Below are 72,089 nucleotides of genomic sequence, written 5' to 3'. Positions count from 1 at the left end.
CCAGTAACCTGAATCCCAGGGGTGACAGGTGAAGACCATCTCTGGCAAACCATCATGGTTTGTCGAGCGTGTCGTCCCAGACAGACAGATACTGGATCCCCTTTGAATGACATCAGAAGCTTAGCCAAGTGTTGAAGTTAATCATTTTGTCCTTATACTGTGGTATCATTCTGAATGAAGGCAGGATGCTACTCAAGGCTAGGGTCATACCTGCCTGGGCCACATGATCTGAGAGCTCTTCCATGTCTCTTTTCATGTAGTCCAGGGAGGTACGTCTCAAGTCATTCACTCTAACATGGACAATGACAGAGTCATATTTGTACTTGTTATGGAGTGACTTGAGTGCATGCGTTATGTCGCAGATCCTGGCACCTGACAGGCAGCTGACTGTAATTTTCTCCTTGTTCAGCCTGGTGAGTGGGACATCACTATTTTATACCATAATAAAAACTTTAAATCAATTACTCACACTTTTAATTTTTGAAATTCATATTTATTTAGTTATCAATACAAAAGAAATTAACTCAACAATTTGATTTCTGTATTTTCTTTTATATTTACCCTCTATGCCCCACCCTTTTTTCCACAGCCATCTTCTTATTTCAGTAAATACATCATTGTCTTATTTTTTCTTGTTTTTTCCACATAACCCATATTGTTATAAATGATACTTTATCACATTTATCAATATCACATTTCTTTATTTTATCACACTGCACATATGATAGCATATAATATTTATATTCATACATTTAAATCCTTCTCCTTTTATTAATTTTTAAACTTTTCAAAAACATATTCTTTTTACAGTCTAAAAACAATTTTGTTGTCTGTCCTTCATTATAATCAACAAATTTTCTTTCCTCCATTAACTCATATTTCATATTCACTTTTACTGGTAACATATTTAATAAAATTATCCACAAAATGTCCTCTGATTAATAAAAACATTTTTGTTCTGACTTTTATTGCCTTTTTATATTCGTTTAACTCCTTCCATAAGTACAACAATTTTCCCCAAAATTATAGTATACTATTCTTTTTTTCCATCAACATCATTTATGTTTAACTTCAATAATTTCAGTCTTTCCACACATTCTACTCCTTCCATTCTGTCCTTTATTTCTTATATTTTCCCTTTTTTCCCATACATTTGTATAGTTTTCATTTAACATCTTAACTATCATTATTCTTTCTTTTACCTTTCTGATTATCCAAAATAAATATAGAGATGCTAAATGTATTATTATTTTTTTAACCATACCACCTTCTTTTTTAATTATAAATTATTACTTCTCCCACTGGGTTTTGCCTTGATCCCCAAATGAAACTTTAAAAAACCTGTACTAACTTTTTTCCCATTTGAGTGGGAAATATATCATATGCTACTTTTCCTAATATGTAAGTAGTCAACATACATGTTTTTTTCTGCAATGATAAATAAAAAACTTTTCCACCAAACCACCATTTTTTTATTTGTTCCAGCATCTCTTTTCATTGAAAAATTCCACTTTTAAACTCCCAAAATTCATTTCCTTTTTTGTGAAATATATCCCTTGTATTCTTTCTTTTATTCGTTTTATTTCACCAGTCTCCTTACTCTTCATTTTATTTAATCACAAAACCAAAAATTTAAACAGCTTTTCAGTCCTTATTGAAAACTCACTTATCCATTTCATGTTTTTTATTAGAACTAAGTCATAGGTTCATAGGTGTGTACTAGGCTAATGGCCCTGGAGCCTTTACAAGCCTAGCCCATAGAAGTGTCCTGCCATGCACACGTCATGCATATTGGAACTATAATTTTTCATTCCATCTCCCATCTTGTGTCCCTCATTTCATAGTTACATGTCTGTACTATTGCATTCATTACTAATACAAATAAGGATATAGTCATTGTGAATACCTGTTTTACTCCTCTGTTAATACTTATTTGTTCTGTCTATCCATGTATCATAACCTGTACCCCTGAATTTTCATAACATTTCCTTATTATATTAAAATGTTTCTCCTATATCATATGACTCTCAAATCTGCCACATTACTTTATTACTCACTTTATCAAAGGTTTTATGTACATTACTTACTGTCAGCCTTACTTTTTTATTTTCTTTCAATAATATCCCTACTACTACTTTCACTATTATTAACATTTATTTTACATCTCTTCCTTTTATAAAACAGATCCCTTCCCTTTCTACCTCATCCATTACTTTCTCCTACCTTTGTTCTAATATAGTCATACATATGTTATAGTTAGTATTCCCTAGCTTTATTGGCCTCTAATTTTTTATATCTTTTCTTTCACCCCTTTTCCAAATATATTTTATGACTAAACTACATATGTCTTCTTCCATTACACCTTCCCTCATCCATTCATTTAATATTTCACTATAATACTCATAGCTTATACTGTCTAATCCTGGCACTGATTCATCCTTACCTTTTTTATCACCTTCACTTTTTCTTCTGTTTTTTTAATATGATTTCCTAAATAAAGTCTTTACTTTTTCAGATATTTTTTCACTTTCCATTTTTCTTATTGTTCACCATCTGCTCTTTTTCATACATTTTCCCTAAACATTTCTCTACCACCTCCATAATATCTTCTTGTTTGCATGTTATGTTTTCTTTATAATCTGATTAGCACCCATCCTTCCTTCTTTTGTTTTAACTTCTTTTCCTAAATAAGTGGGAACCTCCTTTTTCTTCCCCTTCAAAACATTTTTGCCAAAATAACATTATTTTACTTTTTCCTCTATTCTTTGCATAAATCTCTCTTTCTGTTTCACTTATTTTGTCACTTCCTTTTTCAAAATCTTTCCCATAATTCTATACTATTTCTTCATCTTTTTTTATATTTCATCTTATTTCTTATTTATTCTTCTCTCCATTTCTAAATATATTTTTAGACTTCTGCTTATACACTACCCACCAATGTGTTCAATGTTTATAAAATGATATTACTGCTATATGATCTTTGCATAATATTTCTTTCTCTTTTAAATAAATGCTACCTTAATAAATTTGCAGTTAATGTCTTTATCCATTTTATATCCTTTATGAATTCACTGTATTACCCTACTCTGGCCCGTATTGGTCTAAGATCTGAAAACTCTGCAATCTTTACTTCATCTGTGATTTCTTTCACTCATGTCTTTACAGTAAACTGTATAATCAATTTCAGGCTTAAAATTCCCTTTTTATATGTCCATTCTGTATTGTTTCCTATTTTTAAATGTCCACATTTTATTAATTCTTTTAACATCTTAATATGTTGTACCATTTTCCTTTTTCCATCTCCAGGTTACAGTTAGTGTATCCTACCATAACTATTAACATACTTTTGATCACACTACTATACATGTAAATCAATATTAATTGCATATATTTTTGTTTCGTTCTCCTATTATTTTTATATCTAAAATTCTTATTTCATCATTTTTATAATAAGTCATATTTCTGGACATGTCATTTTCTGTTGACCAAAAATGTGCCCCCCCACACAAATACACACACACACACACACACACACACACACACACACACAGATACACACACACACACACACACACACACACACACACACACATACACAAAATGCCTATATTATTTTCCCTTTTTCCTCTTTGTTACAGCTGGTATATGGTAAACAAAAAACATCCATTATTATTTTTTATAACATTCCATCACCACTAAACCTCTTATATAATGTTTAATGCATTTCACATTTAATGGTAACAATTCCTATATCATCCCTTTCCTTTTTGGAAGAGTTTTGGTTCCAAATCTTGTTTTTCTTTACATTCTCCTAAATTTCCCAATAATCAGCTTTTCATTATCTTGTTTTTGTCCTTCTTCTTCTCCTTCTGTATCAATTTCTCCATTTTCTTGCTCTTCAATTTCTAAAATTTCAAATCTGTTTCTTTCTATAGTCATACTTTTAACTATTTATTTTCTAACTACCTCTTGCATCACTTACCTTTCTTCCGTAACCCTTTCCTCCATACCACCTTCTCTTTCAGCATCTTCTGTAGTACTCAAACAGGAACTGTGTGAGTGCATTACAGAAAAAAAACAATATCCAAATGTATAAATTGTACTGTTATGTAGACCAGAAATTCTTCAAATAATACTACAGCTAACGCAACTTGTTGGGAGCTGTTTCTGTGCCATATGTCAATTAAAAAGTTTTCATATGGAGCTTTGACTGTTGTATTATTTAAAAAATTCATGGTCTATATAACAGTGCACTTTGTACATTGGTCTTCTGTAGTGATATTTTCGAATGTTTGTCTTGCTTCTGAGCTTTCGTCTTCATCTCTGCCTTTCCTTTCTAATATGGGACGGTCAAACCAGAAGTGCCCAAATTCTGGACATTTTCTACAAATCAGCTTATAGTTTTTTGCTATACCTTCATTTGTTACAGTCTTATACTAAATGATTTTCATTCTCAAATAAATAACATGCTTTACATAGGCTCCCGTACCAAACAAATCCCCTCTTATCATTCACTATTACTGGTTTTGAAATAGGTTGAGTTTTCCCATCCTTAATATCCATTGTTGCCCATACTTCTCAACTGAAGCCTATGTGCTTCCTTCTTCTTACATTTATTTAACTTTTAAGTATTTTGCTACATTGTGAAAGAGAACATATTGTTAACTCGCAATCCATAAAGTTCTAAATTGTACATTTCTTTTTCTTTTTTTTTTTAGATGTAGTCCCAAGCTCTGAAATAGTCTTTCCACAGTGCTACTGTATTTCATTTTTCAGTCTCAGTCAAACAATTTTCCAGAAAACTGAAACTTTTGAATGTCACTTCACAGAAATGTTCAGCTCCCAAATGAATTAATGCTTTTATGTCTTTAATGTCAAACCATAGTGGCAAAATAATACTGTCCATATTATCATAGCTGTTCACTCTGTCATTGTATCTACTTTTATTCTTGCCACTGAACACCTTCTCTGTGGTTGAGAAACTGCAAATCCTTGTCCTCTCTCAATTCATTCTTCCATTTTTTCTTGTCCTGCTGCCTCTGTATACATTCTTTCTTTTAATAAAAACCGTGCTGCAGAGGTAAACTCTTAAACCTGGCTACTCCACCAGCTGATAGTATCTCTAATGTTGTTACTCTACCATCTGCCATTTCTGTTTCCACCCTCTCTGTTTATTCTTCCTGTACTACACTCTCCACAAAGTCACTAGATTGTGCTTCCTCTCCATGCAGCATTTTTTCTCCTATCCTCTGATTTTCATCTCTGTATTAGTTGTTTCAGCTCCTTCTTCTTTCTTCGGTAAGTTTTCTCGTGTGCCTCTCTCAGCTTTTGCTGCACTCTGCTACATCCTAAAATTCTCAGAACTGCAATGGCAGCCCTTCAGCACCATCTAGCAACTTCAAAGGGTTCTTCACTTCTTTTCCTTTAAAAGAGTAGGGGAAGTTCCCCAGCACCCTGTCCAGATTTCCATTAGTCTCTTGAAAAGAGGCTAGTAGCATAGTAGGACTAACCCAGCCAACAAAGAATCAACAAATAAAATAAAATAAAATGCCGCAACCATATTATTTAGGGTTTATCTCCAACTATTGTTTAGTGAACGATAACAATCAGGGCATCAGACACTGAGTTACTTTTTTTTTAAACTTGAATTCAAAGAAAGCCTTTCTCAATATAATTTAAGTGAATTGATTCTGAATTTAGTTTCTTATGTATGCATTTCTTGGCAATGTTTATAATATTTTCCCTACAGCAATTTCTTAGGTTGACATGACTTTCAGAATAGGGTAGATGACTGTTGGAATCAATAACAGTAGTCATTGAATAGTAACATGGCTGCTGGGATAAAGTTTTGGTCTAAACATGGAAGATGATGAATCATAGTTACTAGTATGTGTTTGTGTGTTACTAAGAAATAAACAGACACTTCAACTAGTTGTGAGATAAAAAAGGATTAGAACACAAGTGACCCACATGGTACAGCTATGTGGATGTTTATAAAACAACAATGTACACCTACTGATGTTTATTTTTATGACATTAATTCCCAACATATTCAGTCTAGGGAATGGGTTAACAGCTTCCAGATTTGAGTATGCATTTTTTTCTCATTTTGGGAAACTTGTGATGATTTTTTTTTTGTCTTTAGCATTTGTTGATGGTGGTATACATGGAATGAATAAAAAACACGCAATGCATTGTGTACATGAAAAATATCAGCATATCCAGTATGGAAGGGGAAATTTATTATTTAGTAGAATTGCTTGTTACAGATGAATTTGTGTACAATAGTGTTATAGGACATTACCTCCTGAGGTCTGACTGAATGTGTTACTTGAGTTAATTGTTCTGGTTAAAAGTTGTTTTCATGATGTGGGAATCACAAAGCTTTTAGCTCATATGAAAAAGCTTCTGGTTTAGCCATTGGTTACAAAAAAAAAGACTGATTGGGGTTAATGCCCTTTTTCTTTCTTTTTTTTTTTTTGTAATAATGTTTTGCTGTCCAGTTTACCGTGATGGGGCTTTATTTGCAGCTGAGAATAGTAACATTTATTTCCAACACTGACAGCAAATGCCACTTGGCTCTCTGTGTTTTGTAGATGTAGAGCACTGTTAGTTTAGAGAGTAGGATTATGGAATTGTTGCAAGCTTAACACCTATTGCTCTTCAAGAAGCTTTGTAGCTATTGCCCTGTACTGCAAAGTATTTGTACGCATGTCTCTTTTAAAAGTTTGCAGGATGTATCATTGTTTCAAGATGAGGAAGAGTTATTGTAAAAGCAAAGAATGTATTATGTTAAAAATCTGTTGAGGTTTTTGCTATTATTTATGAAGATTTTAAGGATGGCTGTATGTATGTATTTTAGTCTACTGTTTAGTTCATACAAAAGAGGGAATCTGAAAGAGGAGCCATTCATTGGTGGAATAGGAAACAAGGCACAATTTTTTACCACAGCAGGAGATTGTATGATGCCAATAAGAGAGACTGCTTTTTCAGTCTGCATGAGTAAAACTGTTTGCCAAACACTTTGTTTCTTTTAATGACCATTCTTTGTTCTCTCTTTCTCTCTCTCTCTCTCTCTCTCTCTCTCTCTCTCTCTTCTCTAGCTGTTTCAGATGCTGTGTCAAGAGACTGCAGAGAATGGATCAATGTACTTTGTGTTCTGTGACTGGAAAGACAAGTGAGATATAAAGTATGAAAATGGCTTCCTTGTGTGGACCTGTAATTCCCTATAGTATTATGTGGGCTGGGCTGTAGTGAAGGCTTTTCTTACTATTTTGGCAACCTGTTGGTCAAAGAAAACCCTATGTTTATAAATGTACTGAAGTCCTTTACTACTGTGCCTACCTTTAGTGTTACTTCCTTAATGGTGTTGGTGGTTGAAAACATTTGCTTCTCAAAACTGGTACTGCTACATTTATTTATGTCATGTGTAAATATAGTAACCAAAAGCTTTTATGTTGAACTTGCATGGAAGAATAAAGATGTTGTAAAGTATAAGTAGTAGTATGGAGGCCTTTAATAGTTCACTGAGCATGTATGTTACTCTATTTGATAATCAATTTTTAATCCAGTGGGAAGCATGAATATTAACCACAAGCTTATTAAGTTTGTTGAGAATTCCTGTGAGTGGAATAGCATTAGATGCCTTGGCAAGATCTAAGTAGACTGTATGAATGGAAAGAAATCCTTATCCAGAGATACTGCGATCACCTCAAACAAGGAAAGTAAGTTCTAGAGGCATGACCTACCTTTTACATATCCATAATGATTTATTTCAAGAAAAAGTAGATTACCTATGTGCTTATGAAATAACTCCATAAAGATATTTTTTACAACCCTGAAGAACAGTTAGTCTGATGGGAGTATTTTCTTTGAATCAGTTGTAGAGACACCCTTATGGAAAGGAAACACTTGACCTGATGCCTTATCTCAGACATGAAGCCAATACAGAGCCAGGATATAAGGAGGGCAGCTAAGTTATATATGTATTTATTATTTTAATTTTATTTTGTTGTTAACTGTTTAAATAGACTAGGTACATATGCCTTTTCAGGGCAGATCAAAAATACTGTCTGATTAAGTAATTTCCTCAGTTGTACAGAAAGTAAATGCGGTATGAGGAATCAAACAAAAAATAGTGAAAGAAACTCATTAGCAGCTCATGGCCTTCATTGTCTGTGCTAAAATGGCAGCTCAGATTACTGTTTTGAGTAACAATAATGAAAGAATCAGAAATGTTATCTACCTTGGCTTCTGGAACTGATGCTTCTAATTTTACTCATAACTGCTTCAATGCACTCTTAAATTAGTTTTGGGACAGGAAGTTACTATATAGGTAGAAAAAGGAATGATTTGTAATTCTCATATTATTGAAATTTGTACTAAATTTGTTTGCAATGATTGCAATTGGTAATGCTCTGTAGTTCAGATTACATTTTATCATGGAAATGTTTATACACCCCCAATTACCAGAAGTAAAATGTACAAGACTGAAGCCTGTTGCTTCATGAAGATAGTTGTCTCCCTGGGTCACTCTCAGTGGTGGCTAGTGACTTCAAATGAAAGGGAGGCTGCACGAGACAGCTAAATGGGTGGGGCCAAAGGGAAGAGGTGTGTCCAACTAGAAAGGGGTGAAGGTATGCTCAAAACCACAAAAAAATGGGAATTTAATTAAATATGCTGCCCTGGGTGCCAAACCATCATTATGAAAGTCCAATCAAGACAAAATGAAGTGGAGAAGAAAAAAAAAAAAAAACATTTCAAAGCATTGGCTACATAACAGCTTACTTAATATCTAGATGGAAACAAAAAGGTTGTGAGGCATGAAAAAATAAATTACTTTTTAAATACATTACTGGAATGCCAGTCAAAATCAAGTATAAAAAAACAAGCAGCACTCAACTTAAACCACTTCTCCTTGCAATGCATTCTAATTAAAATGTATATTCAGCTTTATAAAAGTACCGAGCAACATGCTGAAAGTAGCAATCTCTGTAATACCCCCCACTTGTAAAAATGTTTCTTATACAAAAAAGACCTGCTGCCTGACAACAACTATTTACTTGTTTCATGAGGAAAACATGATCAAAGTAACAAATGAACAGCAAACAAGAAACAAGCTCAAGATAAATTGCTTAAAGGATTACTACACAGGTTATGGACCACACATGATAGATTGGCATTCTGTTTAGTTTATGGGGAAAACCTGCAAAGAGGACTGCAAGTCTCCAACAACTGTAATGAGCTTCAATACTGTAATCCTGTCCTTTATTACAAATACTGTCATATGCATTTCAATACCTAAGGCTTATACGTTATCTAGTTATGTAAATATTCTCTGCCTGGCAACAACAAAAAGGCTTTCAATGTTAATAGTTCTTTAACAGTATGCTTATTAAAGCTTACTTGCATCTTACAATTTCAGACAAGCTTACCTGATGGTTATTAAAGCGTTGCTACTTAAATACAGAGCAACAGGCACTACAATATCATGCATTTTCTGAATAATAAGAAGCATAAATCAACAGTATAAAAATATGACAGAAATCCAGAACATTCTGCAAAATCAAGGACAGATGAAAAGCCACTGTAGTACATGTGTCTACCTTGGATGGGGGGATACTCTGCACACTTACACTGCATAACTGTTCCTTGCCTTGCTTGGACACATCCAGAGTCACTACATGGTGGAGTGGAGTACAATAAGTATGTCACAATTTGAAATGTCTCAAGTTGACGGTGATGGCCCTGACACATTTGTCATACCTCTCAACCTCAGAAGAAATCTGGAAAAAGCCATAAATAGAAGTGGGACAGAGGCCCAAAAATAAGGGCAATTTTTAAATATTGCTCTTATAAACTTAGAAAGATAATAGAATAGTAGGTCTTGCATTAGTATGAATTTTCTGAAGGGTATGAAATCTGAAACTCAAATGTCTGTCATTATTTTCCAACTTTAATCTTTAATGATTTGCCATTAATTTGCCAGAAAACCACAATTTTATGAAAAACAGACCAAAAATGTGATGCAAAAATATAAAATAGCCACACAATACAGCTGGGAACCTATCAAAGAAGAGATACATTTTTTAATATTAATACTGTTAAGCTGAGCAGCTGATAAAATAAGAGAATCTACATGCATTTCTGAAATAAAAGTAATCTGTAACTAATCATTGCAATTATTTATTAATTGTAAACCCTCCACGTTTCTTCCAAAATTGCCATTTTGCGGAGGGATTATTAGGGGGAGAGTAACATTTTGAGCCAAAATCAGGAACAGTTGAGAGGTCTGGTTATACCTAATTTTATAAAGCAATTTATTTGCATGTACCTCTCAACCTCTTAATGCAGGAAATCTGGACAAATCAAATATTTTGGGGGAGCAAACAGTACTAAAAATTGCTCTTGTATAAACTTAGTTGAGAGAATAGCAGGTCTTGCTTTAGCATGCATTTTTCTGAAGGGCATGAAGTCTGAAACTCAATGTCTGTCATTATTCAGTGACCTCATTCCTAAATGATTTGCCAGAAAACCACGAATGTTATGAGGAACAAACCAAAAATAAGAAGTAAAAATGTATTCATTCTGCAAAAATCTGGACAGTTGAGAGGTATAGTTCAGCCAGGAGAATTGTGTAGCACAAATCCTACACGACAGACTCAGCTCCCTAGGAGTGGTCAATAAGTAACCCCCCCCCCCAAAAGAAAAAAAAAGAAGATCTAAGAGAATTGATTGCTTCAATCTGGCTTCATCATTTTCAGTAGCATTCAGACTCAATCTGTGAAAATATTCAGTAACAAAAAAAGTTTGTGCTTGTAGACAGTTGATTTAACTGGTTCCTAATCGAACACATCCAACCAAGAACTGGGAAGGGGCGTACCTGAGCTGATCAGATAATCAATAAACACCTCCCTGATTGTATTAAATTATATTCCTTGCATAATATAGTACAGTTGTTAGAGGGCATTTTAAATGTATTGTTTTGAACATTTTTCCAGTAAACAATGAAATAAAATGCATGAACTAATAATGACAAAACTTCCCAATTCAGAACATTTCCATCATAAAAGTCTACTCAAACTTCTACAATCCACCAGCATCAGTAAATATGCACAATCACTGCAGAAGTAAAAGTCATCTAAATAATTCCACATTAAAGAGATATGTAACTAATGAAGAGGTTGCTGCTAGCAAACAACTTTATACTTCATTGTTTCATCTACAAATAAAGTGCCTGTTGCCCTTGAGGAATAATCTACCAATGTTACATTAAAAAAATGATATGCTAGTAATATTGTAATAGGGAATGGATGGCAAACTTATAACAGGTTCATAGTTACTAGGTATCTTTGCCAAAGAGGGCATTCTCAGGACTGCAGCATCCACCCCCCTTTAAAAGTACAACACAGTACAGTATCAGCAATGCATCTACATACTGTGGGAGTAGAACCCACAGCCTTCTTCATCAAAAGCAAGTATTCAACCTGTTATGCTATTAACAATGCAAGCAGACTCAGCATAAGAAGCACTAAACTTCTCTTCTCCTGAAGCTCTCAGCTCCTTGTAAAATTCACTAAACACTCAACTGTATCTCCCAACTTTGCAACACAAGAAATCTGGAAAAAGCCAAAATTATTGGGGGGGACAAAAGCCCAAAGACCAGGGACACATGTTAAACATTGCTTGCATAATCTTGGAAAGTTGCTAGAATAAAATGTTGTGTTACCACCATACATTTCACTACCAAGTCTTGAATCCAGGACCCTATGTACTACAGTCAGTGCAACATACCACTATGCCAAATCAGCTGTTTCTTGAAAGACAAGAAGACTGAAACTTAAATGGCTATCATTTAGTGAATTCAGTTCTCACTATAGCTCTCAACCTCTTAGCACAAAGCACCTGGACAAAGTCAACTCAGTTCTCACCAAAGCTCTCAACCTCTTAGCACAAAAAAACTTGGACAAAACCAATAATGGGGGAATACAGCCCCCCAAAAATAGGGAACATTTTCAAATATTGATCTTACAAACTTAGACAATTGCTAGAATAAAAAGGTTTTGTGTTACCATGTATTTTCTGAAGAATATGAAGTCTGAAATTCAAATGCCTGTCATTATTTAGTGACTTCAATCCTTCACTGATTACAAAAATCCAGAAAACCACAGATTTTATGAGGAACAGAACAGAACAAAAATATGAGGCAAAAATCTGGACAGTTTTCACAAGTGGTGGTGGGTAGGGAATTCAGGCTCTTGCTACCTGTACCCAAGGTACAGGGTTTGAGCCTGAGTAAGCTTGAGTAACTCTAGCCATCAAGTATATTTAAGTGGGACATTTCACACACACACACACACACACACACACACACACACACACACACACACACCTTCATTGAAATACAAATTTTCCTACCTCTGCATTCCCTTGCAGCAGCTTTGTTCTTGGAGACATGAACCTTCCCTTACAAGAAATACAAATTCCCTTCCCTTGCAGCCAGAAGCAAATCAGTAGCTATCCACATACATGATGCTTTATATCCCCCCTTACGTGACCACAGTCCGATCCCCTTCCAGTCTATGTGGTTACAAACCACATAGACTTCTGGGGCCTCAGTGTACAGATGCCTTCTCTTTGTAATCCGGACTGGTTAAACAGTAGTCTGGATTTACAGGAACTCGCCAAACTTCAGCTTGGCAAGCTAAGAACTTGGTTATATTCAACTGGACGTATAAGAGAATTTAAGTACCTTTTTATGCACTTTTTCTTTTAAAAAATACAGTATTTAAATTGATTTAAACTGTGTATGAAGGAGTGTTGAAGGAATTTTTAACTGGTTATTCTGCTCTTCAGTAAGTAGAACTAAAAGCTAGTGTTGGCAGAATTATGTTTATTTGCTAGTAATTACAGGTGTGGGGGTAGCCACATTCAGTGATTTCCTGTCCTTGCATATTTAAACTGGTGCATGTGAAATAATTCCTGCTTTAAAACTTCAGCTTGGCAAGCTAAGAACTTGGTTATATTCAACTGATAAGAGAATTTAAGTACCTTTTATGCACTTTTTCTTTTAAAAATACAGTATTTAAATTGATTTAAACTGTGTATGAAGGAGTGTTGAAGGAATTTTAACTGGTTATTCTGCTCTTCAGTAACTTGAACTAAAAGCTAGTGTTGGCTGAATTTTGTTATTTGCTAGTAATTACAGGTGTGGGGTAGCCACATTCAGTGATTTCCTGTCCTTGCATATTTAAACTGGTGCATGTGAAATAATTCCTGCTTTAAAACTTCAGCTTGGCAAGCTAAGAACTTGGTTATATTCAACTGGACGTATAAGAGAATTTAAGTACCTTTTATGCACTTTTTTTTAAAAAATACAGTATTTAAATTGATTTAAACTGTGTATGAAGGAGTGTTGAAGGAATTTTTAACTGGTTATTCTGCTCTTCAGTAACTTGAACTAAAAGCTAGTGTTGGCTGAATTTTGTTATTTGCTAGTAATTACAGGTGTGGGGTAGCCACATTCAGTGATTTCCTGTCCTTGCATATTTAAACTGGTGCATGTGAAATAATTCCTGCTTTAAAACTTCAGCTTGGCAAGCTAAGAACTTGGTTATATTCAACTGGACGTATAAGAGAATTTAAGTACCTTTTATGCACTTTTTCTTTTAAAAATACAGTATTTAAATTGATTTAAACTGTGTATGAAGGAGTGTTGAAGGAATTTTTAACTGGTTATTCTGCTCTTCAGTAACTTGAACTAAAAGCTAGTGTTGGCTGAATTTTGTTATTTGCTAGTAATTACAGGTGTGGGGTAGCCACATTCAGTGATTTCCTGTCCTTGCATATTTAAACTGGTGCATGTGAAATAATTCCTGCTTTAAAACTTCAGCTTGGCAAGCTAAGAACTTGGTTATATTCAACTGGACGTATAAGAGAATTTAAGTACCTTTTTATGCACTTTTCTTTTAAAAAATACAGTATTTAAATTGATTTAAACTGTGTATGAAGGAGTGTTGAAGGAATTTTTAACTGGTTATTCTGCTCTTCAGTAACTTGAACTAAAAGCTAGTGTTGGCTGAATTTTGTTATTTGCTAGTAATTACAGGTGTGGGGGTAGCCACATTCAGTGATTTCCTGTCCTTGCATATTTAAACTGGTGCATGTGAAATAATTCCTGCTTTAAAACTTCAGCTTGGCAAGCTAAGAACTTGGTTATATTCAACTGGACGTATAAGAGAATTTAAGTACCTTTTATGCACTTTTCTTTTAAAAATACAGTATTTAAATTGATTTAAACTGTGTATGAAGGAGTGTTGAAGGAATTTTTAACTGGTTATTCTGCTCTTCAGTAACTTGAACTAAAAGCTAGTGTTGGCTGAATTTTGTTATTTGCTAGTAATTACAGGTGTGGGGTAGCCACATTCAGTGATTTCCTGTCCTTGCATATTTAAACTGGTGCATGTGAAATAATTCCTGCTTTAAAACTTCAGCTTGGCAAGCTAAGAACTTGGTTATATTCAACTGGACGTATAAGAGAATTTAAGTACCTTTTTATGCACTTTTTCTTTTAAAAAATACAGTATTTAAATTGATTTAAACTGTGTATGAAGGAGTGTTGAAGGAATTTTTAACTGGTTATTCTGCTCTTCAGTAACTTGAACTAAAAGCTAGTGTTGGCTGAATTTTGTTATTTGCTAGTAATTACAGGTGTGGGGTAGCCACATTCAGTGATTTCCTGTCCTTGCATATTTAAACTGGTGCATGTGAAATAATTCCTGCTTTAAAACTTCAGCTTGGCAAGCTAAGAACTTGGTTATATTCAACTGGACGTATAAGAGAATTTAAGTACCTTTTATGCACTTTTCTTTTAAAAATACAGTATTTAAATTGATTTAAACTGTGTATGAAGGAGTGTTGAACTGGTTATTCTGCTCTTCAGTAACTTGAACTAAAAGCTAGTGTTGGCTGAATTTTGTTATTTGCTAGTAATTACAGGTGTGGGGTAGCCACATTCAGTGATTTCCTGTCCTTGCATATTTAAACTGGTGCATGTGAAATAATTCCTGCTTTAAAACTTCAGCTTGGCAAGCTAAGAACTTGGTTATATTCAACTGGACGTATAAGAGAATTTAAGTACCTTTTTATGCACTTTTCTTTTAAAAATACAGTATTTAAATTGATTTAAACTGTGTATGAAGGAGTGTTGAAGGAATTTTTAACTGGTTATTCTGCTCTTCAGTAACTTGAACTAAAAGCTAGTGTTGGCTGAATTTTGTTATTTGCTAGTAATTACAGGTGTGGGGGTAGCCACATTCAGTGATTTCCTGTCCTTGCATATTTAAACTGGTGCATGTGAAATAATTCCTGCTTTAAAACTTCAGCTTGGCAAGCTAAGAACTTGGTTATATTCAACTGGACGTATAAAAGAGAATTTAAGTACCTTTTTATGCACTTTTCTTTTAAAAAATACAGTATTTAAATTGATTTAAACTGTGTATGAAGGAGTGTTGAAGGAATTTTTAACTGGTTATTCTGCTCTTCAGTAACTTGAACTAAAAGCTAGTGTTGGCTGAATTTTGTTATTTGCTAGTAATTACAGGTGTGGGGGTAGCCACATTCAGTGATTTCCTGTCCTTGCATATTTAAACTGGTGCATGTGAAATAATTCCTGCTTTAAAACTTCAGCTTGGCAAGCTAAGAACTTGGTTATATTCAACTGGACGTATAAGAGAATTTAAGTACCGTTTTATGCACTTTTTTCTTTTAAAAAATACAGTATTTAAATTGATTTAAACTGTGTATGAAGGAGTGTTGAAGGAATTTTTAACTGGTTATTCTGCTCTTCAGTAACTTGAACTAAAAGCTAGTGTTGGCTGAATTTTGTTATTTGCTAGTAATTACAGGTGTGGGGGTAGCCACATTCAGTGATTTCCTGTCCTTGCATATTTAAACTGGTGCATGTGAAATAATTCCTGCTTTAAAACTTCAGCTTGGCAAGCTAAGAACTTGGTTATATTCAACTGGACGTATAAGAGAATTTAAGTACCTTTTTATGCACTTTTTTCTTTTAAAAATACAGTATTTAAATTGATTTAAACTGTGTATGAAGGAGTGTTGAAGGAATTTTTAACTGGTTATTCTGCTCTTCAGTAACTTGAACTAAAAGCTAGTGTTGGCTGAATTTTGTTATTTGCTAGTAATTACAGGTGTGGGGTAGCCACATTCAGTGATTTCCTGTCCTTGCATATTTAAACTGGTGCATGTGAAATAATTCCTGCTTTAAAACTTCAGCTTGGCAAGCTAAGAACTTGGTTATATTCAACTGGACGTATAAGAGAATTTAAGTACCTTTTTATGCACTTTTTCTTTTAAAAATACAGTATTTAAATTGATTTAAACTGTGTATGAAGGAGTGTTGAAGGAATTTTTAACTGGTTATTCTGCTCTTCAGTAACTTGAACTAAAAGCTAGTGTTGGCTGAATTTTGTTATTTGCTAGTAATTACAGGTGTGGGGTAGCCACATTCAGTGATTTCCTGTCCTTGCATATTTAAACTGGTGCATGTGAAATAATTCCTGCTTTAAAACTTCAGCTTGGCAAGCTAAGAACTTGGTTATATTCAACTGGACGTATAAGAGAATTTAAGTACCTTTTTATGCACTTTTTCTTTTAAAAATACAGTATTTAAATTGATTTAAACTGTGTATGAAGGAGTGTTGAAGGAATTTTTAACTGGTTATTCTGCTCTTCAGTAACTTGAACTAAAAGCTAGTGTTGGCTGAATTTTGTTATTTGCTAGTAATTACAGGTGTGGGGTAGCCACATTCAGTGATTTCCTGTCCTTGCATATTTAAACTGGTGCATGTGAAATAATTCCTGCTTTAAAACTTCAGCTTGGCAAGCTAAGAACTTGGTTATATTCAACTGGACGTATAAGAGAATTTAAGTACCTTTTATGCACTTTTCTTTTAAAAAATACAGTATTTAAATTGATTTAAACTGTGTATGAAGGAGTGTTGAAGGAATTTTTAACTGGTTATTCTGCTCTTCAGTTATTCCCACCCACCCGCACTGTTTTTGTTTTGGTGTTAATCTTAGTGGCATTGAAACTGCCCCCCTCAGCCTGCCTCTGGGCCCATCTCATTTGCTCACTCAACTGAGTGCAGTGAGATCATATTCTGATTTCAGGCACTCCTACTGTGTACAAAGAGAGCATCTGGGAAATAGAAAAAAAAAAATTAAGCTTATTTCCTGCCTTTCTTGTTAAGTGGTACAGACTATTTGTAGGTTTCTGAGCCCCCAAGCCCTTCTGTGTTTGAGGGAAGCCTTCTAGCTTGTTTTTTTTTCTTGTAACTAGCCAGTTTTCTAGTTTCAGCACTCAAATCTGTTTCTTTGATCTCAGCACTTGTTCAGAAAAAAAAAAAATTCATCTGCTTTTACTGTACTTGTGTTTTTACCTACTTTTTACTTTTGCATCATCTTAAAATACTCAATTGTATTTATTACTGCTTGGTGTAACTCATTCTAAGCCTTTTGGTTTAAACACTTGGGCTTCGGACCAGTTAGTTGTTTTGCACTGGGAGGTTTGTGGTCTGCACTGTTGTGGCAGAACAGGTAGCTTACATCCTTCTAGGTTGAGAACTGCTGATTGAGGGCTCAGTGTCTGTTATTCTAAAAGTGTATTAATTCTGGTTTAAGCACTTGGGCTTTCAAGCCAGTTATTTTACATTAAGAGGGTTCGTGGTCTGCACTCTTGTGGGAGGAGAGGCTGGACTCTGCCCTTCTGAGCTGGGAATTTCTGGTTAAAGGCTTATAGTGCATGCATATCTGAACTGTTTCTTACTGAAGTTGGTGCCTTGTTTGCTGTGGCATAGACTGGATTCGGGCCTGCTGGATCTAGCTTTGTTTGTGTAACTTGAGCACTAATCCAGACATTCTCTAAAGTATTCAATGGTATTTATTACTGCTTGGTTGTAACTTGATTAAAGTGTAGCTATCATTCAAGTCTTTTGGATTAAGCACTTGGGCTTCAGACCAGTTGTTTTACATTAGGAAGGTTTGTGGCAAGCACTGTGGTGGCAGGACAGGTAGCTTTCATCCTTCTAAGTTGGGAACTGCTGATTGAGAGCCCAGTGTCCAAGTGTATTAGTTCTGGTTTAGGCACTTGGGCTTCAGGCCAGTTATTTTACATTAAGAAGGTTCGTGGACTGCACTCTTGTGGGAGAAGAGGCTGGACTCTGCCCTTCTGAGCTGGGAATTTTCTGGTTAAAGGTTTATAGTGCCTGAATATTTGAACTGTATCTTACTGAAATTGGTTCACCTTGTTTGCTCTAGCATAGACTAGATCCAGGCCTACTGAATCTAGCTTTGTTTATATACTTGTTGTTTGTTTGCTTGTTATTTCACTGGAAGCTAATTCACCTAATACGCAACTTCTCAGCGCTTCTGTGGATCACTAGTGATATCTGCATTGCTTACTGTACTTATTTCCTTGTTTCACTTGAAAGAAAGTTACTGTTTGTCGTTTTGCATTTAGTTACTTGTATCACATTGCACTCAAGTTACCTGGCACTTGCTCACTAAAGCAATTATATAAGTCAGCACTAAAAATTAAAAGCACTACACCCTCACTCCCCACTGGCCCTTGTTTTCAATTAAGGATTTCCCAATATTATTCTAGCATGTCCAAAGGTCAGTTGTCAATCTCCTCTCCGGTCCAGCTGGTGAATCTGGGAATCTTGAGGCAATGTTATAACTGCCTCATGTACACAGACAACCCTCTCCTCCTCCCACATAACACAAATACTTGCGAGAGATGCAGCTATTTAGCCAAACTGGAGGCTGAGCTCTCTCAACTCAGGACTGGCAAGACCAGACAGGAGGAGAAGGCAACTACACACACCACAAAACCAGCCTCACATAATGCTACCACTCCACTGAATCAAACACATAAACACACAAAGACATACTGAGGCTCTGAGTAAAATTTACCTAAACAGCAGAGGCCTCCAAAGCAGACACCCAAACAACTGCTACCTCAAGACACCCCACAAGCAACACATAAACCACAAAAGCAGTGTGCAAAGCAGTCACAGCCCTTAAGGCCAAATACAACACCAAACATACTTGTCATAGGTGACTCCATAGTCAGACACACTGACGTCCCACTCACCAGGCTGAACAAGGAGAGGGTCACAGTAAGCTGCCTATCGGGCTAGAATCCGCCACATAACACAAGCACTGGGTCACCCACAGCAAGTACAAATATGACACAGTCATTGTCCATGCTGGTGTGCGACCTGGAGACGATACCTCCCTGGACTGCATGAAAAGAGACATAGAGGAGCTCTCTGATTATGTAGCCCAGGCAGGTATGACCCTAACCCTGAGCAGTATCCTTCCTTCACCAAGAATGATGCCACAATATAGAGACAAGATGATCAGCTTTAACAATTGGCTTAATGTCTGGTGTCATTCAAAGGGGATCCAGTGTCTGTCTGCCTGGGATGACATGCTTGACAAGCCACGCTTTTTCGCAAGGGACGGCTTGCACCTGTCACCCCTGGGATTCCGGATATTGGCTAAGGCTCTTGCCACCCCCATAGTGCCTCTTTTAGGCAAGGCTCAAATTCTAAACCTACCACCCTAGAAAACAAAAATGGGAAGAAATTGAGGGTAATGCTGCTCAATGCCAGAAGTCTAAATCTCAAAATGCACGCACTCGAGGCCCTTCTCAGTATGGAGAACATCGATGTCTGTGCTGTAACTGAAACCTGGTTCAAGGCTCCTGAGAGCACCCCGGCACTATTAGGTTTTACCTCATATCATGGGCGCCGGCCCCAAAACCCGGACCACTCCACAAAAGGAGGGGTGTATCCATATTCATAAAGGATACTCACACCTCCAGGTTGGTGGCAACGCATGAAGCTTGGAAACCATCCAGGTGCAACTAACAATAGGCAAAACTGCTCTACAAATTGTAGCATGCTACAGGCCACCCTCTCAAACTCAGGAACCCCACACAGCCTTCCTGAAGACACTGGAGGGTATAAATGTATCTCCAAACACCATCATATTGGGTGACTTCAACTACCGAATATAGACTGGGAACATTACTCAAGCCCTAACTTTCTAGCCCAACGGTTCCTGGAGTTCATAAATTCAAATGCCATGGAACAGCTAGTCACTGTTCCCACGAGAGGAGAAAATATACTAGATCTCATTGTCACAAACATGGGGACAAAATGCTCCACACCGAAGTATATCCCTCATTGGTGAGATCTGATCATAAACTAATCTCACTGGAAATCCACATCCCGCCCCCACCCCAAACAAAAGACCATAGTGAAGAACTTCTAAAGCAAACTTCACACTACTCAACTCTGGTCTGGTATCCTTCAAGCCCCCTGAGTCAGAGGAAACCACAACCCAAGCGGAAGCCCTTACAAATGCCTTCTATGAACACCTCCAGGACTGCATGGATCAGGCAATCCCAAATAAAACCAAGACTCTTTCCACAAAGGGCAAACGTCCAGTCTGGTGGACCCCAGCCATTAACAAACTTTACAATAAGACGAGAAAGCTATTACATGATAGAACAAAATCCATAAAAGGGAAGTCACCCGTGATCATTATTAGTAAAAAAATACGAGCACTCATAAAATCAACTAAGGCCAATTTTGAGAGAAAAATTGCCATGGATTCAAAGGACAATCATAAGGCCTTTTTCAGCTATGTTAGGAACCTGGGTGGAAACTCACAGATATGCTCAGAATTAGTCCAAAATGATACAAAAATCACTGAACCCACAGACATTGCCAACATACTGGCAGACAGGTTCAGTGCAAACTTCACCCTCTCCCTAAAAGGAGAGATAACTATCCCAGCCGAGTGTAGCCTCCCGGACATCTCAAATGCGCAGGTGAAAGCTCTCTCTAAAGCTAAAACACAGCATCAATGGGACCGGATGGTGTCCCCGGCTGTGTGCTACACGAGCTAAATGAGGAATTAAACCCGCACATAAGGCAGCTGTTTAATCTCAGCCTTACCACAGGATACGTGCCCAAGGAGTGGCGACGGCAACTGTGGTCCCACTCCACAAAGGTGGCGCCTCACGGACCCTGGTAATTACCGCCCCATAAGCTTAACAAGTCTAGTCTGCAAAGCTATGGAGAGGATCATAATGGAGCTCATAAACAAAGATATAGGGACTTGCAGACATTGGACCCGACCCAGTTTGGCTTTGTCAAGGGAAGATCATGCCTTTTGAACTTGGTCGACTTCTTGAAATAGTCACCAAGGCCATTGATGAGGAAAAGGCAGTCCATACAGCCTACCTTGACCTTGCAAAGGCTTTCGACACAATACCACTTGTAGAAAAACTTACCAGCTTAAATGTAAACCCATATGTCACAAGATGGGTTGCAAACTGGCTTAAGGACAGAACCCACAGGGTTAGAGTTGCTGGCTGTGTCAGACTCCAAGCCGGTCACAAGTGGTGTCCCACAGGGCTCGGTCCTTGGCCCCTATTGTTTGGCATCTACTTCAGAAGTACAGGCCAACATGGGAGGACTTTGTTGACAAAGTTTGCAGATGACTGCAAACTGGCGCCATAGTGGAAAGTGCATCGGACACTGATATCCTTCAGAAGGGACTCACGGAAACAGATAGCTGATGCCAGAGCCATGGCCTGAAGTTAAACGCCAAAAAATGTATAGTCATACCCTTCGGGAAAAACAAGGTAACCCCAAGCTACCATATAGGTGGTAATCCACTAAGCACAGAAGAGGTTATCAGGGACCTGGGGACCCAGGTTGACAGTGGCCTTTCTTTTGACACTCACATTGCTAAAGTGGTTAGAAAGACCTTCTACATTGCCCACCTGATTATGAAGGATTCACATCCAGATCTAGTGAGGTCATTGTTCCCCTGTACTCTTCACTTATCAGACCAATGATCGAGTACAATGCCCCATTCGGGATGTATCTCACCCGACATCTGCAGCAATTGGAGAGACCCCAAAAGTTCCTCACCAAAAGGATAAAGGGACTCCAAAATCTGTCATATGCTGCCAGATTGAAGAAACTCCAGCTCTATTCAGTCGCATACCGTCTGCTCAGAGGTGACATGTGCCTGACATACAAGGCCATGTCCAACCCGAATTAATGGACATGCTCCACCTCAAAAATCCAAATCCACCAAAACCACTAGAGCAAGCGACTTAAACCTTAGCACGGATATAAATAGGATGTGCTGGAGGGATAGATTTATCACTCAGAGACTCCCTATGCTGTGGAATAAAATCCCGGTCCATGTGAGGCAGAGCACCTCGCTGACTCTGTTCAAGAGAAATCTAGACCTGTGGATGGGAGATCGAGGTTTACCCCGAATCATCTCTGGGTCACTGCTGGACAGAGGCACAACAAACTAATGGGCACAGTATTTTTCATAAGGGGTGGCGTAAGCCACAATAATTTGGGCTAGGCTTATAAATGCCTTAGGGCAGATAGCCTAGTATAAACCTATGAACCTATGAACCTATGAACACATGTGCAGTTCATTCTGGGACTCACAAGCTAATTATTTTATTTTAAAAGTTCTATTTTCAATTTTATAGCTGGGGGTAGCTGCAGTCCAGCAGTCCAATAGCACAAGCTGCCCCTGGTCACTCTAGGTACTGACTATAAATAAAGTCTTATTTCTTAAAGTATATTAAGATATATGAAGTGAGGAATGTGCTAGCAGTAGATGAATGTGTCATCTAATGTCTAGTAATAAAAAATATGAAAAGTATCTTGAAACTATTAGTTTTGAGAAAGAGATGAGTTCGGATACACATTAAAAGAAGAAACCCAAGTGAAAAAGGTATAATGCCAACAAGAAGAATACTTCACTTAGTGAAGAAATAGAGATGATGTTGGGAGATATTCAATATGATTTATAGAGTTTGGAAGACGTTTGGTTGAATGATCATGAAGGGAGAATAACTGAAAGCGAGTCTCAGACTGAATTTCTTTAAACTCATTACAGCCGAATGACACCTCCAGGTGCATCTGCAGTTGATGCCTACTGACGCCTCTAGACATCAAATATTGCTTGTTCATATTTGCATCAGTAATTCTAAAACCATGGTATGTACAAAGTTTTAAAAGATTTCATCATCAAGCGTACATGATGGCAAGCTCAACTACATTAATATTTGACCTCTGTCTAGTGCAAGTAAAGAGACATTAACTGTTTTATGATGATTTATATACATATCATTTTCACATTTTTCCAAATATCTCAAAAAACAAGTAACACAGACATAAGTCCTTAGCCTCATATGGAAACTCTCAGCCATATGAATAAAATGCTGCTGACAGTATGTGTGTAGCTTGTTTGGTTACTGAGATATTGTAAGTTGTTTACAAAATATTACAAATGTAATAGTTACCGTGTTTACTGTGGCTTATACAGTTTGGCTTAAGACCTAGAACCTAAAGAATACTACCACTATAAAAATAGTTTGTGCTGAAAGGTTTGCTATTTATACTTATTCCAAAACCCCTATGGTTCCAGTGATGTGAGCATTTGTTTGAAATGTGAGGACGTAATTTGATTCTGTCTAAAGGCTAAGGCTCTGCCCATTGGAAGTTGCAGTGCAAACTTTATGAGCTCAATTGCACTGAATGAGTTAAAACAAAATTACTGGGTCACAGATAAAGTTGATGATTTAAAAAATAGACTGAGACAAAATAACATTATAATTTATGGTATACCTGAAAAGTATGATGGAGAAAATGTAATAAACTTCTTAACAACCTGGCCACATAAAATAGTAAATCTACCTGAAACTTTATCTTTTGCAATTGAATGGGCACATAGATCTCTGAGAGCACCTTAGAAGAAGGAAAACTCATCACCACATTCAACTGTAGTTAAGTTTTAAGTCTAGGTTAGAAAATGATCAAATATTAAAAACAGCAAGGCCCAGCCTACCTATTAAAATAGGTAACTATGTAGTCAGATTTGACAATGATTATTCCAGTAAAGTAATGAGTAAAATAAAATCCTGCTTAAAGAATGATATTAACATCACTTTGGCTTTCCCTACAAAGATCAAATTATTTTTTCTGAAATAACAAAAATATTTGACACTCTGGAGGAGGCATCCACTTTTTTACCAACAACAAAATCCTTAATACTACTGAAGAAATTGACTAGAATAATATATCCTTAACAGACAAAGTGAGATAAATGCCTGAAAAACTGCTTATAAAATTAAAAACTTAAAAACAAGTGATGTTTACTCTCTGATTGTAGGACTTTTATTTTCTAAAACAATAGATTTACCCTATAAGTAAAAGGTTTGTTTTGGACTTTAAGCTTCAAAACATATGTAACTATGTATTTATATTTAAGCTAAACATTTTCATGATAAGGTTTATAAATGGTTAGATTTACTGCTTTACTATATTTACAGTGAAATACCTAAAATATTTCATTTATCTAAATTTATAAATGTACTTCTAAATGTTAAACAAATTCCTCCGTTAAGAAAATGTCATTAAATTATAAGCAACTGAATTGGTAACTTTAAGAATATATACATTAAGAAATGTATTTTCCTTTGCTTAACTTTGCTTAGTATGTGTATTACTGGGTTAACTGAATGTTAGATCTAAGTAATGCTGCCAATTATGTTTTCTTTGTTCTTGTGTAACACATTCCTTTCAAAAGTCATTTATGAAGTGATTAACACTTAAAAAAGCTTGAGAACAAAAGCATGCTCCAGTTATGTGAAAATGTATGATTCTTGCTTGTCTTACTTCTTGTCTGCTCCTTGAGCTGTTTTGAAGAAAATCTAAGTCAGAGTTAATCACTGATATTTGTGAAAAGATGGAGGAACTTTCTTTTTCTTTCTTTTTTCAAGTATATATGTAAGAGATCTTTTAAAAAATAATTTAGATGTGAAGAATTGGTAAAGCAAAAGCCATAGTGACATTTATATTGACCTCTTGCTGACATATAATTTGCTTAAATTTGGCTGCATGTTAACAGCTTATACTGTAGTGTTATTAACTCTAATTGTACATATTAATGGAAAGAAGTACAGTTAGATGTTTGTTTCTGATAAGAACAGTTTAAAAGAATTAAGAAAAATGAGAAACACAGAGGAAATCACCAGCTACTGTGTGTTGTGATTTGTCATTTTCACATGCTGTAATCAAATTCTAATGTCTGGATATGATCCTTAGATCAGAACAGCAGTTCACAATGGCTAAAAACATACATTCAAATTAAACACGTAGTAATTATTTTATATATAGTCAAGATTGATTGCAATACTAGAATTAATAAGAAGAGTAAACATATTATGAAAAATATGTAAATGAATAAGGAATGAAATATCCACTATGTAAGATTAATAAAAGAACAGTATATGTAAGTTAAGAAATATATATGTACTGTAATCTCTAATAGAGAGCTGATGATTAGATAGCTCTTTGATGGGAGATTTTAGAAATACACTTTACATAGAATAATGTGGAATATTAGTGGTCAAATAATACAGAGAAATATATTTAAATAAACTGTTTATAAGAGAGATAAGAATTACATACATGTGCACATGGCAGAAATGTGAATCTATAAGATCTCATATAATTTACATAGATGATTATATAAAATATTTGAAAATATCTAGAAAGCTGAAAGATGAAGCTTGGTCATGCGAACTTTGAAGCTATTTGCATATTGTATGCTAATAAATTCAGTAAGACTACCTGAAGGAACTCATTTCATATGTCAGAGCTGAATTTTGAGTGTTATATTGCTGAATCAGTGCATCCATTTTGATAGAAAGTAAAGTAGATTTTTCAATATGTTTGAACCCAGGAAGAGAGAATTGCATTTGAATGAAGCACATTGTAACTTCTGAGTATAGTATAGACTACAATTTTTTGTTTGTTTCTTTTTTTTTTTTGCTTTTTTACTGCATAGAAATGGCAGGACATTGTTTTTGATCTTAGTAATGTGCATATTTTTTACCAATTAGTTTACTAAGCTAAAGGTTTTTAAATATTTTGACTTTTATTATACTAAGAGTGTTACACAATATTAAGATATAGACACTTGTATTTTTAAAATTAATTCAGAGTTTTTGTTAGATCTTTAAAATTTGTATATATCTTTTAGCATGATAAATATGTATGTGCACTGATTTTCCTTTTGTATAATAGTTTAGTATGATAAGATTACATGTCATCTGCAAGTTCACAGGTATCTTTATCTCTTCAGGTCCCACTCTGTTCTACTTATTTATTTAGAGAATTTGTTATAATAATGTAGCGTGAGTGAATAACTTGGGAATATTTAATGGATAATTTATACTACTATTACATAAATAGGTATATTGTAAACTATTTGCTTGAATATTTCATATTTGTGATTAATGGAAGAGAATCATTAAATGTATGTATTAATGGTAGAATAGTTTTAAATGGCAAACTATATAACTACATTAATATTCTCTTATTATTTTAACTTATATATAATATTATATTAAATATTTGTAAATCATGGTAGCTTTCGGCTAGCTTTTTGAAGAATTTTTAGGTATTGATAAGTAGAGAGTAATATAGTAGTTTGCCTAGTCGATGGGCAAACTAGGAACTTTGGTATCTGTGGTAGGTTGTGTTTTAGTCATAATATATTAACTTACAGCTGTAGACTTGTTTTTGTTATTTATGAGTTTTTATTAGTTTAGTTTGTAGAAAGGAAGAATTCAAAAATATGAGGACTGTTAAGATAGTGTTGGAGGAATGCATTAAGGTTTTATATACAATTGAACTAATATTAGGGATAAATGTGTCATTATCAAGAAATATCTTTAAATATACACTCTGTGTGGCTTTACTCTATTATCTATTAGTGTAAATGGATTAAATAATGACAATAAAAGGAAATCATTATCTAAAATTAAATAGAAAAGACATTATATTCTTGCAAGAGACTTACTTGATACATAAAGATATACAATATTTAAATAACTTAGGTTACAAAATGCTATTATCTGCTTCTTTTAATAAAAAGAGTAGAGGAACTGTTATTCGTTGAGGAGCATTTACTGTAATGCCTAAGGTCATGGAGTCTATTAATGATCCCAAAGGAATGTATATATTTGTAATAAATAAATATAATGGCAAACTCAATTCATTATCTAACTTTACTGGATCCCTGAAATAGGGGCAAGAGTGGCTAAAGGTCACTTAAACTTACTGCAAAGTCATTGGAAGGGTAGTTAAATTTTTGGAAGGGTAGTTCAATTTTAGCAGGGGATTTTAACTGTATTTCTAGAATAGAAGTTAAAAGTGAACAGAAGAAAGCTAAAATTCTGGCATCAGCTGAAGCACTGAACAGATGGATTAGTAATCATAATTTAGTTAATTTGATAGTAAAAGTAGAAGACTAGTCATTGTTCTTCTCTGGTTATTTCTATGTGCATGGTTTGCAAACTAGAATTGATAGGATTTATGCCTCTACAGATTTACTTAATAAAAGTGAACTATTTTAAAATGATTCCTTGTTTTTTCATTTAACCATAATGCACTAAGTATTAATATATTAAAGGATATAATGACATTTCAGATTATTTATAGAATCTCAATATATATGATGACATTAAAAGCATGTACGAGTTACCTTAAGGAAAAAGTCAAGATTTTTTTATCTTTGAAAAAAGTCATATTAAGGGACTCCTTAAAAAATTCATATTAAAGATGGAATGGGAAGATAGGCCTAGTAATAAAATGAAAGAGTGGGATAAAGAGTTGTTAGAGATACAAGAAATTAGATAATACCAAAGTCATTAAAAATTAATGACAAAATACCAAACAGTTTAAATCCATAAAGTGGCGATAGCTTTAGAAAAAATAAAACTGCACAGTTATGCAGTGACTTCAAAAAACCTAGATACATAAGCTACTAGAAGTAAGATTTTAAGGAAAAAGGCACAAATCAATATCTGAAATCTTCACACTGATAAGCTTACTTCGGGTATAGAGGAACTGCTTAATATTGTTGAAGAAATCCATGAGGATCATAATAAAGACAAAAATAATAACATTGATGGTTACAAAATGGACAAGTATTTAAAGAAAAATGTTACTAATAAACTTAATGACCAACAAATATCTCTGTTGAATAAGCCTATTACCCTAATAGATGCTAAAAAACTTTAAAAAGGGAAAATGTAAAGCTCCAGGGTTAGATGGTTTAATTATGGAATTATATAGTCTGCTTCCACTAAATATTTTAGAATTACTGAGTGATGTTTCAAGATAATTCAGAGTGACAAAATAATTCCTCCTTCATTGAAATTTTCTCTAATCTCACATATATTTAAACAAGGAAATTATAATACGTTAGCTTCCTCATATAGAACTAATTCATTATTAAATGTAGATTATAAAATACTCACTTCCATCTTCACTACAAGATTAAGAGATATAGTAGATCAATTAGTTAATAAAGTCCTAACAGGATTTATAGTCAATAGATTAATGTATGACAAAGGGTAGTAACTATCTTAGTTTTATCAAAAGGAATGAAAGAATGGCCCTAATTTGCTTAGATATTGGGAGACTTTTGGGATTCTGTAAATTGGAACTATTGTTTAAAACTTTAGAAGCATTTGCATTTCCTGAATAATTTACTGGAATATTAAAAAAAATGTATAGAGACTCCAAAGCATATGTTAAAATTGGATCTTTCATTTCTCAAGGATTCACTTTAAACAAAGGGGGCCTTTTTTCCCCTCTGCTGTTTGCATTAGTTATTGAACCCTTAGCTAACAGTATAAAAAGCAATGAAAACATGGATTCTCAATTAACAAGGATTGTCAATCTAAAATACAGCTTTTTGCAGATGATATTTTACTATCATAGATTTAAATTATTCAGTTGAAGAAATATACAAGGAAACTGAAATGTTTCAAGAAGTATCACTGCTGAAATTTAATAATAAAGCTGAGACTTTACTGTTAAATCAGTTACTAGATAGTAAGTTTAAATATAAATATAAATTTAATTGGGAAGGAAAATAACTACAATATTTAGGAATATTTAAGTAAGATTATTAATTAATAATATTTACTAGCCCATCCTCAAGCAGATGGGATTGCAATATAGTGTTAAAAATTGAAACAAAAAATATACATATCCCAAGCATGAAAAATGTGGAGGGGAATAGGGGTATCATAAAATACTGGGAACAGCCCAAAGCATGTTTTTTTGCATGGAAAGGAATGACATTTGATAAGTAACTGTGATAAAAGAAAATGTTATATTTATGGGGAAATGAGACATGATGCAAAATAATGTGAATTGAAATGTTATGAACATAACAAAATTGGATATTTATGGATGGATTGTAAAATGAAAATAAGAGTAAGGAAAAAGAAGAAAAAAGAGAAGACATTTTAGAAGTAGTAAACTTGTTGAAAAATGTGTTAAAAATAATAAAGTGGATATATAAAAAGCCTCTAAAATAAGTGATGAATAAGACAAACTGAGAGGTAGTAAATGAAAAAAAAAAACAATTATATTAGAACAAAGGGGTAAAAGATAGAAAAAGAAAATTTAAAGGTAAAATTACAAAATAAAAAATAAATGGATGGAAAAGAATATATATAGCAAGTGGTTGAAGGTTTGTATAATGGTTAAGGTGTTAGACTCACAGACACATACAATGCTTGATTCTCACCTTTTGGAAGGGAAATTGGCTAGCCTTAGAATGGTTTATTAAGACAGCTAGCCTAGGAATTAACAATGAACCTATGAAATAATGGATCTGAAGAAAAGGGAAAAATGAAAAAATTACAGCACTTTCTGTAATTGTGAAAAGTATAAAAAATATTGTAATAAGAATATGGATTTTGGAGTGGTGTAATACATATGATGAAGATATAATCATATTAAAAGACATGAGGCTTTAACAAATGAAGAAAGATTTCAAAATGAGAGAATATGGGAAGGAAAAAGCTGGAATTTGGGAAATGAGAGATGCTCTGAAATAGCCATATTCTATAGAAATACAGCAAATATATTAAATGCAACCTTAGCAAACATGGAAAGCTTAACCATTGTAGTTTTCAAATGGAAAGAACAAGTATATAGATTTATAACATTATATGTTTATACTAATTGTAACAAAAGGGCAAATTTATTTAATCAGATTTTAGAGTGGGTAGTGATAAATATGAATATTACAATAACAATAAACTTTAATATTGTGATTTAAGAGGCAAGTGTAAGAAGAAAGGTAATGATATAAGAAAATTGTTATGAGTTATAAAAGTGTGGCAAGTTACAATTTGGGACAAAAATGTGTGTGTGTGCGTGTGTGTGGGGTGTGTGTGTGTAATGCCCCAGTTGCTATATACTGGTGGCTAGAGAGAACACATGTGGTGGGTAGAGAACATCTTAGGCTTGATTCCTGTACCTTGGGTGCAGGTGGCAAGGGGCTGAATTCCCTACCCAGCACCATTTGTAAAAAAAATTGCAGATTTTTGCCTCATATTTTTTCTATTCTGTTCCTCATAAAATCTGTGGTTTCTGTATTTTTGTTTCCTTACACAGTCAATGGTGCAGTGGTAGCATTGTTGCCTGACAGCTACAGGTTTTCTGGTTTGATTTTTGGCTAGGGTGTCTTCTGTGTGGAGTCTGCATATCCTCCCATCTTACAAAGACATGTGCCTGGAGTGTTTCTCCCTGGGCCTCTGCTGAAAATTGGCTTTTGTTCCAAGTTAGACTTTCCGGGTTAACAAATATAAAATTTGCTTTTGTTCCAAGTCAGACTTTCCTGGTTAAAAATGTAAAATTGGATTTTGTTCCAAGTCAGACTTTCCTGGTTAACAAATGTTAAATAAATACAAATAACAGACTTCATGTTCTTCAGAAAGTACATGGTAACACAAAACCTTTTATTCTAGCAATTTCTAAGTTTATAAGATGGATATTTGAAATTTGTCCCAATTTTGGGGACTGTATTCCCCCAATATTGGCAATATTGGCTTTATCCAGGTTTTTTGTGCTAAGGTTGAGAGCTATGGTGAGAACTAAATTCACTGAATATGTTTGGGGGCTGTATTCCCCCATTACTGGCTTTGTCGAGGTGTTTTTTGCTAAAAGGTTGAGAGCTATGATGAGAACTGAATTCACTGAATATGTTTGGGGGCTGTATTGCCCTGTTATTGGCTTTGTTCAGGTGTTTTGTGCTAAAAGGTTGACAGCTATGGTGAGAACTAAATTCACTAAATGGTAACCATTTAAGTTTCAGTCTTCCTCTCTTTCACAAAACAGCTGATTTGGCATAGTGGTAAGTTGCTCTGACTGCTTTGCACAGGGTCATAGGTTCAAGTCTTGGCAGTGAAATGTATGGTGGTAACACAGCATTTTTATTCGAGCAACTTTCCAACATTATATAAGCAATGTTTAAAATGTGTCCCTGTTTTTTGGGCTTTTGCCCCCCCCCAATAAATTTTGGCTTTTTCCAGATTTCTTGTGCTGCAAAGTTCAGAGATACAGCTGAGTGTCGAGTAGATTTTACAAGGAGCTGAGAGCTGCAGGGGAACAAAATTTAGTGCTGCTTATGCTGATTCTGCTTGCATTGTTAATAGCACAACAGGTAATGTACTTGCTTTTGATGTAGAAGGCTGTGGGTTCTACTCCCACAGTAGGTAGATGCATTGCTGATACTGTACTGTGTTGTAAAGGGGGTGGATGCTGCAGTCCTTCTTAGTGAAGATACCTAGTAACTATGAACCTGTTATCAGTTTGCCATCCATTCCCTATTGCAATATTACTAGCTTATCATTTTTTAATGCAACATAGGCAATTTATTCCTCAAGGGCAACAGGCACTTTATTTGTAGATGAAACAATGAAACATAACAATGAAATATAAAGTTGTTTGCTAGCAGCAACCTCTTCATTAGTTACAGATTTCTTTAATGTGGAATTATTTAGATGACTTTTACTTCTTCAGAGATTGTGCACATTTACTGATACTGGTGGACTGTAGAAGTCTGAGTAGACTTTTATGATGGAAATGTGGAAATGTTCTGAATTGCGCAGTTTTGTCATTATTGGTGTATGCATTTTGTTTCATTGTTTACTGGAAAAATGTTCAAAACAATACATTTAAAATGCCCTCTAACAACTGTACTGTATGGTACAATGAATATAATTTAATGCAATCAGGAAGGTGTATCAAAGAGCAGGTGTATGTTTCATGTGCAAGGGACCTATGATTTGAAAACAGCCCAAAGTTACTCTTTATCTGCCACTGGCAAAATGTATTTTCTTTGAATGTGGGTTTCAATGCTGTTTCAATGAATGTGAGTTTCAAGGGCAGAGAAGTTTTAATGCTAAGTCTATTTTCATTGTGAGATTGCATTGTTTTGTTTAGCAGATATCTATCAGTATTTGTGCTGTAAAATGGAAAATAAAACTTTCAAATGAAATCCAAATCATCGCAGAAATAAAGCAGTATGCACATTACAGTGTTTATGGTAAATGTGGCAAAATAACCAAGGAATGGGACATTGAAATGGCTGCAGGGGGAGGCTCCATTCAACCATGATTTTGTGAGGGGGAAGGGCAGCAAACTCAAAGACAGCCCAGGCTGAACTATACCTCTCAACTGTCCAGGTTTTCTGGCAAATCATTTAGGAATGAAGTCACTAAATAATGACAGACATTGAGTTTCAGACATCATAACCTTCAGAAAAATGCATGCTAAAGCAAGATCTGATATTCTATCAACTGTCTTAAGTTTATACAAGAGCAATTTTAGTACTGTTTGTATGTTCCCCCAATATATTTGGCCTTGTCCAGATTCCCTGCATTAAGAGGTTGAGAGGTACATGCAAATAAATCACTTTATAGAATTAGGAATATCCAGACCTCTCAACTGTCCCCAATTTTGGCTCAGAATGTTGCTCTCCCTCTAATAATCCAACTGCAAAATGGCAGTTTTGAAAGAAAACGTGGAGAGTTTACAATTGTCAATAACTGTAATGATCAAAGTTATAGATTACTTTTATTTCATAAATGCATGTAGATTTTCTTATTTGTCTGCTGCTCAAGTTAACAGTACTAATATTAAAAAGGTGACACTTCTTTGATAGGTTCCCGGCTGTATTGTGTGGCAATTTTATATTTTTGCATCACATTTTTGGTCCATTTTTCATAAAATTGTGGTTTTCTGGCAAATTAGTGGCAAATCATTAAAGATTGAAGTTAGAAAATAATGTCAGACATTTGAGTTTCAGATTTCATACCTTTCAGAAAATTCATACTAATGCAAGACCTACTACTATTCTGTTATCTTTCTAAGTTTATAAGAGCAATATAAAAAAATCCTTATTTTTGGGCCAGTGTCCCACTTCTATGTATGGCTTTGTCCAGATTTCTTGCTCTGAGGTTGAGAGGTATGAGTGTCAGAGCCATCACCGACAGTCAGAGACATTTCAAATTGTGACATACTTGTGGTACCCCACTCCCCCATGTAGTGGCTCTGGATGTGTCCAAGCAAGGCAAGGAGCAGTTATGTAGTGTAAGTGTGCAGAGTATTCCCTCATCCAATTTAAAAACAAGTACAACAGTGGCTTTCCATCTGTCCTTGATTTTGCAGAATGTTCTGGTTTTCTGTCATATTTTTATACTGTTGATTTATGCCTCTTATTATTCAGAAAATGCATGCTGTCGCAGTGCCCTGTTGCTCTGTGTTTAAGTAGCAATGCTTTAATGACCATTGAGTAAGCTTGTCAGAGATTGTAATATGCAAGTAAGCTTTAATAAGCATACTGTTAAAGAGTTACCAACACTGAAAGCCTTTTTGTTGTTGTCATGCAGAGAATATTTACATAACTAGATAACTTATAAGCCTTATGTATTGAAATGCATATAATAGTATTTGTAATAACGGATAGGATTACAGTATTTTCAGAAGCTCATTACATTTGTTAAGAGACTTTCAGTCCTCTTTGCAGGCTTTACCCGTAAACTAAACATAATGTCAATCTATCATGTGTGGTCCATAACTTGTGCAGTAATCCTTTAAGCAATTGATCTTGAGCTTGTTTTTGTTTGCTGTTCATTTTTTACTTTGATCATGTCTTCCCCATGAAACAAGTAAATAGTTGTCAGGCAGCAGGTCTTTTTTGGATAAGAAACATTTTTACAAGTAGGGGTATCACAGAGATTGCTACTTTAAGCATGTTAGTTGGTAATTTTATAAAGCTGAATATAAATTATAATTAAAACTGCAGTGCATGGAAAAGTGGTTTTAGCTGAGTGCTGCTTGTTTTTTTTTTATACTTGATTTTGACTGGCATTCCAGTAATGTATTTAAAAAGCAATTCATTTTTTCATGCCTCACAACCTTTGTGTTTCCATCTAGATATTAAGTAAGCTGTCATGTAGCGAATGCATTGAAATATTTTTTTCTTCTACACATCAGTTTGTCTTGATTGGACTATTGTAATGACAGTTTGGCACCCAGGGCAGTATATTTAATTAAAGTTCCAGTTGTTGTGGCTTTGAGCATAGCTTCACCCTTTCTAGTTGGTCACACCCCTTCCCATTGGCCCCATCCATTCAGCTGTCTCCTGCAGCCCTCCTTTAATTTGAAGTCACCAGCCGCCACTGACTGGAAAGATCATATTACTATGAGAACATTTTATACAAATTGGTCTGAATGGTGGATAATATTCAAGAAAAAATGCATAAATAGAAAGAACTCAGGAAAAGATTAGGAACTGTGTAGTGCAGTATGTACAAAAAATGTTTAAAGAGAAAAAGAATGTAGTGAAAAAACATGGAAGGTAAAAAAGTTAACAGAAAAAAAGAGAATAAGGATTTGAAAAAGAAGATTTCTTTATATGAGCTAGATAAAAATATTAGGACAAGTAAATGCAGATTCAGCTGCAGGACCAGATGGAATAGGTTTGAAATGAATCAAAATTTAAGGGAATGGCAAAAATAAATATTTTTAAAGATTTTCAATGAATGGCTAAATGAAGGTTTTATGTATAAAAAATTACATAGTGGAACACTTAACTTCATATGGAAGAAGGAAGATGGAAGACAATAAAACTGGAAACTTATAGTATTGAATAATAATGATTACATGATCTTTATAAAAATACAACAGAGATTAGAAACTGAAATAGAAAACATTATGGAAGATAGTATACCTAGTATAACGTTAGAAGGATTGTCAAGAATTATTAATGATATTTAGAGAAATTGTGTATGATATTATGAATAGAAAAAATCAAAAAGCATGATAGGAGAGCTTAATAAGGCATTTTATATAACTGGACATGAAATCATATGGGTATTGATATAAGTGAGAAAGTTAGGAAATTATTTATGTCAACATATAATAATAAAGTAACAATACTTGTAAATGGCTGTTAAAGCCAAGAGTTGCATATGAAATGTCGTGTAAGACAGGAATGTCAAAGAAGTTGTATGTGTTTTTCATTAGTTATGAATGTGATGGTATGTGAAATAAATTACAAAATGAAGGAGGTGAGGTATATAACACCTGAATGGTAACGAATTGCAGCCCTGTTAGCATATGCAGATGACACTATAATAATTGCAAAAAACTAAATTTGGATAAAAGAAGTAATAATTTTCACAAATGAGTGTCTAGAGGTGATAGGTATGGCTTTAAATAAAGAGAAATATACAGGTTTAGGTTATGTAGTAAAGATAGAGGGTATATATTTTACAATGAAGGAAATTTCTGTTTTAGGTATAAAATTTAGGAGCAATGATGCAAGTTGAATTCAATGGGGAAAACAATAGAAGAAATAAAACAAACCTGTCTTTTCTGGAGAACATATATATTATCATTCAAAAAGGGTTTGTTTGATAAATTCAATACAGATGGGAAAAATAGCATACTTAGCAAGTGTAATTATGCTTCCAATAGTATTTGAAAAGGACTTATAGCAGACATTTGTTCATTTATGTGGGGTTCTATATTAAAATCAGTACAAAGAGGAGTTCTGAATGTAAATAAAGAGGAAGGAGGATAAGAGGATTAATTAACCCAGTGGTATACTCTGCTTTATTTAATTTGCTCAAAGTGTTACAGTGTATAAATGAAAAAAAATGAGAGGATAATAGTAAAACTGTATAAATATAAGTATGATATATTTTGGGTATGATAAAAGAGTACATAAATGAAGAAATAAAATACTACCAATAAAAAGTGAAAAATAACAAATTATGATATAGAAAAACAAAGAAAAGTATGGTATAAGAATGTAATGATATAACATTACTATGTAGAACCATGGGAAAATCTAATGGATGAAAAAATTAAAGCTATTAAAATAAGTAGCAAATTGTGTAATAAGAAGGTACAGTGCCTGAGATTTTTTGTGGAGTTTGGTAATAGATAAATTGCCAGTAAAAGGAAATGTGCCATATAAAAAGAAAAGTGAAAGAATATGTTTGCATTGTCAAAAGAAGAAACTACTGAACAGGTGTTTTTGAAAAAGTAAAAAAGTTATGAGAAAGCTATGTAAATAAGTTTTTTTTTTCAATGATATAAAAGAAGTGGATAAAAACATGGATATGATTATAGGTTTTTAGGTTCATAGGTGTGTACTAGGCTAATGGCCCTGGGGCCTTTACAAGCCTAGCCCATAGGATTACCCTGGCATCGTGCCACCCGACCTTAGTTCCGAGCACCTCTGTCGAGGAAACCCACTGGAGTTATCCCTGGGGTGAATTTTCTGTTTCCCATCCACTCATCAAGATTTCTCTTGAAGAGGGTCAGCGAGGTGCTCTGCTTGACATTTATGGGAAGTCTATTCTTTAGCATGGGCAGTCTCTGGGTTATGAACCTGTCCCTCCAGCATTTCATTTGATTGTGGTAATGAGGTTGAGGTCTCTGGAGCGTGTGGTACAGAGGGATTGGGATTTCTTTAGATGTAGCACGTCTAACAAAGCTGGGTCATACATGGCTTTGTAAGTCAAGCAGTGATCGTCTCTAAGTAGGCAATATGAGACAGAAAATAGTTGGAGTTTTTTGAGTCTGTCCATATAGGACAAGTGTTTAAGGCCTAGTATCCTCTTTGTGAGGTACTTTGTGGCCTCTCCAGTTGTTGCAGGTGTCTAGTGAGGTACATGCCAAATGGGGCATGGTACTTGATGATTGGCCTAATGAGGGAAGAGTAGAGGGAGACAATGACCTCTTTCTTCCTGGATGCAAAACCCTTAGTAATAAGATGTGCCACATAGAAGGACTTTCTGACTACAGTGGTAATGTGGTGATCAAAAGAGAGGTTGCTGTCAACCTGTGTTCCCAGATCTCTTATAATGCCTTCAGTGTTCAGTGGACTACCATCAATGTAGTAATTCATGGGAACCGGGTTTTTCCGAAAGGGGATGATGACACATTTTTTGATGATGCAGGTAGACCAAGTGTGCTATGCAGACTTGTCTAGTAGGTATCCTTATTAAAAAGTGTTATTCTTGGCTTGCAATAACTGTAGGGAGAAACCAGACCATAGCAGTGGTTTTATCTGGCAATGTTGCAGTTGCTGGGGTGGAGGAACTCGAGCTGTGATGATGCAGGTAGACCAAGTGTGCTATGCAGACTTGTCTGGTAGGTATCCTTATTAAAAAGTGTTATTCTTGGCTTGCAATAACTGTAGGGAGAAACTGGACCATAACAGTGGTTTTATCTGGAAATGTTGCAGTTGCTGGGAGGGAGGAAACCGAGCTGCGATGATGCAAGTAGACGAAGTGTGTTGCAGGTGTGCACACTGAAAAGGGTCTGGGGAAGCTTCCTCAACACAAGCAGGCCAAAAGTTAACTTTTAAAATATTTCTCCCAGAATTTTCTTAAGCTGCATTATAGCAGTTTTAGGTGGAATGTACATGCATGCCACAGTAACCCTCCTCCCTTGACAATAGCCCCTTAGTACACTATATCTTTCATTATTGTCTTTTTTTTCCCTATTCTAACAATTTTGGAGCTCCTCTTGCAATGAATATAAGTACTCCTCTTTTCCTTTGCCCCAGATATTCCACTGAATAACCATCATGAAAACCTTTCTTTATCAAATTCATATGATCAGTTATTTCCAGGTGTGTCTCCTGTAGCATAGCTATTTGCACTCTACTTTTTTTAATACAGTTCACTACTCTTTCTTTTTTATATTTATCTGTAAGACCATTCTGATTGAAAGACATTACAGAAAGCATCATTTTCTTATATAGTTATTATTGACACTTTTATGTATAACTGCTTTTTGTTAAATGTCTAGTTCCATCTTTTATGTTACATGCATATACTGTTTGGCAGGTTGGTCTTTTATACAGTTGTTTCTTGTCATACCCATTTGAGCCTATGCCACATCTTACATAAGTTTTTGTTTTTTTTAAGTCCTGAAACTGACCCCCCAAAGCCTATTAACTTAATAATAACACACAAAACTATGTACATAGGTTCATAGGTAAGTACTAGGCTATTTGCCCGAGGGCATCTATAAGCTTAGCCAGAATGTGTTGGCTTTCACCGCCCCCTTAGATTAGTTCCCTCTGCCTCGGTCCAGTAGAGCCATTAGTTCCCTGTACCTCTGTCCAGCAGAGCCACTGCAGTGATCCCTGGGGTAAATTTTCTGTTACCCATCCACTCGTCAAGGTTTCTCTTGAAGAGTGTTAGTGAGGAGCTCTGCCTAATGTAGATTGGAATCCTGTTCCAAAGCATGGGGAGTCTCTGGGACAGGAATCTATCCCTCCAGCACGTCCTATTTATCATTGTAGTGAGGTTTAGATCCCTAGAGCATGTGGCTCTTGGGGATTTGTTTTTCTTAGGTGGAGCATGTCCATCAATTCTGGGTTGGACATAGCCTAGTATGTCAGGCAGAGATCACCTCTGAGTAAGCGGTATGCAACCAACATCTTCAAATATTGACGTTTTTGCATCCTAATAAAAACAAAAGTTCTAAGTTGATAGCCACACAGACAAGCTCAAGTTAACCAAAAAGAAAGGTTAGTCATGCTGACATGTATGGTACAGCTTGTGCTGTTAGTAAGTGTTATTTGATTTTGTCTTCTCATGATAGCCTTCATTCCTCAGGCCAAAGTGGACCTTTACAAGAAGCAATTCCTGATTTTTTTCCCACCAGGATCACTCAACAGCCAGGGAATAGTGGGTGGACTGAACACTCTAATTTGGCCATAGATGTCAGTGCGCATGCAAGTGTGTGTTGTGGAAGAAATACCATGACAGGGCTAGCTACCCAGCTGTGTAAACGTTGGCTCCAGATGACTGTTACTGTTGAAGTGACACCCTGAACACCATATGCAAAAATGGAAAGGGGTTGTGGATGGATGGATTAGAATTTATGGCATATTATACAATTCTCATGATTCTGCTAGCTAGGCTACACATGAGAAAAATTAAGTGGCTCCTCAAATCAGTTTGGACTGAATACTAGCACCTCCTCCTTTTAAATTCCATTGTTGAATTATGTCAAGAGGGAATTTCACTGGTGGATGAATTAGTCGCCCCTCATTCCACACACACACACACTGTAAATCTTCCTTAGCCAAACAGTTGTGGTTTTACTCTGTATTCTAAAGCACAGAGATTTGGCATTCTTGCCTGAATTAAAAATGGACATTTCATATAACCCGAAGGTAAACATAAATAAAACACACACACACACACACACACACACACACACACACACACACACAGCCCCCATCTGATTACACTCACACAATCACATACATACTCACCTGTTCACACACAAACACGCACATACATACACACACACACACACACACACACACACACACACACACACACACACACACACACACACACACACACACACGCCGTCTCTGTAAAAACTTCCTTACCTCAACAGTCATGAGTTTAGTCAGTATTCTAAAGCATAGAGGTTTGACATTATTGCCTGAATTTAAAAAACATAAACCCAAAGTAAATATAAATAAAAATAAACATAAACAAAACAACATAGGAAAACATCTAATTCTTGGTTGTTCTTTTTGTGTGTTTTAGAGTTGCATTTTTTTTAACATTTAGATGGGCATCCAAGTATACATAATGTACAGGACTTGTAGTGCTGGTGGGACTTTTAGACTCTAAATTGTCCACTCTAATTCAAATGAAAGGATAATATAATATATTATAAACAAATTGTATGTGCAAATTGTATGTGTCTGTTAGCTGTTAGGATTATGGCTGTTTATTATATGGTTGGTTTATGTGGTAGTGAGTGGTGTCGGCAAGATATGATGGTTATGTGGAGTATATCTATATATAGATATGGATGTGTGTGTGTACACACATGCACACACACACACACACACACACACACACACACACACACACACACACACACACACACACGCCGTCTCTGTCATGAGTTTAGTCAGTATTCTAAAGCATAGAGGTTTGACATTATTGCCTGAATTTAAAAAAATTACATTCCATACAACCCAAAAGTAAACATAAATAAAATGAACAGCTCATATATACATATCACACACTCACATATATATATATATATTTATACAAATACTGGAAACACAGCACAGCATTTGTGGCAAACAGTACCCATAACCTGCTAGTGCAAGTACTGTGGTACTGCAGCCCAGCTTTTCCACAGATGTACTGAGAAACCAGTGGCATCATTTCCTGCTATACACCCCAGTAAGGATCTGTAACATAGAGGGGACAGTAAAGTGTTTCACAGACCCTTAGAGGCTACACTGAGATACAAATTAAGACTCTACATAGGAATGGGTAGTGAGACAACTGCAGTTCACATTGTATATAAATTGTACTCCCAAATTTGTAGTACCAGTCAGGGAAATATCATGATAGACTGAATGAAATTTCTTTGGCAGCTGATCTCCATAGAACTATCTCTGCAAGCTGCTTTCATTAAATGCAAAAATAAGCATTTATGTAAGGAGGCAAGCTCCCCTGTACCCCCCTAGATGTGAGACCACCACATTCCACCTAGTTATATATAAACGCCATGACCGCACAAATAATTTTAAGAAGTGCAAAGATAATGGATTGCTGGAAGCTGCTTTGGGAGATATTACTTCAAAGTGCTGTCCATCAAACACATAACTATCAAGTGCTTGTTCCTCCAGTGATGTACGTTAATATGCTTTGGTGTGCAACTCCCTTCTTGGAGATGTACAGTTTAGCATAAAACTACATGTACATGTTACATATTATAGAAATGTGCACACACACACTCGCACACACATACACACACACACACACACACACACACACACACACACACACACACACACACACACACACACACACACACACACACACACACACACACACACACACACACACACACACACACACACACACACACACACTGTTTTGTTTATAAATAGGCACTATACAGTGCATATCATTGATCATGGACTGTATTGCACACATGCAGTTCTGTTCATAAATTAATCATCTGAAAGTACATTGACAAATATAACCCATCCCTGTCTTTGATTATCATAGTTGATAGTGTTGATAATTAGGGCAATTATCCTTAACCCTTGCAAGCTACCTGATCATAATCAAAAACAGTACTTTATCACTAAGCATAACTTTAGGTGTAACCCTAACAGCTAACATCATATTTACCCTTAACCCTAGGACAAACCCCATCATATTTAACCTTAGCCCTAGGACAAACCCCATCATATTTACCCTTAACACTAGGACAAACCCCATCATATTTAATCTTAGCCCTAGGACAAATCTCATCATATTTAACCTTAGCCCTGGGACAAACCCCATCATATTTAACCTTAGCCCTAGGACAAACCCCATCATATTTAACCTTAGCCCTAGGACAAACCCCATCATATTTACCCTTAACACTAGGACAAACCCCATCATATTTAACCTTAGCCCTAGGACAAACCCATCATATTTAACCTTAGCCCTAGGACAAACCCCATCATATTTAACCTTAGCCCTAGGACAAATCTCATCATATTTAACCTTAGCCCTAGGACAAACCCCATCATATTTAACCTTAGCCCTAGGACAAACCCCATCATATTTAACCTTAGCCCTAGGACAAACCCCATCATATTTAACCATAGCCCTAGGACAAACCCATCATATTTAACCTTAGCCCTAGGACAAATCTCATCATATTTAACCTTAGCCCTGGGACAAACCCCATCATATTTAACCTTAGCCCTAGGACAAACCCCATCATATTTACCCTTAACACTAGGACAAACCCCATCATATTTAACCTTAGCCCTAGGACAAACCCCATCATATTTAACCTTAGCCCTAGGACAAACCCCATCATATTTAACCTTAGCCCTAGGACAAATCTCATCATATTTAACCTTAGCCCTAGGACAAACCCCATCATATTTAACCTTAGCCCTAGGACAAACCCCATCATATTTAACCTTAGCCCTAGGACAAACCCCATCATATTTAACCATAGCCCTAGGACAAACCCATCATATTTAACCTTAGCCCTAGGACAAACCCCATCATATTTAACCTTAGCCCTAGGACAAATCTCATCATATTTAACCTTAGCCCTAGGACAAGCCCATCATATTTAACCTTAACCCTAGGACAAACCCCATCATATTTAACCTTAACCTTAGAACAAACCCCATCATATTTAAACTTAGCCTAGGACAAACCCCATCATATTTAACCTTAGCCCTAGGACAAACCCCATCATATTTAACCTTAGCCCTAGGTCAAACTCGTATTGAAAGCATAGCCCTCTTGTGAACTTATCACCAAATGATATGGCTTAATATGAATACATGAAAAGCATTTTGTACCTCTGGAGATTTCTGAAAGTCTTAGACAAATACAGTGTGTTTTTATATGATTAAATTGAGAAACTAACTACCTGTCTCCATAGGGGTTCCCCAAGCATCCATCCTTGGATCCCTACTCTTCTCTGTTTTTACCAATAATCTAGCTTCTGCCACCAAACATGGCACACTCATACAATACGCAGATGACTCAACCATCATCTGCTCAGCCTAGTCCCTACCCAAACTGCAAAAAGTCACACAGGAAGCCTTTTCCTTTGTTGAAACTTGGTTAACCGATGGCCAATTAATACTCAACCCAAACAAAACTAAACTACTCATCTTCCAACCCACCAAACATACTCAAAACAACTCTCACTTTAACATCACAGCAAAAGACAACATCACTATATACCCAACTGAACACACCAGATTGCTAGGAGTGGAAATAGACAATAAACTAAAATTTGACATTCACATATCCATGACCATAAATAAGTCCACAAAAAAACTAGGAGCGTTATACAGAAATAAGCAACTTCTCACCAAAGCAGCAAAGATTTCAATAGCAAATTCCCACCTTATCTCCACCCTACATTATGCCTCTCCAATATATACCAACCTAAGGCAATCCGATCTAAACAAGCTATGAGACCTGCTACAACAAAATCACCAAATTTGCCACAGGGGCATCCTACCGTAGTCACCACTGTCTCTCACTTGCTGAACTGGGCTGGCTTGAACTCCCTCACCTCCTTCAATCGTATCAACTCTTACTCACCCACAAACTAGTAAACCATCCACTAAATGTCCCAGAATCTACTCCAACCCTATTGCACCACCAGACCAGTAAGATCCAGCAACAAAAATCACTTGCAGGTCACTAAAGCCAATAACTCTCCTGGTGAAGCACTATTCTCTTGCACCATAGCCAAATTATGGAACTACCTCCCACCCACAATTGCCTCCATACCATCATGCACCCACTTCAAAACTTTACTAAAAGCGCACCTAAAAACATGCTGGCTATGCCCTTACAACTCCCACTCTAATATCACCCACCCCATCCAACCACTACCTTTCTTTCCACTCCACTAACTACCTTGATTATAGCAAGCTCAGATGCTCATAAGCCTAGTACTTATTATACAGCAGGAACTTCTTATTGTAACATTTGTTAATGTCTGTTATGTACTTCACAGATAAAGATTCTAGTTGTCTACTGATGTACTATGCTCTTCATCTGTAAATATGTTGTAAGTAATTGCTATGTAAATTGTTAATCACTATGTAATCCAATGTAACTACTGTTTATTTTAACTGTGGAGCTTTTCTCCCCGGGCCTCCGCTGAAAATGGACCTACATCCAGTCGGACACTCCCAGTCAACAAATATAAATAAATAAATAAATAAATAAATAAATAAAATAATGTTGTATACTAGAAAAGGCTTTAGGTTTCATAGCTTTGTTATGAATTTTGTCAGCTACTACTTGTACACTGTATGTTGCTGAGAATCTAAACCAAGACTATAGAAAGACTCAATCTTACTGGGAAATTTCATCTTGTCAGTTGTCAAACAAATATTAATGCAATATTTTTCTCAGATGAGAATAATAGCTGTTTTATAACCAAGTCAATAATAACTGAGACATGCAGTATTGAAACACTTCCACAGTCTGCCCAATGGAGATACTGCAAGATATCACCCACAAAGAACTTCTATTCAGATGGTTTTATTTTATTCATAAACAGAACTGTATACTAACCTAAAATTGTATTTCCAGAATCATATTTTGCCTGCTTACTGAGATGTGATGCTAAAAGGCTCAAGGGGAATCTTTGACAAATCTGAAAAGGTGATCTTGAATATGAATACCATGCATGCTTGCACTCTATTCAACCAATGCTGACACTTCCACACCATGAATAAGTTAAATATTTTTAAATATGTGTACATCTGGTAGGCTGTAATTTCTAAAATGAAAATGCGCTTATGATATGACCCAGCAGAGTACTCCAATAAATCCAGGGTAACATTTTCTTCCAAACACCTCAGAAATGGACACCTCTTGCCTACCCCCCCCCGTTCCTCAGATGAAATATGTAGTAAACATCAACAATGCTAAGCTCTGACCTGACATGGTCCATACCATTCATATATCACTATTTACTAATCAGGGGTCTCTAGTAATTGTCTCCCCCACATCCCACATCTCCTGACATACTGAGCTGCTCTTACCCACATCCTACATCTCCTGACCTCAATTTCCTCTCAGTTGCTCATCACAGAGAGTGATACTGGTCATCTTCATCAAAATATTGCCCTCCACATAAATTGAACCTTTAGAAAGTGCATATAAATGTAATACTTTTAGTCATTGCATAGCAGGAGGGTGTCTCCACATCATTATCATTCTGTGCTAGGAGGAGATGTGTAACTATATACCCTACCTCTATAGCAATGGGATTCATTTATTCCCTAAGAGTGCACACTACCAGAATAACACACCTGGCATGTCAATCAATATTTATTTGGTCTGTTCCAGAAAACCGACAGATCTAAGACAATTTGTGATATTAATATGATAGAAAAGGTGAGGACAGTGCTAATAAATGTGTATATTTTGAATAATACAATGTCTGAGCTGGAGACACAGGTTTTCTTTGAATACATAACAGTGTATACTGTTATTTAAACAATAATGACATTACAGTACATAAATCTATATACAAAAATATCAGCATACAAATCAATCCATACTAGAGTATAAACGTCAGTAGCAATTTTCAATGCAGTTGTAAAAACAAATATACTTTACACATCTGTACAGTAGCACCTCAGTGTGAAAAAAATGTGCTTCAGGGAATGAGCACTGTACAGCTCCCCTCATCAGACAGCAACAATATGATCTCATAAAAGGTACATAAATACATTATCTATACACACTATAGATCTCCTCTCTTTCTCTCGCTATATGTGTGTGTGTCTATGGTAGACATTTCAGGTACTGAAAAACACTTTGAATCACAAAGATTCAAATACACTTTTTCTGATTCAAACATTTTTTTGCAGGGGGCTATGCCCCCTGCACCCACCACGTAGCCCGTTAGCTATATAAACCAACTCCAAGATCGCAATACAGTGGGGAAAGGGCAAATTTTCTAATCCCCACTGTATTGCAATCACACACTGAAAAAAAGCTAATTTTCAATCAGCTGTACTAGCTTCAAAAGGGAATTGTGGGAACAATACATACAGTGGAGCAATAAGAAAGCAGGACTTAAATGAACTATGTAATGTTTGACTGAAAATGATTGGGTAGATAATAAGTGATGTATAATGTTTGCATATGGGAGGGTGTCAGTATGGTTTGTGATTTAAAATGCTTGCAAGTAGGATTGTGTCGGAGTGGTTTGTTTTCATTTATATAAATGTACGATTGCATATGTCATAAGTGATGGTTTAATAAAGATATTTCTTGTTTAAAAAAAGGAGGGCAGGAATTGAATAATTTATGTAATGTTGCTTTGGTTATATGATATAGCAATATATGTGAAGTATAATGTTTGTTAATGTTAATTTAATACACTTTGACTACTTTTGTATAAATGTAAAATTGTGTATGTCACAAGTGCTAATTCAATAAAGATGTTTTAAAAAATCCAAAAAAGTGGACAAAATCAAGGACAAGTAAAACTCCACTCTTTATTGGCTCAAGTAAAAAAGCACTGTTTTTAACGTTTCACACACATAAAATGTGTTTTTGTCCGAGCACCTCCCAGACTTCATCAGAAAATGCAAGGCAGTAAAAGAACCAGCATTTAAATAAGCACCTGCTCAAAAAATAATTAAATAAGCACACTTTTAATGTACTGTTTGTTATCCAAAAATCTTAGGCAAGAACCCTTCCCAAAATGCACACTTCATGCAGCATCTCGTGTACTAAATCATTATCATGTGTTAAAAAATGTTGCCTCTTCGATGGATTGTAGGATCCCATATATATATATATATATATATATATATATATATATATATATAGGTTCATAGGTAGATACTAGGCTATCTGCCCTAGGGCATTTATAAGCCTAGCCAGAGCGTATTTGGCTTCCACCTCCCTATTAGATTAGCCTACTGTGCCTCTGTAAAGTAGGTCACAGAAGGTACCCTTTTAAGATTAGTTTACTGTGCCTCTGTCTAGCAGGGACACAGAAGAGATCAGGGTAAATTTGTGATTTCCCATCCACACGTCCAGATTTCGCTTCAAGAGGGTCAGCGAGCGCCAATCCCTAACATGAATTGGGATTCTATTCCAGAGTGAGGGGAGCCTCTGGGAAATGAATCTGTCCCTCCAGCATGTCCTATTTATTTTTGTGCTGAGGTTTAGGTCCCTGGAGCATGTAGCTCTAAAGGACTTGGATTTTTTGAGGTGGAGCATGTCCATTAATTCTGGGTTTGACATGGCTTTGTACGTCAGGCATAGATTGCCTCTGAGTAGGCGGTAAGCAACTGAGTAGAGCTGGAATTTCTTTAGTCGAGCTGCATAGGACATCTGTTTGTAGCCCATGATCCTCTTGGTGAGGTACTTTTGGGGTCTCTCCAGTTGCTGCAGGTGTCGGGTAAGGTACATCCCAAAAGGGGCATTGTATTCAATTATGGGCCTGATGAGTGACGAGTAGAGAGGCACAATGACCTCTCTTGATCTAGATGCGAACCCTTTTGTGATAACATGGGCTATATAGAAGGTCTTTCTAACCACTTTGGCAACGTGATTATCAAAGGAGAGATTACTATCTACGTTGGTCCCCAAATCTCAAATTACTTCTTCTGTACTTAATGGATTACCACCTATGTGGTAATTTGTAGGCACCTTGTTTTTCCCAAAGGGGATGACTATGCACTTTTTAGCATTTAGCTTGAGGCCGTGGCTCTGGCACCAAGCATCCGTCTCTGTGAGACCCTTTAGGAGGATGCTTGTGTCAGCTGGAGATTTGATTATGGCCCCCAGTTTGCAGTCATCTGCAAACGTTGTCAGCCATAATCACCCCGTGTTAGCCTGAACCTCAGAGAAGTATATACCGAACAAGGGAGGTCCCAGAACTGAGCCCTGTGGGACGCCACTTGTAACTGGTTTGGATTCGGACATGGCACCTGCGATTCTGACCATGTGGGTTCTGTCTCTGAGCCAGTTTGCAACCCATCTTGTGATACAGGAGTTGATATTTAAGCTGGTAAGCTTATTTATGATGCCCGAGTGGGGTATTGTGTCGAAGGCTTTTGCGAGGTCCAAGTAGGCTGTGTGGACTACCTTGCCCTCATCTATGGCTTTGGTAACTGTATCAAAGAAATCAACTAGGTTTAAGAGGCAAGATCTTCCCTTAACAAAGCCGAATTGGGTAGGGTCCAGTGTCTGGAGGCTCCCAATGTCTTTATTTATGAGTTCCATGATAATACGCTCCATAGCTTTACAGACCAGACTAGTCAGGCTTATGGGTCGATAGTTCCCGGGGTCTGTTGTGGCACCACCTTTGTGGAGTGGGACCACTGTAGCTGTACGCCATTCTTTGGGTACATATCCTGTAGTAAGGCTAAGTTTGAACAGTGACTTAAAGTGAGGGTTCAGTTCTTCTTGGAGCTCATGTAAGACACAGCCTGGGACACCGTCCGGTCCCATAGATGTTGTGTTTTTTGCTTTGGAGAGGGCAGCTTCCACCTGTGCATCTGTGATGTCAGGGAGGTTACATTCAGTTGGGATAGGCATTTGTTCCTTTGGGGGGGGAAGGGGGGAGAAGTTTGCGCTGAATCTGTCTGCCAGGATGTTGGCTATGTCTGTAGGTTTGGTATATTTTGTACCATTATGCAACAATTCAGAGCATATCTGGGAGTTTCCACCCATGTTCCTGACATAACTAAAGAAGGCCTTGTGATTATCTTTAGTGTCTAGGGCATTTTTCTTTCAAAACTGGCCTTTGATGATTTTATGAGGGATCGAAGTTTCTTGCTAATACTGATCAGAGATGCCTTCCCTTTTTGGGATTTTGCTCTGTCATGTAGTAGCTTCCTCCTTCTGTTGTATAGCTTATTTATGGCCGGGGTCCACCAGACTGGTCTCCTGTTTGAGGAGTGAGTCTTGGTTTTATTCGGGATAGCATGATCCATGCATTCCTGCAGGTGCTCATAGAATGCATTTGTAAAGGATTCAGCGGATTGGGCTGTATTATCCTCTGGCCCGGGGGCTTTGAAGGATTCCACCTCAGTCTTGAGAAGTGCAAAGTTGGCTTTTGAGAAATTCTTTACAGCAATTTCCTTGGCTGGGGGTGGGGACGGGATATGGATGTCCAGGGAAATTTGTTTGTGGTCTGATCTTACCAATGAGGGGTTTACCTCTGGTGTGGAACATAGAGTCCCCATGTTGGTGATGACCAGGTCCAATATGTTGTTCCCTCTTGTGGGAATGGTGACCAGTTGTTCCATGGCATTAGAGTTTATAAATTCAAGGAACCATTGGGCGAGGGTGTTTGGGCTTGAGTAGTTTTCCCAGTCAATGTTTGGGTAGTTGAAGTCGCCCAATAACATAGTGTTTGGAGAGACCTTCATATTCTCCAGTGTTCTCAGGAATGCCAAGTGGGGTTCCCGTAATAGGGAGGGTGTTCTGTAGCAGGCTAAAAACTGAAAGGCAGTTTTGCCCGCTGTTAGTTGCACATGGATGGTTTCCGATGTTTCGTGTAGTGCCACTAACCTGGAGGTGTAGGTATCTTTGATGAATATAGATACTCCCCCTCCTTTTGTGCTTTGGACCGAGTTTTGGGGCGAAGCATGGTATGAGTTATAACCTGGTAGTGCTGGGGTGCTCTCAGGAGCCTTGAACCAGGTTTCTGTTACTGCACAGACATCGATTTTCTCCATACTGAGGAGAGCCTTGAGTGCGTGCATCTTGAGGTTTAGACTTCTGGCATTGAGTAGCATTACCTTTAGTTTTTTTATCCTTGGGTTGTCTATGGAGGTGGGTTTGTCCTTTGAGCCTTGCCTAAAAAGGCACTATAGGGGTGGCAAGAGCCTTGGCCAGTATCGAAAGCCTAAGGGTGACAGGTGCAAGCCGTCCCTAGCGAAGCAACGTGGCTTGTCGAGCATGTCATCCCAGGCTGACAGACACTGGATCCCCTTTGAATGACACCAATACTTTAGCCAATTGTTGAAACTGATCATTTTGTCTTTATACTGTGGCATCATTCTTGGTGAGGGTAAGATGCTACTCAAGGTCAGGGTCATACCAGCCTGGGCTACATGGTCAGAGAGCTCCTCTATGTCTCTTTTCATGTAGTCCAGGGAGGTACATCTCAGGTCATTCATACCAGCATGGACAATGACGGAGTCATACTTGTACTTGCTTTGGAGTGACCTGAGTGCTTGCGTTATGTGGCGGATCCTGGCACCCGACAGGCAGCTTACAGTGACCTTCTCTTTGTTCAGTCTGGTGAGTGGGACGTCAGTGTGCCGGACAATAGAGTCCCCTATAACAAGTGTATTTGGCGTGTTGTTTAGCCTTAAGGGCTGTGACTGTGAGGCACACTGATTTTGTGAGATATGTAATTCGTGGGTATTGTTGAGGGGTGGCTGTTGCTTGGATATCTGCTTAGGAGGTCTTTGCTGTTTAGGCAGATTTTTATTTAGAGCCCCCAAGTATGTTTTTGTGTGTTTATGTGTTGGGTATGCAGATACAATAGGTCTGTGTGAGACTGGATTTGTGGTGTGGGTGGTTACCTTTTCCTCCTGACTGACTGTGCCAGTCTTGGGTTGAGAGAGCTCTGCCTCCAGTTTGGCTGTGTAACTGCATCTCTCACATGTATTAGAGTTTGTTGGAAGGAGGAGAGGGTTGTCTGTGTACATAAGGCAATTGTAACATTGCCTCAAAATTCCCAGATTCACCAGCTGGACTGGAGAGTAACCTTGAAACTGACCCTTGGACATACCAGATTAGTATAGGGAACTGTCTTTTTACTGATCAGATTAGGGAAGGGAACTGATTTTTCACTTGATCAGGAAGGACCAATCGGGAGCCTAATACTTATGAGAAGTCAAGGAGGGTGTAGTGCTTTAGTTAGTTAGTGTTTCCTTATAAGACCAGAGCAAGTGCAGGGCTTTAGAAAGAGAATAGAGTGATTATTTTGAGAGTTTGAACAGTTCTAAGGGAAAAAGTGAAGAGCAGACTTTGTGGAGCCTGGAATAATTTAAATCTGTTTAGGCGGCGCTGCCCGACGCTGCTCAGTGCGCAAAACCGTGCAAAAAGAGAGTTGTAGGGTTTTAAGAGAGAGAGATCAAGGAGCTTAGAATTGACCCAAAATGGCCAATAAAACTACAGCTTCTAGGTAGTAACCACTCCTCCAGGGACAGGCAGGCTGTTCAGTGTTAACCACTCCCACTGGTGAACACAGAGTCTTCCCTTTAGCCCAAGCAAGCACTGGCCTTCTAGAAACTTCCAAACAGTTCAGAACAGCAAATATGTAACTGAACTTTCTTAACTTTCAGAAAGTGGGAAAAAAGTAATTGGTGTAGTTTAAAGGTAGCAGAGATACACAAGCAGCAAAATAATCACAACAGTGCAATAAATGACCCCACACTTGAGTGCTAGGCCAAAATCAAGTAAAATGCAGTTTTTAGAGAAAAAAAGGATTTTAAATTAAGTGCCACACAGGAAATGCAGTAAACAGGCTCTAGATGTGTTCCAAGTACTGTTACTGTTACAGATATCAACTTTAGCAAGCCGGAAAATGTCAAAAAGTAGGCGGCAAAGCAGTAAAACTTAACACAAAATCAGAAGAAAATACTTAAAATCACAAAAGTGGCTCCTTTCTTTTCTCAGCGTTTTCTCCCCTTGGTAGGTGCTTCAGCAACAACTAGCAAGCCTGAAAAGACGCCAAAACCACGAGGCAGCCGGGTTTTAAGAGAGACAGATCAAGGAGTTTAGAACTGACCCAAAATGGCCAATAAACTACAGCTTCTATGTAGTAACCACTACTCCAGGGACAGGCTGTGCAGTGTTAACCACTCCCACTGGTGAACACAGAGACTCCCCTTTAGCCCAAGCAAGCACTGGCTTCTAGAAACTTCCAAACAGTTCAGAACAGCAAATATGTAACTGAACTTTCTTAACTTTCAGAAAGTGGGAAAAAGCAAGATGTTTTTTTTTCTTTTGTTGTAGTTTAAAGGTAACAGAGATACACAAGCAGCAAAATAACCACAACAGTGCAATAAATGACCCCACACTTGAGTGCTAGGCCAAAATCAGGTAAAATGCAGTTTTAGAGAAAAAACGATTTTAAATTAAGTGCAACACAGGAAATGCAGTAAACATGCTCTAGATGTGTTCCAAATACTGTTACTGTTACAGATATAAACTTTAGCATGCTGGAAAATGCAAAAAAGTAGGCGCAAAGCAGTAAAACTTAACAAGAAATCAGAAGAAAATACTTAAAATCACAAAAGTGGCTCCTTTTCTTCTATCAGCGTTTTCTCCCCTTGGTAGGTGCTTCAGCAACAACTAGCAAGCCTGAAAAGTCGCCAAAACCATGAGGCAGCCAGGTTTTAAGAGAGACAGATCAAGGAGTTTAGAATTGACCCAAAATGACCAATAAAACTACAGCTTCTAGGTAGTAACCACTCCTCCAGGGACAGGCAGGCTGTTCAGTGTTAACCACTCCCACTGGTGAACACAGAGACTTCCCTTTAGCCCAAGCAAGCACTGGCCTTCTAGAAACTTCCAAACCGTTCAGAACAGCAAATCTGTAACTGAACTTTCTTAACTTTCAGAAAGTGGGAAAAAAGCAAGATTTTTTTTTTCTTTTTGTTGTAGTTTAAAGGTAGCAGAGATACACAAGCAGCAAAATAATCACAACAGTGCAATAAATGACCCCACACGAGTGCTAGGCCAAAATCAGGTAAAATGCAGTTTATATATCTTTATCTGTATTTATTTATATCTATATCCATCTATATATAATCTATGTATGTGTGTGTGTACATATATGTATATATATATATATATATATATATATATATATATATATATATATATATACCCACACACAGACACACACACACACACACACACACACACACACACACACACACATGCACACACACACACACACAAACACACACACAGTGGATATAAAAAGTATGCTCATCCCTATTAAAATGTCAGGTTTTTGTGATATAAAAAAATGGGACCACAATAAATCATTTCAAAACTTTTTCCACCTTTAATATGACCTATAACCTGTACAATTCAATTGAAAAACAAACAAACTTGTTAGGGGAAAAATATAAAAAATAAAAAATGTACAATAAGCGGGTTGCATAAGTGTTCACACCCTTAAAGTAATACTTTGTTGAAGCACCTTTTGAGTTAATTACAGCATTCAGTCTTCTTGGGTACACCCCTGCCATCATTTAAAGAGACTCTGATTAACCCCAAATAAAGTTCAGCTGTCCTTGTAGGATTTTCCTGACATTTACTCAGTTGCCTGCTACAGCAAAAGTCATGGCTCACAGAGAGCTTACAAAGCATCAAAAGGATCTCATTGTTGAAGGGTTTCAATCAGGAGAAGGGTACAAAAAAATGTCCACAGCATTGGAAATTGGAACACTGTGAAGATAGTCATCAAAAAGTATGGAAAATATGGGACAACGGTGACATTGCAAAGAACTGGATGTCCCTCCAAAATTGATGAAAAGACAAGAAGAAACTGGACAGGGAGGCTGCCAAGAAACCTACAGCAACACTGAAGGAGCTGAAGGAATTTCTGGCAAGTACTGGTTGTGTACTACATGTGACAACAATTTCCCATATTCTCCATATGTCTGGGCTATGGCATAGGGTTGCAAGATGGAAGCCTTTTCTTACACAAAAAAAACATCCAGGCCTGGCTAAAATTTGCAAAACAATACACCAAGTCTCCCAAAAGCAAGTAAGAAAATGGGTTATGGTCTAATGAGACTAAGGTACGTTTGGCGCAAAAACAATGCTTCGCATCACCAAAAGAACACCATTGGCACAATGAAGCATTTTGGTGGCAGTATCATGCTTTGGGGTTGCTTTTCTTCAGCTGGAACTGGGGCTTTAGTCAAGGTGGAGGGGAATTATGAACAGTTCCAAATACCAGTTATTTTGGCCCAAAATCTTTAGGCATCTGCTAGAAAGCTGAAGATGAAGAGGAATTTCACCTTTCAACATGACAATGACCCCAAGCATACATCCAAATCAACAAAAGAATGGCTTCACCAGAAGAAAATTAAAGTTTTGGAATGGCCCAGCCAGAGATCAGACCTAAATCCAATTGAAAATCTGTGGGGTGACCTGAAGAGTGCTGTGCACAAGAGATGCCCTCACAATTTTACAGATCTGGAATGCTTTTGCAAGGAAGAGTGGACAAATATTGCCAAGTCAAGATGTGCCATGCTGATAGACTCCTACCCAAGAAGACTGAATGTTGTAATTAAATCAAAAGGTGCTTCAGCAAAGTATTACTTTAAAGGTGTGCACACTTATGCAACCAGCTTATTGTACATTTTTTATTTTTTATATTTTTCCCCTAATTGTTTTTAAATTGAATTGTACAGGTTATAGGTCACATTAAAGGTGGGAAAAGTTTTGAAATGACTTATTGTGGTCTAATTTTTTTATATAAAAAAAACTGGCATTTTAACAGGGGTGTGTACACATTTTATATCCACTGTGTGTGTATATACACACACACACACACACACACACACACACACACACACACACACACACACACACACACCACTTAAGAGTAAAAACATCCATTACCAATGTTGACACACCAGTATGCATGTGCTTAGAAACAACCTTAGTACATTCAATCTTTACCTTTTAAAAAATTAAACAAAACATTGTTTCTTGCAGGAGGGGGCAAGCCCCCTTGAACCCCCTTGTGGCAGGAGGGGACAACCTCCTGCTAATAACATGCTAGCTCTGCTAATTATATATACTAACTCCAAGATCATACAAACATGGGGGAAGGACAAATATACCAATCACTAGATTTGCAAAATCTTGCATACCCGTCGATTATTTGCCTAGCTGACCATATACAGTCGAATAGACAGCTATCAACCTCCTCACACTTATTCAGCTAGCACCCATATATATTATTGTGACATTTTCTGTCACTCTGGGGGAGTTCTGTTGTCATAATGTAGACTAAGATCTAGATTCTTCATCATATGTATGTGCATACCTTCTTGGACTTTCTAAACTTAAACTTAGTCCTTCACAAAGCGCAGGAACACAGCGGCTTGGTACTTCTTGGTACTTCTTAAAATGTTCGTAACAAAAATCTGCTCGTCCAGAAAAGAACAATAGCTCCACAAAATATAAACGGAACGTTCTTTATTCTAAAACCAGTAAGCGTTTTCACCCATGGAGGGCTTCATCAGACTGTACAAAATAGTTTACTGGGCACAGCCTTTAAATAATCAGATCAATTAAAAATGTAATTAAACACTTACATACAATGTTAAAATGCCTTGAAACAACTTTTTCTTAAAAGGGGAACCCCGTTGCGCACCCACCCTTTGGGGTAACTGTTTTGGGAAATCAACTAGGTTTTAAGAAGGGGGCAAGCTTATTTATGATGCCAGTGGGGTATTGTGTCGAAGGGCTTCTTTAGCGAGGTCCAAGTAGGCTGTGTGGACTACCTTGCCCTCATCATCTATGGCTTTGGTGGTAACTGTATCAAAGAAATCAACTAGGTTTAAGAGGCAGAAATCTTCCCTTAACAAAGCCGAGGATCTGGGTAGGGTCCAGTGTCTGGAGGCTCCCAATGTCTTTATTTATAGGAGTTCCATGATAATACGCTCCATAGCTTTTACAGACCAGACTAGTCAGGCTTATGGGTTACCGATAGTTCCCGGGGGTCTGTTGTGGCACCACCTTTGTGGAGTGGGACCACTGTAGCTGTCGCATGCATTCTTTGGGTACATATCCTGTAGTAAGGCTAAGTTTGAACAGTGACTTAAAGTGAGGGTTCAGTTCTTCTTGGAGCTCATGTAAAGACACAGCCTGGGACACCGTCCGTTCCCATAGATGTTGTGTTTTTTTGCTTTTGGAGAGGGCAGCTTTCACCTGTGCATCTGTGATGTCAGGGAGGTTACATTCAGTTGGGATAGGCATTTGCTCCTTTCGGGGGAAGGGGGGGGGTTTGTGCTGAATCTGTCTGCCAGGATGTTGGCTATGTCTGTGAGTTTGGTATATTTTGTACCATTATGCAACAATTCAGAGCATATTCTGGGAGTTTCCACCCATGTTCCTGACATAACTAAAGAAGGCCTTGTGATTATCTTTTAGTGTCTGAGGGCATTTTTCTTTCAAAACTGGCCTTTGATGATTTTATGAGAGGATTGAAGTTTCTTGCTAATACTGATCAGAGATGCCTTCCCTTTTTTGGGATTTTGCTCTGTCATGTAGTAGCTTCCTCCTTCTGTTGTATAGCTTATTTATGGCCGGGGTCCACCAGACTGGTCTCCTGTTTGAGGAGTGAGTCTTGGTTTTATTCGATAGCATGATCCATGCATTTACTGCAGGTGCTCATAGAATGCATTTGTAAAGTTCAGTGGATTGGGCTGTATTATCCTCTGGCCCGGGGCTTTGAAGGATTCCACCTCAGTCTTGAGAAGTGCAAAGTTGGCTTTTGAGAAATTCTTTACAGCAATTTCATTGGCTGGGGGTGGGGACGGGATATGGATGCCCAGGGAAATTTGTTTGTGGTCTGATCTTACCAATGAGGGGTTTACCTCTGGTGTGGAACATAGAGTCCCATGTTGGTGATGACCAGGTCCAATATGTTGTTCCTCTTGTGGGAATGGTGACCAGTTGTTCCATGGCATTAGGTTTATAAATTCAAGGAACCATTAGTGAGGGTGTTTGGGCTTGAGTAGTTTTCCCAGTCAATGTTTGGGTAGTTGAAGTCACTTCAAGCCGCTAACATAGTGTTTGGAGAGACCTTCATATTCTCCAGTGTTCTCAGGAATGCCAAGTGGGGTTCCCGTAATAGGGAGGGTGTTCTGTAGCAGGCTAAAAACTGAAAGCAGTTTGCCCGCTGTTAGTGCAGCATGGATGGTTTCCGATGTTTCGTGTAGTGCCACTAACCTGGAGGTGTAGGTATCTTTGATGAATATAGATACTCCCCCTCCTTTTGTGCTTTGGACCGAGTTTTGGGGGAAAGCATGGTATGAGTTATAACCTGGTAGTGCTGGGGTGCTCTCAGGAGCCTTGAACCAGGTTTCCTGTTACTGCACAGACATCGATTTTCTCCATACTGAGGAGAGCCTTGAGTGCGTGCATCTTGAGGTTTAGACTTCTGGCATTGAGTAGCATTACCTTTAGTTTTTATCCTTGGGTTGTCTATGGAGGTGGGTTTGTCCTTTGAGCCTTGCCTAAAAGGCACTATGGGGTGGCAAGAGCCTTGGCCAGTATACTGAAAGCCTAAGGGTGACAGGTGCAAGCCGTCCCTAGCGAAGCAACGTGGCTTGTCGAGCATGTCATCCCAGGCTGACAGACACTGGATCCCTTTGAATGACACCAATACTTTACCAATTGTTGAAACTGATCATTTTGTCTTTATACTGTGGCATCATTCTTGGTGAGGGTAAGATGCTACTCAAGGTCAGGGTCATACCAGCCTGGGCTACATGGTCAGAGAGCTCCTCTATGTCTCTCTTTCATGTAGTCCAGGGAGGTACATCTCAGGTCATTCATACCAGCATGGACAATGACGGAGTCATACTTGTACTTGCTTTGGAGTGACCTGAGTGCTTGCGTTATGTGGCGGATCCTGGCACGACAGGCAGCTTACAGTGACCTTCTTTGTTCAGTCTGGTGAGTGGGGCGTCAGTGTGCGGACAATAGAGTCCCCTATAACAAGTGTATTTGGCGTGTTGTTTAGCCTTAAGGGCTGTGACTGTGAGGCACACTGATTTTGTGAGATATGTAATTGTGGGTATTGTTGAGGGGTGGCTGTTGCTTGGATATCTGCTTAGGAGGTCTTTGCTGTTTAGGCAGATTTTTATTTAGAGCCCCCAAGTATGTTTTTGTGTGTTTATGTGTTGGGTATGCAGATACAATAGGTCTCTGTCACACTGGATTTGTGGTGTGGGTGGTTACCTTTTCCTCCTGGACTGACTGTGCCAGTCTTGGGTTGAGAGCTCTGCCACCAGTTTGAGTGTGTAACTGCATCTCTCATATGTATTAGAGTTTGTTGGAAGCAGGAGAGGGTTGTCTGTGTACATAAGGCAATTGTAACATTGCCTCAAAATTCTAGATTCACCAGCTGGACTGGAGAGTAACCTTGAAACTGACCCTTGGACATACCAGATTAGTATAGGGAACTGTCTTTTACTGATCAGATTAGGGAAGGGAACTGATTTTCACTTGATCAGGAAGGACCAATCGGGAGCCTAATACTTATGAGAAGTCAAGGAGGGTGTAGTGCTTTAGTTAGTTAGTGTTTCCTTATAAGACCAGAGCAAGTGCAGGGCTTTAGAAAGAGAATAGAGTGATTATTTTTGAGAGTTTGAACAGTTCTAAGGGAAAAAGTGAAGAGCAGACTTTGTGGAGCCTGGAATAATTTAAATCTGTTTAGGCTGCTGACGCTGCTCAGTCATAAAACCGTGCAAAAGAGAGTTGTAGGGTTTTAAGAGAGAGAGATCAAGGAGCTTAGAATTGACCCAAAATGGCCAATAAAACTACAGCTTCTAGGTAGTAACCACTCCTCCAGGGACAGGCAGGCTGTTCAGTGTTAACCACTCCCACTGGTGTACACAGAGTCTTCCTTTAGCCCAAGCAAGCACTGGCCTTCTAGAAACTTCCAAACAGTTCAGAACAGCAAATATGTAACTGAACTTTCTTAACTTTCAGAAAGTGGGAAAAAAGTAATTGGTGTAGTTTAAAGGTAGCAGAGATACACAAGCAGCAAAATAATCACAACAGTGCAATAAATGACCCCACACTTGAGTGCTAGGCCAAAATCAAGTAAAATGCAGTTTTTAGAGAAAAAAAGGATTTTAAATTAAGTGCCACACAGGAAATGCAGTAAACAGGCTCTAGATGTGTTCCAAGTACTGTTACTGTTACAGATATCAACTTTAGCAAGCCGGAAAATGTCAAAAAGTAGGCGGCAAAGCAGTAAAACTTAACACAAAATCAGAAGAAAATACTTAAAATCACAAAAGTGGCTCCTTTTCTTCTCTCAGCATTTTCTCCCCTTGGTAGGTGCTTCAGCAACAACTAGCAAGCCTGAAAAGACGCCAAAACCACGAGGCAGCCGGGTTTTAAGAGAGACAGATCAAGGAGTTTAGAACTGACCCAAAATGGCCAATAAACTACAGCTTCTATGTAGTAACCACTCCTCCAGGGACAGGCAGGCTGTTCAGTGTTAACCACTCCCACTGGTGAACACAGAGACTCCCCTTTAGCCCAAGCAAGCACTGGCTTTCTAGAAACTTCCAAACAGTTCAGAACAGCAAATATGTAACTGAACTTTCTTAACTTTCAGAAAGTGGGAAAAAAGCAAGATGTTTTTTTTCTTTTTGTTGTAGTTTAAAGGTAACAGAGATACACAAGCAGCAAAATAACCACAACAGTGCAATAAATGACCCCACACTTGAGTGCTAGGCCAAAATCAGGTAAAATGCAGTTTTTAGAGAAAAAAAACGATTTTAAATTAAGTGCAACACAGGAAATGCAGTAAACATGCTCTAGATGTGTTCCAAATACTGTTACTGTTACAGATATAAACTTTAGCAAGCTGGAAAATGCAAAAAAGTAGGCGGCAAAGCAGTAAAACTTAACAAAAAATCAGAAGAAAATACTTAAAATCACAAAAGTGGCTCCTTTTCTTCTATCAGCGTTTTCTCCCCTTGGTAGGTGCTTCAGCAACAACTAGCAAGCCTGAAAAGTCGCCAAAACCATGAGGCAGCCAGGTTTTAAGAGAGACAGATCAAGGAGTTTAGAATTGACCCAAAATGACCAATAAAACTACAGCTTCTAGGTAGTAACCACTCCTCCAGGGACAGGCAGGCTGTTCAGTGTTAACCACTCCCACTGGTGAACACAGAGACTTCCCTTTAGCCCAAGCAAGCACTGGCCTTCTAGAAACTTCAAAACGTTCAGAACAGCAAATCTGTAACTGAACTGTCTTAACTTTCAGAAAGTCGGAAAAAAGATTTTTTTTTTCTTTTTGTTGTAGTTTAAAGGTAGCAGAGATACACAAGCAGCAAAATAATCACAACTGTGCAATAAATGACCCCACACGAAAGTGCTAGGCCAAAAATCAGGTAAAATGCAGTTTATATATCTTTATCTGTATTTATTTATATCTATATCCATCTATATATATTCTATGTATGTGTGTGTGTACATATATGTATATATATATATATATATATATATATATATATATATATATATATATACACAGACACACACACACACACACACACACACACACACACACACACACACATGCACACACACACACACACAAACACACACACAGTGGATATAAAAAGTATGCTCATCCCTATTAAAATGTCAGGTTTTTGTGATATAAAAAAATGGGACCACAATAAATCATTTCAAAACTTTTTCCACCTTTAATATGACCTATAACCTGTACAATTCAATTGAAAAACAAACAAACTTGTTAGGGAAAAATATAAAAAATAAAAAATGTACAATAAGCGGGTTGCATAAGTGTTCACACCCTTAAAGTAATACTTTGTTGAAGCACCTTTTGAGTTAATTACAGCATTCAGTCTTCTTGGGTACACCTGCCATCATTTAAAGAGACTCTGATTAACCCCAAATAAAGTTCAGCTGTCCTTGTAGGATTTTCCTGACATTTACTCAGTTGCCTGCTACAGCAAAAGTCATGGCTCACAGAGAGCTTACAAAGCATCAAAAGGATCTCATTGTTGAAGGGTTTCAATCAGGAGAAGGGTACAAAAAAATGTCCAGAGCATTGTAAATTGGAACACAGTGAAGATAGTCATCAAAAAGTATGGAAACTATGGGACAACAGTGACATTGCAAAGAACTGGATGTCCCTCCAAAATTGATGAAAAGACAAGAAGTCACTGGACAGGGAGGCTGCCAAGAAACCTACAGCAACACTGAAGGAGCTGAAGGAATTTCTGGCAAGTACTGGTTGTGTACTACATGTGACAACAATCTCCCATATTCTCCGTATGTCTGGGTTATGGCATAGGGTTGCAAGACGGAAGCCTTTTCTTACACAAAAAAACATCCAGGCCTGGATAAAATTTGCAAAACAATACACTAAGTCTCCCAAAAGCAAGTAAGAAAATGGGTTATGGTCTAATGAGACTAAGGTACGTTTGGCACAAAAACAATGCTTCGCATCACCAAAAGAACACCATTGGCACAATGAAGCATTTTTGTGGCAGTATCATGCTTTGGGGCTGCTTTTCTTCAGCTGGAACAGGGGCTTTAGTCAAGGTGGAGGGGAATTATGAACAGTTCCAAATACCAGTTATTTTGGCTCAAAATCTTTAGGCATCTGCTAGAAAGCTGAAGATGAAGAGGAATTTCACCTTTCAACATGACAATGACTCCAAGCATACATCCAAATCAACAAAAGAATGGCTTCACCAGAAGAAAATTAAAGTTTTGGAATGGCCCAGCCAGAGATCAGACCTAAATCCAATTGAAAATCTGTGGGGTGACCTGAAGAGTGCTGTGCACAAGAGATGCCCTCACAATTTTACAGATCTGGAATGCTTTTGCAAGGAAGAGTGGACAAATATTGCCAAGTCAAGATGTGCCATGCTGATAGACTCCTACCCAAGAAGACAATGTTGTAATTAAATCAAAAGGTGCTTCAGCAAAGTATTACTTTAAGGGTGTGCAGACTTATGCAACCAGCTTATTGTACATTTTTTATTTTTTATATTTTTTCCCCTAATTGTTTTTAAATTGAATTGCACAGGTTATAGGTCACATTAAAGGTGGGAAAAGTTTTGAAATGATTTATTGTGGTCTAATTTTTTTATATAAAAAAAACTGGCATTTTAACAGGGGTGTGTACACATTTTATATCCACTGTGTGTGTATATACACACACACACACACACACACACACACACACACACACACACACACACACACACACACCACTTAAGAGTAAAAACATCCATTACCAATGTTGACACACCAGTATGCATGTGCTTAGAAACAACCTTAGTACATTCAATCTTTACCTTTTAAAAAATTAAACAAAACATTGTTTCTTGCAGGAGGGGGCAAGCCCCCTTGAACCCCCTTGAGGCAGGAGGGGACAACCTCCTGCTAATAACATATACTAGCTCTGCTAATTATATATACTAACTCCAAGATCATACAAACATGGGGTAAGGACAAATATACCAATCACTAGATTTGCAAAATGTTGCATACCTGTCGATTATTTGCCTAGCTGACCATATACAGTCGAATAGACAGCTATCAACCTCCTCAAACTTATTCAGCTAGCACCCATATATATTATTGTGACATTTTCTATCACTCTTGGGGAGTTCTGTTGTCATAATATAGACTAAGATCTAGATTCTTCATCATATGCATGTGCATACCTTCTTGGACTTTCTAAACTTAAACTTAGTCCTTCACAAAGCGCAGGAACACAGCGGCTTGGTACTTCTTGGTACTTCTTAAAATGTTCGTAACAAAAATCTGCTCGTCCAGAAAAGAACAATAGCTCCACAAAATATAAACGGAACGTTCTTTATTCTAAAACCAGTAAGCGTTTTCACCCATGGAGGGCTTCATCAGACTGTACAAAATAGTTTACTGGGCACAGCCTTTAAATAATCAGATCAATTAAAAATGTAATTAAACACTTACATACAATGTTAAAATGCCTTGAAACAACTTTTCATAGGCTTAAAGGTAAAGCGCCAACACAGCACAATATTAAGGTGCTTCGAGACATAAAACAACTTTTCAAAGGCTCAATAATAAATCACCAACACAGCTAAAACCACATCATTACATATAATAATTAGTCACTACTTGAAATACTTATAAACTAGTACTCATCTAAAATAACATAATATACCTCTATGTCTCTATACTGATTTAGATGGCTACTAAAGCATTTTTACTATCTCTTAGCAGTTGCAGTACTTCCCTCAAACCAACAGATGGTATCATATCTTAATTAATATAATATATCTCTCAGATAAAAGTTGGTATAAGGTCAATATCCACAAAAATATACTGTGGAAAATGTATTGTCTTTGATTTTGAGATGCATACTTAGTAAAGGTATTATCCCTGACTTATGGGGATTCAGGACTATTAAAAATGTTATAGACAGTATTAGACTCATAGAAACGTATAGTGTACGAAACATAAGTGTACATTAGCAAAAGCTATAATTCTAAACCATATTGCACCTCTATCCTAATAAATATGAGACCATATATTAATATGGAAATATGCCTTAGAAATATTATAATTAGTAAACACAGAACATCTATATTTGATATCAATGTTTAAACGCTCTCCCCAATCTCCTTTTCTTGAGAAAGGGATAGATATTAATTTTGTCATTCAGACCTGGAGGGTGGTCAGATTTACATCGAATGATCCACCTAGTTTCATGTTCAAGGGTAAGTGTTTCTACATCCCCTCCTCTTAACGTATGAGTGATGCATTGCATAACCAAGAATGTAAAAGTATGCGCACTACCCTTACTTTTAACATGTTTAGCTAGTGCATTCCGTTCATCTCCTGTTCTTATACTATAGTTATGTTCCCTTATTCTCTCCCTTAGCTGTCTATTCGTTTTTCCTATATAAAAAGATTTGCAGGAGCCACACTGAGCTAAATATACCACATTGTCTGTTCTACAAGTGGTGCCTGTTAGGAAGCTAAAAATTTGTCCTGTAACAGGTGACTTAAACTGTACGTCAGTGTTAATATAGATACATTGATTACAGCTATTACAGGGAATAGTATTAGTGTGAGGAGTTAGATGTTCACTTGTAAATTTATGGCATAATGTTCACTTCAAATTAGGTTTATTCTTATAGCTAAACCTTGGTTGTTCACCAATCAGATTACAAATATCATCATCTAGTCTTAACAAATGCCAATGTTTAGTTAGTATATTCTTAACCTCACTCACATCTTTCGTATAATATAGGGAGACACTGACCACTGAATCTTTTTCTCCTTTATTTGTATCCTTTTCATCTTCTATATCCACTCTACTGGAGAAATATGGACGTGCTCTTGTATCTCTTAACCTATGTATTTCATCTATTGCTCTGTCCACATCTCTCACACCATAGGACCTTTCTAGTAATCTACCCTTCAACCCTTCAACTTCATCAATAAAACCTATCTCTGTGGGGTTGAGCCTAGATGCTCTCATCATTTGTCCCTTGATTACGTTGTCGAAAATATGCTTGGGATGCATACTATTTCTATGTAAGATAGAATTTCTAAAACACGTTTTCCTGTGCACAGAGGTATTTACGATTCCATTGCTTAATCTCATTATATTAACATCCAAAAAAGAGATGTATTCTGATGAATATGACATAGTGAACTTTAAAAAATCTGTTAGACCATTAATATCCCTTTCAAAATCTAGCAAACTATTTTCATTTCCTTTCCAAACCAAAAAGAGGTCATCCACAAACCTCTTATAGAATGCAACATGATTCTTAAAGGAAGTAAGGTGAAACAGCTCTTCATTCTCCCATTGAGCCATAACTATGTTGGCGTAGCTATTGGCACAAGATGTGCCCATAGCCACGCCATCATTTTGTATGTATAAATTCTCATTAAAAATAAAGATGTTATTCTCTAATATAATTTCTAAAAACATGGTTAGTAGTTCAATGAACTGGGTATCCATGTCTGCATGTTTTCTAAGATAGTTAGAAACACTATTAATACCTACATCATTGGGTATAACCGTGAAGAGACTTTTCACATCCAATGTGACTAATAAATAGTCTTCATAATTCTCTTCTCTCAAAAGGAATTCATATAATTCCAACAGGAACTGCTTACTATCCTTCAAGATATTCACATTGTTTTCTAGTACTGCTCTAAGATGTTGTTCTACAAAAAGGGAAAATGGTTCTGTTAGCCATCCACGTCCTGAGACGATGGGTCTCATAGGGGGATTCTCTAACCCTTTGTGTACTTTAGGAAGTCCTTTTAAGATAGGAATTAATGGATGGTCAACTTTAAGAAATCTATAAAAATCCTTCTTAATCAAATTACTTTTTAATAGATCATCTAAGGTATCATAGACCCTAAAAATTCTTGTAATTACCTCATTAATATCTAACCTTAGATAGCTTCCGTCATTATTTAACATATCTATCATGTTCCTGAGATAATGTTCAGTATTCATAATTACCAAGGGTCCCCCCTTGTCTGCTGGTACAATTACTATGCTATCATCATCTTTCAACTCTTGTTGGGCTTTCCTCTGTTTAAATGTCAAATTATTTTTACTAAACTTATTACATTGTTTCAACCTTCTTGCTGAATAATAATCATATAAGTCATTTTCCACTAATCTTGTATATGTATCAATCACTGGATGTAAGGCTGGAAAATATGTGCTCACTGGTTTAAAATTATTTATGGCTCGATCTCTATCGACTTGTCCATAATCAAGTCTTAGTTGCAGATTTCTCACAAACATTTTCACATCTATTACACTATCAGTATGTTCACTCATTCGGCTAGGTATAAATGATAAGCCCTTTTCTAATACTTGTTTCTCATCATAGCTAAGGTCCTTATGTGATAAATTTATAACTAAGGATTCCCTGTCTTTGTCCACATTTTCTTGAGTGTAGGGCCCACTTGATTTGGCTCTATGATTTTCCTTTTCTGTCTCCCCCTGCTCATAGAGCGTGAGCGCCCTCTCAGCAGGGGGGACTGAATAGGGAAAGGGACTTCTTGTGATAGAATTCTAATTTCACTATCTTTTTCGTTTTCTGCTGTTACCACTCTCTTCTTAACTACTGACATGTTCCCATTCTTTGTATTGATGTTATTTACAATACCCATAACATTAGAGTTAGAAACATTAAAAGAATTTTCACATTGCCTGCCATGTTTTTTAGTTTGCACAACAGTCGGATATAAATTCACATTATTAACAGACCCTTCAGTTATTTTATCAATGTCATTGTTATGAGATATATTATCAACAGTCCCTTTGTTAATAATAGGGTCGATGGTAGCATTGTCCTGTTCAGAATTAACCGTGACATTGTCAGCATTAGCAGTGGCCCCAATTACTGCTCTCCTTGTACTACTGTCCCTAATTACAGTCCTAGGCCAAGTGAAGACGTGGCCGTTTTTGAAATCCGTAGTATCTCTCTCAATTTTAGTTTTCTTTTGGTTAAACAGTCTTGTTTCAAACAGAAATACATTGTCCATCAGTCTATCAAGGCCCATCATAGCTCTTGGAGTTTTGTATTTAGTCACAATTGATGTATGTAAAGCAGTTACTTTCTCCCTTAACATTTCTTCTTCGGGTCTATGAAAATCTATCAAAAGCTTCATATAGTTGAAGCTTAAGTCTATGTTTAATTTTTGCCACTTCAACAAAAGTTCGGGAAAATGATTACCTGTGGTGGGCATTTTTAAAACTCGTAGCCCTCTCGGGATAATCCGTTTCTTAATACACGCTTCGAAATGCTGCCGTTGCAGCTGTAGTCTTTTTAATTTCATAAAATCAGCTTCGAGTATATCCAAATCGTCAGCCAGCAACAAAAGTTCTTCTGCATTCTCATTAGCCCCAACGTTCTCATTCTTCGGTTCAAAAAGCAGTAATTTGTTTTCAGTGCCTTCTATGCACTGACGGAATCTCCCCAACATTCGATCGGAAGAGAGGTTAGCCTCCGGCGTGTAATCTAACTCGATGTCATCACCAACTGCCAGGCAAGCCATAATCTCAGGGTGGGACTGGTAAAAGTGTTAAAAATCAGGTAGCTGCAACATCCCAACCAAGAGAAAGTGTTCCTGCTGTAAATAAAAAGCAAGTAAATAGACCTTCACAAAGCGCAGGAACACAGCGGCTTGGTACTTCTTGGTACTTCTTAAAATGTTCGTAACAAAAATCTGCTCGTCCAGAAAAGAACAATAGCTCCACAAAATATAAACGGAACGTTCTTTATTCTAAAACCAGTAAGCGCTTTCACCCATGGAGGGCTTCATCAGACTGTACAAAATAGTTTACTGGGCACAGCCTTTAAATAATCAGATCAATTAAAAATGTAATTAAACACTTACATACAATGTTAAAATGCCTTGAAACAACTTTTCATAGGCTTAAAGGTAAAGCGCCAACACAGCACAATATTAAGGTGCTTGAGACATAAAACAACTTTTCAAAGGCTCAATAATAAATCACCAACACAACTAAAACCACATCATTACATATAATAATTAGTCACTACTTGAAATACTTATAAACTAGTACTCATCTAAAATAACATAATATACCTCTATGTCTCTATACTGATTTAGATGGCTACTAAAGCATTTTTACTATCTCTTAGCAGTTGCAGTACTTCCCTCAAACCAACAGATGGTATCATATCTTAATTAATATAATATATCTCTCAGATAAAAGTTGGTATAAGGTCAATATCCACAAAAATATACTGTGGAAAATGTATTGTCTTTGATTTTGAGATGCATACTTAGTAAAGGTATTATCCCTGACTTATGGGGATTCAGGACTATTAAAAATGTTATAGACAGTATTAGACTCATAGAAATGTATAGTGTACAAAACATAAGTGTACATTAGCAAAAGCTATAATTCTATATAGGAGGAGGGGATGTAGAAACACTTACCCTTGAACATGAAACTAGGTGGATCATTCGATGTAAATCTGACCACCCTCCAGGTCTGAATGACAAAATTAATATCTATCCCTTTCTCAAGAAAAGGAGATTGGGGAGAGCGTTTAAACATTGATATCAAATATAGATGTTCTGTGTTTACTAATTATAATATTTCTAAGGCATATTTCCATATTAATATATGGTCTCATATTTATTAGGATAGAGGTGCAATATGGTTTAGAATTATAGCTTTTGCTAATGTACACTTATGTTTCGTACACTATACGTTTCTATGAGTCTAATACTGTCTATAACATTTTTAATAGTCCTGAATCCCCATAAGTCATGGCTAATACCTTTACTAAGTATGCATCTCAAAATCAAAGACAATACATTTTCCACAGTATATTTTTGTGGATATTGACCTTATACCAACTTTTATCTGAGAGATATATTATATTAATTAAGATATGATACCATCTGTTGGTTTGAGGGAAGTACTGCAACTGCTAAGAGATAGTAAAAATGCTTTAGTAGCCATCTAAATCAGTATAGAGACATAGAGGTATATTATGTTATTTTAGATGAGTACTAGTTTATAAGTATTTCAAGTAGTGACTAATTATTATATGTAATGATGTGGTTTTAGTTGTGTTGGTGATTTATTATTGAGCCTTTGAAAAGTTGTTTTATGTCTCGAAGCACCTTAATATTGTGCTGTGTTGGCGCTTTACCTTTAAGCCTATGAAAAGTTGTTTCAAGGCATTTTAACATTGTATGTAAGTGTTTAATTACATTTTTAATTGATCTGATTATTTAAAGGCTGTGCCCAGTAAACTATTTTGTACAGTCTGATGAAGCCCTCCATGGGTGAAAGCGCTTACTGGTTTTAGAATAAAGAACGTTCCGTTTATATTTTGTGGAGCTATTGTTCTTTTCTGGACGAGCAGATTTTTGTTACGAACATTTTAAGAAGTACCAAGAAGTACCAAGCCGCTGTGTTCCTGCGCTTTGTGAAGGTCTATTTACTTGCTTTTTATTTACAGCAGGAACACTTTCTCTTGGTTGGGACGTTGCAGCTACCTGATTTTAAACTTAGTCCTAACAAACCTGACAAACAACATGACCTTATCATTGTGAGCTGACATCATTATACTGGGATGCATCAAACCAAAACTGTATCTAACAAAACATGCACACAAGCACACACGCACACACACACACGAATACACACACACTCACACACACACACACACACACACACACACACACACACACGAATACACACACACACGAATACACACACACACACACACACACACACACACACACACACACACACACACACACACACACAAACACAACATAATCTCAGAATTACAAAGCTTTGCAAAATGAGTAAAACTGAATTACTTGGCTCTAAGCAATATACTTTCCAAGATAAATTAAGATACCTATTTAAAGACTGGGGTTTGACAAACAGTATTTTATAGTATACTAAAAGAATATATTAGTAAGCATATTATCTATAAATAATGAAGTACATAAAAAGTAAGATTAATAAAAAAACACTGTGGTAGGCACTGACAATACTATAAGAAATGTCCATCTAATAAAAACATTGGACAAGTAACAAACTATTGTGCTAGTCACTGTCAGTACTGTATGAAATGTTCGTCTATTAATAGCACTAAAAATGTAAACAACACCAAATCAAAATTAAAAATGATATGGTTGTTCATTAACATATAGTGAGCATTGCTGAAGGCCATTGTACTGCTGTACAAAAGTGTGACAAATCCACAAGTTGACAATACGGATATCATACAATTGTGCAGTAGGACTATGCTGACTGGACCAAAGCCCATCTTACTGTTACGTAACTACTTGTCTACTCTTATATGTTTATGGGTTCATAGGTTATTGTTCGGCAAGTGGTCTAGGTGACCACTGAGAAGTCTAGCCACTGCACCCTAACAAACTTGTAAATGAATTAGCTGCCCTAATCAAGGACCACCATATTAAACACCCAAGGTTTAATTTTGTAAACATGCATCCAATCATCAAGTCTAGTTTTAAGGAAAGTCAGTGTATTCATTTGTTTGGCATGGAAGAGAAGTTTTTCCAAAGGTAGTTAATTCATTGAGTCAGATATCTATCATCCCAGCAGCTCCTTTTTATTTTACAAAGACAATGTATATCTTTAGAGTGGTTATTCACAGCATTTACTACCGTTTTACTGAAAATGATGGAGGTCTAGTAGGACGGGGCCTTTCAAACATAGAGGGCAAAGCAAAGGTCACCATGCAGAAGCTTGTATGAGATGTAATAGAGTGATAAGGCAAAATGTATCCAAGTAGCTTAAGGATCTTAGTCTCCTGCACTTTTTCAGTTAGGAATCACTGGGGCTTTTTAAATTGGGCAAGGTGCTTGAAGAGATACATGCCAAAGACAGGAGATACATGCCGAAGAAGGAATTTTATTCTATGATGGGCCTAATGAGCTAAGAATAGAGACAGAACTGTGACTTTCTTGGATGGAGAGCTGAATTCCTTTTGTACAAATGCAAGCAAGATAAAATTATTTTCTAACTATGACTGTTATATTTTGGTCAAAATATAGATTGCCGTTAATGAATTTGTCTTGATCTCTAATAACTATGCTGATTTTAAGAGGAATGCCATTTATATGGAAGAACTAAACCCTGTTACTTACAGGGTAGTTACGAACAAAAGTGGTGACTTTAAAATCTATAACCACACTGAATACGATATAGATGGGACATTAGTTGAATTACTTGCTAAAGGATTGACATTTGTTCCAACTACTAAATGTAATATTTCTGAATTGCTGATTGACTTTAAACTTTTCATCCGTAAGTTAAATTTAACAGCTTTAATGGGTAATTCATCGTACAGTAACAATGAGTTAAAAGTTACTAGTACATATAACCCACCTATACATCCCACCATTAGTATGTTTGAGTTCTTGTGTGAATATGAATTTAGAGAAGTGGTAAAAAATACAATAGACAAAATAATACAGACAACATTACTGTACAAGAGTGCCAACAACTAACATTATTACGTAGTCTCCCAATTAGATGTATGAAACCAGATAAGGGAGGGGGCCTTGTAGTCAAGAACAACGAGGACGACATAAGGAAAATGTTATTGTTATTAGAAAAAGAAACTTATGAGGAGGTGAGTACTAACCAGTTAAATGGAGCATATAACAGGATTAGGATGTTTACAGAAGATTTATTTATGGATGGCTTAATAGATACTCAGTTAAGCCATTATCTTACAATGTTGGCCCCAAGGACCCCTCAACTATTCGGTATACCTAAAATACACAAAAGCTTAATTGATCCACCATTTAGAGCTTTAGTGGATTCGAGACAGTCTATCACATACCCCGGAGCAAACATTGTAGACTTGATTTTGAAGAAATTTGTTGAAAAAGAAAAACAAATTTGTAAAGACTCATGGTCTTTTTTACATGAGATGAATACAGTGACATTTAACGAGAACTACAACTTACTTACTGTGGATGTATGTGATTTATATACATGTATTCCACAAGACCTTGGAATAGAATGGGTAGTAGACTATATCAAAAGTAGAGGGGCAACAACGAGAGAATGCTTATTGGTGGAGCAACTACTGGACATCATATTAAAAAATAATTTTGTATCATTTAACAACAAGTTATACTTGCAAAAGACTGGTGTAGCGATGGGCTCACCAGTAGGAGCGAGTTTTGCGAACTTAGTAATGGCTTTTTGGGAAACTAACTTTGTTTTCCAAAGCCAATATTACGGAATTATCCAATTCTATAAAAGGTTTTTAGACGACATTTTTATTATTCTGGAAGGGGATAATAAAGTAGCAGAAGAACTTATGGTGTTTTTAAATGGTACCACCCCATTTTTAAAATTTACTAAGAATTTCCAAGAAAACAAAATTAGCTTTTTGGACATTGAATTAAATAAGGATAGAGTAGGGAAAAGATACACAGCAAAAATTTTTAGGAAGAGCACATACTCAAACTCATTTTTACACTTTTCTAGTTCACATCCGCAACACCAGAAAAAGTCAGTGGTCAAAGGCCAACTAGTACGTGCAGCTAGGATGGTCACCACTGAAAATGAGTTTGAGATTGAATGTAAACATTTATTTAATATGTTTACACATAGAGGTTATCCTAAGAATTTTTTGACTAAAATCTTTAAAGAAGTTGTGGAAAAAAGGAAAACAGGTGTGTA

The sequence above is a fragment of the Protopterus annectens genome, chromosome 3.part0 (genome assembly GCF_019279795.1).
Source record: "Protopterus annectens isolate FY-2018-M chromosome 3.part0, PAN1.0, whole genome shotgun sequence".
Classification (NCBI taxonomy): domain Eukaryota; kingdom Metazoa; phylum Chordata; order Ceratodontiformes; family Protopteridae; genus Protopterus; species Protopterus annectens.
Note: the sequence above shows the minus strand (reverse complement) of the source record.